At 36.5% G+C, this 72089-nt stretch overlaps 1 protein-coding gene across 3 annotated transcripts; it reads right to left on the reverse strand.

The window, feature by feature from the left end:
- Positions 1–15012: 15012 nt before the first annotated feature.
- LOC117400360 (hepatocyte nuclear factor 4-gamma-like) lies at positions 15013–49741 on the reverse strand. 3 transcript variants are annotated; one of them, XM_059022211.1, is made up of 10 exons: positions 34802–34947; positions 26574–26733; positions 26190–26284; positions 25201–25307; positions 24501–24656; positions 19107–19194; positions 17660–17812; positions 17279–17515; positions 16648–16770; positions 15013–16185 (listed from the first exon to the last, which is right to left on the reverse strand). In XM_059022211.1, the coding sequence occupies exons 1-10, from the start codon at positions 34926–34928 to the stop codon at positions 16064–16066; spliced, it is 1368 nt and encodes a 455-aa protein (XP_058878194.1). In that variant the 5' UTR covers positions 34929–34947; the 3' UTR covers positions 15013–16063. The 3 variants fall into 3 exon arrangements, with proteins under 3 accessions (XP_058878194.1, XP_058878193.1, XP_033856090.1); XM_059022210.1 differs by having other exon boundaries at positions 15015–16185; positions 16648–16773; positions 34802–34945; XM_034000199.3 differs by lacking the exon at positions 34802–34947 and adding an exon at positions 49581–49741 and having other exon boundaries at positions 15017–16185; positions 16648–16773.
- Positions 49742–72089: the final 22348 nt, after the last annotated feature.

Here is a 72089-nt window from a genome sequence, read left to right on the forward strand (position 1 = left end):
CCCAAAGATTGTATCGACAGAAATGGGAAAACACGTCCATGAGAGAAAAAAAAATTAAATAAAGGTAATACACACGTTTGTGGTCATATAAAAACATCAGCACTGTGCACATCTCAATAAAACATGATTATGTATGCGAGAGTGAAAAAACATAGTAAAGGCTTGTGAATATTTACCAGAGTGTTTCCTTCCTTTCAACCACCCTATTCAATGTGTGTGCATCCTTTTGGACTCAGACAAGTAAACTAGAAAGGGGACACTACAGTATAGTACACACACTGCCAGTGCCTCTAGACATATGACCCAAAAAGGATGCTCAGAAGACACGTTGTGACCTCTTGCCAACCAGCCTCTTGTGATTAATTCAGCATGTCCTTGAAACTCACTACCAGACATCCTACTATTTTATTTTATATTTTTAATTCCTTGAATTTCTAAACCTAAAAGAATTATTTAAAAAGGCCTGGAAGTCATTAATATATTGTGCAAATGAAACCAGCAAATGGCAGACTGAAAAAAGAAAAAGCACCACATACACTGTTGGCATGTAATGTCCAAAACAGCAGCCGCAGACACTACAATATATATATATATATATATATATATATATATATATATATATATATATATATATATATATATATATATATATATACACACACACACTTTTTTTAATCAGGGATCCTTACAATACTGTACTGCTGGGGCATAGCAATTTCTATTTTCTGACAGATGGAATTACTATTCATCTACTTTCTTTTCTGATTATGTGTTGGACAGCAAAATTTGGGCCGCAAAATGCTAATTCCTAGCCTGACACCATGACAGCAATCATAGCCGCCACAAGGACAGAATGAAGAGCGCAATCTAACATCCAGGGATATGAATTTCTGATCAGTGGCTGGCAGACTGCTGTGAAGGCTTACAGTAATCCCATTGGGCAGCTTGGGTTGATGAAGCCTGGGAGCTCGCAGCCACAATGTAGGTAGTTCACAATTGCAGGCATCTGCCCATAATTTAAAACCATATGAGCACTGAAGTGTATTCCACAGAACAACAAGCTGTAATGTAACTAGTGAAACACATGATGCAGATTATTTTAACCTTTGTGCCCTTTAACATCCTTATACTGTTTGCTTTCTTGAAATTACTCTTTCATCAAACATACAAGTGTTGGGATGATATTCTTTATAACAATACTTTTAACACGTTCCTTAAGGCAAAACTGCTTAATGAAGTCCAAATCATCTTGTTTTCTGCTTAATTACAGACTTTAAACTGAATTTAAAAACAAATGAGCAAAAAAGGAAAAAGAAAAATGAAGCTGTCATTCTGCAGTAAGGAAAATCAGAAGAGAGGTTGCACAGTGGTTTATTTATTTATAGAATATTTCACTAAAAGAAATAGATTTCACATTGCATTCCACAAAGTGTCTTGGGAGATGGACCAACCAAATTAACAGGCCGTCATACGTTTATGATACATACAATTCTAGGACAAGGATCTGTGGTGAATGATAGCAGACTAGCCTGCTGTACTATGGATTTTGGACACTGATAAGCTCAAATGATTAGAGGATTTAAAATGGAATCTTTATGTGTACTGCTTAAAGAGGGATTTTAAATAGCTGCGGGACCTATTGCATGCACATTTATCTAACGACATTGACCAATTGTATCAGTATCTGTTAGTCAGAACAAGAAAATATATATAAATGTTTAATGGTGTGCTGTGTAGTCACATGTTCTTTAGAGCCAGTAAAACACACAACATAAATGCATGATACAATCCAGAGTGATTTGAAAGATCATTCAAGGACTTTACAGCTTAGAAAAACCATCAACTAGGTAACATGAACAAATATTTGGTCCTCATTTAGAAAAATGATCTGTTCTGTCAAATGAACCAAAATGTGAACATTGATAATATTCATCATTTGTACTGTTTTGTTACCAGTGGAACGTGCCATAACATACTGTTAAACTTTACTAGCAAAAGAAGTATCATGAAGGATTTAAATTCTACTCATCCAGAAGCTTTCTTGCATAACACATATAGCCAATAGCTGCTTGGACTGCAGGTAGATGACAGTATAAAAAATCTTCTAAATCTTCATGGTACCAAGAAGAAGCTGTTATTAAGGAAAGCTAAGAAAATGAAATTACTGAAGTGAGCATATCAGCACAAGATTGGAACTGTGGAAGACTGAAGGGGAAGTGCATTAGGTTGATGAAACCAGGGGCATTTGATCAGCATCCATAGGTGAATACTTGTAAAAAGAGAGAAATGGGAACATTATAATGAATCCTGCTCGTCTACAGATGAAATTGTCGGGGGTCTATAATCTGGAATACTCAAAAAAACAGCAGCATCATTTCAATTTTTTTGACATGATGGTGTTCTTTTACCCCTGCCTTTCTCTATGAAGTACTACACAAGATTACATATTTTATGCAAGCTATTTTTGCATTTTCAGCATTAGGCAAATTCCAGAATTGTATCATTTGTTTCCACTGAGATATGCCTCCAATTATAAACTAGAGCTTTGGCTCTAGTGTTGTTGTTTGATTTTTTATATACATATATCAATTCAAAGTACAGTACAGTGTATTATTTTTATTTGGTTAATACTTAATTTTTTATGATACCCTCAAGCACCCAGAAGCACCAACATGAATTGGTAAGTGCAAACTATATAAAAGCCCCATAGAACCTACATTATTTAAAAGCTTGGGTAAGGTAAGCTGTTCCACAATAAGTGCTAAAAGCACTAAAATTACCTTTATTGTTGAAACAGGTTGATTTCCTAGTGTTTTGTTAATGGCTCCATTATTTGGCAATTTGGTCCTAACCAACAGGTTTAGTGTTACACAAAAATCAGATACACCACTCATAAATGTACAGCTAATGTACCAATAATCAGTTTTTCAAACATAAGTGCTTTATTTTCCTGTGCTTTTTTTCTTGTGTGGTATATTTGCTTCATCTGCTTGAATTTTAATCTGGTTTCCTGAAAATACCCCAAATATGAATTTTTCCAATACATTTGATGTATCCTCCCATTAATTTAAGAATCTGTCTACTTTAAAAGAGTAGACATGGCATTTTCTTATCACAGCTGTTTGACTTCTCAATTGTTTAACTTTACTTTCAGGTCAAGACCAGTGCCATGAGTATATTATTTTTATTTAGTTAACACTTCATTTTTTTATTTTACAATTGCTTATCATTTATCATTAGGCACACTCATTTGTTTACTCACTACCTATGGAAACATGTTTTATAACATAGCGTGTACAGAAACTTGATTGACATAAAAATGTACAGTATCTAATACAGTCAGGGATATGCAGTCGGCAACAACTGTTCTGCAAAAGCTGAGCTAAATGAACCTGTTACATTTTAAAGCTGGTCTCTGGAAGTTCAAGTCTATCAGCAACTGAGCAGAGCTACAATCTTCTCCTGCAAGGTAGCCTATTTGACTCATGAGCACACACCAAAGGAGTCATTTGTGATTATCTCGCTCAGACATAAGCATCTGAATTTGGTTCAGTGAATACCGAAATGCAGTAGACACCAACTTGTATTCTTCTTTACATAAGCATGTCATTCTTAGGTAGTATATGCAATGCCTATTTTTTCTCTTGTTATGAAAATAATACATTACACTCAACACGTTTTATGAAGATCAACAACAACAATACATATATTTTAGATATTTAAAGTAAAGTAAAGCCAATTCTTAATTTTATACTTTTATATTTATTTGGTCTCTTTTAAAATGCTATAACCACACACTGCGATCTAACAGTTATTTCACATACAGTGCTGTCATTTAAAAAGATGCTGTCATTTAAAAGTTCCTCATTTATTTCATTATTGTCCCATAAATTGCTATTGAGATCCTTCCATGTACAAAAGAACTAACTGCAATTCCTATCGTTCATTTCTTATTACTATGTATGTGTATATTTCATAATTATTATTCAAATTTTATATAGTGAAATATTTCCTTTAACAGAAAATGCTTTATACAGTTGGCTTCCTGCTATAATCAAGGTCTTTCTAACCTGATATCTGAAGGTTATGCTTCAGTGAATTATTCAGTAGGTTACTGAAACTGTGGCAGCGAAGAAAGTACTAATCTTAGATTGAAGCTCCGAAGGATATTAAGGGACAATTGCAAAAAGTGACACATTTAACAGAGAAAGATTACTCTCTGCTACATCTATTTAATTTGAATAGAATAGGTATTGCATGCATTTTATGAGATGCAATCTGCATATTATTTGGATGTTCATGGAAGACTATGGTGAAAAGTGTAGGTTTCCACAACCATTTCGTTACGTTTAGTTTCCTTTGATGATCTTTCCAAGACTTCTGTAATTTATTTGATATTTGTTATATTTATAAACAAATATAATCAATAAATAGGGAGTGAAAGACAGGTCTAAAGGAAGATAAAAACCAAGAAGGAATAGGAAGACCAAACATTATGAAGCTTCTTGATATAACTGAATTCCTTCTGGGCTGAGACTGAGTTAGTCTGGATATGTTCTCAATCTTTCAAGGGAAATTTAGTTGATCTATCCGAGACAAGTCAGGAATTATGAGTAAACGCATGTGTGAAAAATGACGGGGCACAATCTTTGCCCTTAATCTCTAAGCAGAATTGCAAGATGGTCCCAGTCCTGACAGCTGTCATTAATTTTAACCCCGTACTTGCATTACTGAGGGAAAAAGGCCCTTTAAAAAAAAGAATAATGATAATCCATAAAGGTTAACATATTGATAGCCTGTTTGAAATATATTATTCAAACTGAAGATACAATGCTAAACAACATTTAAATGTAAAATATTAAGGAAAATAGTAAATAGAAAAGGTTATTTATTTAATCTATCAAAATCTATTGAAAATTTAAAAAGAAATAGAATAGCATACAACATTTGAGGACACACCATTCATTCACTATGCATTTCATTCTAACAGTGACAATACATTTAACAATTGATTATAAGTGCTCATAATTTGCTTAGAATCAGACAACATATATTAGTTGATGTTTAATATTATGCCATTAACTCTGTAGTTTGTGTTCTATTTCACACTAGAAAAAAGAAACCTCTCTGACTGCAACATTAAAGTAGAATGTAATTTGTATTTTTTTGTTTTCTTTTATTTCTTTTGGAGGGGGTGCTGGTTAGAGTTTACTTATAGACACTGCAATAATCTGTTGACCTAGCAAACCTTTCCACTAGCCTAGATTTTGGCACTACCATATCTGAGATGCATTCAAGCCCATGTAATATTGAGGTTTTAATACACACATCTCTGTTTCTATTTTGTTTAAATGTAATGTCAACTAAAATAAACAAATACATTCTGTGAATATGGGCTATGCTGATTTAACCATTATAAAGCAGCATGCGATTGTTTCTTAGGGGGGAAGACATTGTTTGCAGCCTGAATGAATTCTCCAGGATCAAACAATTTGTTGGACAGCAGCTCCTACTGGGTGAGCTTCAAATCCTTTCATGTGGAGGCTGTACGTGCCTTTACTGGAGACTGAAAGTAAAAGGGTCTCAATCACAAAGTATTGTTCTTACTCCTTGAAGGCAACCACTATCTACAGTATATATAAAATCGGTGTGGCACCATCCGTTTAAAATGCAGACTTGTTGAGCAGCTGGGATTCAATCTTATGCCTTTTTAGTATACAAAAGGCAGTGAAACACCATCACTTTAGACAGCTGAGCTCCACTATTCACAAATAAACATGTTTCTGATGGCCCTCTTTATTTTTTATTTTTTGTTTTTTCATTTAACATTACTTATTTAAATAACACAGAGAAACTGCTATAAAATTATGATGTTATCAGATACAGATATGGATCTATGATACTCTTTTGAAATTCATTATGAATCTCTTGTACTTTTTTAAGGTTATCAGTATAGTGTAAATAAAATGTATTATATAAACTTTTTTGATTCCTGTGAAATTTTAAGGAAGTCATGAATTTATATATATTTATATTTTTTTTTTTTAATAATGTATTACCAACTTTCTTACATACATGCTTCATGACAGGCTCCAATATAAAGCCTATACCCATAACTATATTTTATTTACACTACAGCAGATTTATATTTACTGAAGTCGATTTACTGTAAGTCTCCCTGCAGCTAGTGGCAGGCAATGGCTGTCCTCTCAATAGAGATCAAAGATTGAGCTCTATTACCAAAATTGCAATATTAACTGAAAAAAAAAATTGTCAGATATTAGATGATTCAAGATTTTAAATATTACAAAAGAAAACATGTTTTTTACTGCTTTTTTCACTACTGTAACGTAAACTAACAGCTTAGTTCTGTTCAAAAACCTTCACAATGCTAATACCATTTGAGTACAAGACCCTTTTAATTTAAATTAACTCTGAGAGAATACAGTGCAGAAGTTGGTGGTAATGCATTTTGTAATTACAACATTATTTACATTTTATAATACAATATCTATATTTTGTAATTAGAAGCAATTAAATACAATTAAAGACTGAGCTTACAGCGGTCACTGAGTTAGTCTCAAACATATCATATCAAAGATAATGATGATGTCTGTGCATGATACAACAATGTTAGAATAGAATAGCAAATGTATTTATTAAATTACATATATATATATATAATGCTGATAAATAAATAATAATAAAAATGTCCTTGACAAAATAGAAAAGGATAACGGCTTCCTTGTCAGAACCAGAAATGGGAACAACTCTGTAGCTCTGAAAAATTTAAAATATGTTACTTTTATTTTCAGCTACATTACCTCTATATTGATAAATAAATAAAATTTAAAAAACAACACCTTTCTATTCTTTTGGAGGATTCTTGACTTTTAGTGACATCTGCTGGTGTAAAAGGATGTGCTGTATGAAGATATTCTTATTTATATTTCCATGGCCTTAACTCCTCTATAGGTCACCATTCTTATCAACACACGCTTTCCTTACAGACAGATTCCTACTGGGAAAGGAGGTGCCGAGTTTGAGGTCCTGCAGTCAAAGTCTTCAGGAAAGCATCTAATTTGCAGTTATGCAATATACTCGGCAAATGACCAAAGGTGATAATAGTCTCTAACCAGCACGCTTACTCCCCCTCACCTAATACAAATGTGTGTAAGAAATGTTTTGCTTTTATCACAGAGCAGTTTAAAAACCTTAAGACCACTTATTTTGCTGAAATACTGTAATGCAATACGTCATAGGATCACAAACTGTATAAAGCAAAAGGGCTGCAGATATAAGTACAGTCACTACACCAGCATTTATAGTCAAAGCTTACTAGTCACTTATAGAGTAACGTTTCTCAAGAAATAACAGTGAATTGAATTATTAAGTTTGTCTTTTATTTCTAACTAATATTATGAATTGCTCTTTCCTCTGTTATGATCTTTGCCTGTCTTTCCACTTGCTATCCATCTTTCACAGGGGATGTGACCTCTGCACAGAGATTCTGCTGCAAAAAGATTTCACAAGGCAGTTATGGCAGAAAAAAGGATGAAGTCTGAAATTGGACTTTGTTGATTTTTGACCAGGACTGCAGAAGTCATTTGGAAAACTGAGAACATAGATTAGGTATCATTGAATCATCATAGCAGAGGACAGACCAGAGATGGTTCAATGCACTGAACAACCTATAGCTAGTGTCCTGACACCAAACAAATATGCCTATGTATTGCTCAGCTGTATTGTTTGAACATTTTTTAAAGGGTTAAATTTGACTTTGAGATGTAGGTCAGTAGGTAGCTTTTTGGGGGATTTGTTAGAAAACACAAGCTCAGCTTTAACTGCTGAACAATCCAAAAGAAAATATCTACAGTGGGAAACATTGGGGTATATTCACACTACTGAACTATACTGTGCAGATATGAAACAACCCCAGGTTTTGCCTGTTTGAGACAACAACTACAATTCAAGGTGAAATACATCACACACAAGAGCCATAACAACACCAAACAGCATAGTCAAATTATTTTGTTATCAAGCAAATGTGAAAGGGCTGCAGTATGGGGAAATATTATGAAAAAATATCTGCTCTAAAGGTGAGGCATTGGTAGTCCAGATGTTTTATTAATGGGCCACAGAATATGAATAGTGCCTTGCAGAAGGAAAGAAAGGCTTCTTACATTTAAGAGCTATTCCCAAATGTAGTTGCTACTGTATTTCCATTTGGGTTCAGCAGCTTACTAACTTTTCTTTGGAACACACTTCTTTTGTAGTAAACAGACAGATGACGGGTCTTTATGGGTAATGGGGTCTGGTTGGGTTTTCATGCCTCTGTGCTTTCAGTATAACACCATGTACACATCCAAACACCTAGGGGGCTAGGTGAAAATGAAACTGCTGGATAGCTTCTCTATACTACATTTTTTCATATATATTAATATAGTTAAATTAGAATAATGAAACCATTACAGCCAATTTTAATGTGACTTCACTTCCATCAGATATACAAACTATATAATACAAAGATCATTACACATCACCATAAGGGTACTATATACTATGAACATATACTGTATGCAACATTGTACTTTGCAATCCACAGTGGTGGCAACCTTCCAAAGAAAAACAAAAAACATTTTGTCCAGTTTATGGACACACACATAGAAATTCATAGAAACCTATTGTAGCTTAGCGTCACCTTGCCAGGAGACATCAGTCAAGTTCCTTTCGCAATTCAAAACGTCCTGCAGTCTTACATATGATTTTGGATGCCATGCTTAGTTCAGATGAGTATTTTCCATTTTCAAATGTAATATCGCATGCCAAATTATTTCCAAAACCGAATATGTGGGTATAGGAGGCAAAGTCCTCTTGAAGTGTGAGGCCAACGTTGTTCACTTTAATATACCCAATTAGATAGTACCAACTTTGCACTATCTGAAATATGTTTTTAAGGATGTGACAGGGAGCCGGGTCGCTGTTCCTGCGCAAGTATGTGTGCCTGGGAGAAATCAGCTGCGACACGCAGCCAGAGACACGTTGCTAAGCAACCAGTTGTGCGGGAGGCTCGCCCTCAGCTAAGTTGATTGGGAGGTCCGGATTGGTTAGGGGGCGTGCCTGGGGATGCTGCGCAGAGCTCAAAAAGCAGCTGTGCTACAGCTCGGGGCTGTTTTGTTTACATCCAGGAGGGAAGCGTCCGCTCTGCAGGATCCACCACGGAACCCTTTAACTGCAAGACGGGGCCTGTGAAGGCAATTGCCCAGCCACGACCGTAGGAATGGCCCAGAGTTGCTGGGAGGCCAGGACTTCAGAAGAAACAGAACAGAAGTAAGACAGCTTAGGGGATGTGGATCCCAAAACAGTATAGAGAGGGTTACCGCAGAGTAGTAAGGTTCCTGGAGCGGGATGTTCCTTTTAGTGGGACTAGCGCTCGTCATTGTGTGTGGCAAACTTGTATTTTTAGCTTTGTTTTTATTTCCTTATTAAATGTGACACTAGGTCTACCATTGCTGGTACCCTAGTGTCAGTCCTGTGTTGAAAATTAAATATGCGCGCCTGAGTGGCGTATCAACACCAATGCTCTGTGTCTCTCAGTATTTTCCAGTGACTACCCACACACGTAACACATCACCCTGTTGCAAAGGAACAAAGACTTGTGTCCTTACCTGTTATAATTTGTATAAAATGTTTACAGAGAACAACACAGTGTTACAGTCTAAAAACAGGAAAACATGACGTCACCTGCACAACACTGCACTCCAATTCAGATCATCATTTTAATCAGGGTGGTGCAGTGGTTAGCGCTGATGCCTCACAGCTCCAGGGTCCTGAGTTCGATTCCAGCCTCAGGGGTCTGTCTGTGTGGAGTTTGCATGTTCTCCCTGTGTTTGCGTGGATTTTCTCCGGGGACTCCGGTTTCCTCCCACAGTCCAAAGACATGCTGGCTAGGTGGACTGGCCTCTCTTAGTTCCCCTGCGATGGACTGGTGTCCTATCCAGGGTGTAGTCCTGCCTTGCGCCCTGTGTCTGCCGGGTTAGGCTCCGGCTCACCGCGACCCTCTAAAGGATTAAGCGGTTACAGATAATGGATGGACATTTTAAGTATGATTTATTTATTTATTTATTTATTTTTAACAATTTAGCTTTCGTCTTCCATTTAAAAAAAAAAAACTTATCCTGGTGTTTCCTTTTAATATGGGTAACTTAAATTAAATCTCAGTGCTCTGACACATTATGTTAGCTGAGTAAACATTTAAAAGCCTTGATGTTCAATAGGTCTAGCTTCAAGACTGAAAACAGGATAATTGCTATTAGAAAGTTATGTACAGGAATAATTCAATTAAGCTCATACAAATCTGCCAAAAAGAACAAAAATACCTTTGTGTAGAGAAGAGAAGTTATGTAATGAGAATAAATGAACTATTATGACTGAAAACAACATCCACAGTAATTGATTTTTGTTGAAACAAATGTTCTTTGTAGAGTAAACTGGAGAACAAAATGCTTTGTCCTCCCTTTTTCGTAATAAATAAATAATTCACTACAAGAGAATATATAGTACTAAGGGAATTGATTCTCCCTATATTTAGGTACTGATCAAATTAAAAATATATTTTGATTTCAAGTGCTTAAGTAGGCAACCAAAGCTTTACTGTAGACTTTGGAAAACAGTTGAACGTGAAGAATATGAAAAGAATAACTGTCCTGACAGGAATCGAGTATACTAGATATATTAATTTCCTTTTTTTAGGTGATTTATTTTGACTTGCTGTATTGAAAGTTTAGTTTACATATATTGGACAGCAAATACTAAACAGACATAAAATACAACTACAAATACTAAACAAAGACGTAAATGGCCCAAATGCCAATCAATACTTTGCACCAACGAAAGCAACCAGTCCTGTACTCGCAACTGCCGAGTCAGCCAATCACAGCCTGTCAGCTCGACTGGAGACAGGCATCTTTCAACAACAACAAAGCGAGACAGGGACGATTCAGTAAAATTGCTCCATTCAGATATTTGGCACTGTCCAGATAAACTAGAAGCAGCCCTGACAAGTAAAAAACGTATTTGTTTAAGAAAGTTATTTCTTTATTTTTTCTCATTATGTATGTGATCCTTTATATACATTTTTGGGACTATTTTGTGGTCTGCTGTGGAGCTTTCTGCCATGCAGCAAACAAACACTGTTAATGACAACATGATTGACATCACCTGCTTAAGAAAAAAAAAAAACATACTTGAGGTACCTCTGAATTCCATTTAAATGCAAAGTCAATTCAAAACAGTCACAAAAAAATCTGTCACATACCTTAACCTCTTAATGGAATTCCCTTCATCCATTATTTCCAACTTATGAATGACAGTGCCAAAGAACTAAATAAGGGTTTGTTCTGATTAGATCTACATGTAGTACCCCACATATTCTAGGTCTTGCATGGTCAACAGAATGGGAATTGCTACAAATAATTTGCCTGTCCAAAAGACACAGTATACTGAAGGAAAAAATACGCTTTAGATTACTCATGAGTTAAAGCTTTGTGAATGTGGCCTGATTTTAAAGTTATTACTGTACTAAGACATTGACATTTTTTACTACCCATAATTAGAGGCTCATTATGTGGATATAATTTAGATGCCGTCAAAGTTTAGTGGAATTAAACAGATTTCTTTAACATTGCCAGACATTCTATTCCTATTTGGCATTCCTTGTGGCTAATTTGTATCTATTACAAAGATATCTATACACCTGGAGATCCTTATCAAATCAACTTGTTAAAATCTATCCCAGGCAGTATCACATAAAACAAAACAAAACAGTTCAATGAACTCATTAGAGATCAAGGTATGTGACTACCCCTAACATGACACTATTAATTGTTGACTAAACATTACAAATTGAGATTATTTTACTGTTGGAGAATTCAGCAGTCAGACCAATGCCTGGAATGTATGGCAAGCCAAATTATCATTTAGACAAATGTGCTTTAGGCTGTGCCAGTCAGTCAGACAATCCACACAATTTAAGACTGAGAATGCTAAAAGAACAAAAATACAATGTTATCTTAAAGAGTGTGGAACTGTGGAAGTCTTTAATTATTCATTTATTTTTTGGGATGAAAACATTTTGAGTTTACCATGTATTATTCAGTATTTCTGAGAATGTGGTCCACAGATTATGTGTTTAAAAACACACACTAATTTATCTTGGGTCTTGGCCAGATAATTAGGCATCCCCATAAATTCAACCCTGTGAATGTGTATTCAACTGCTTATATGTTATAAACTTATTCATATGGCAACTCCATATATTTAGTGTTATGGGAACTTCACTGGTGAAATGTAACTTTACCCTTCACTTTGACCAGTGACCTAATATGGTTGCCTACTACTTGCATGCTACTTGGCTTTTGGATGACTAACTTGTTGAGATATTGGCCTCATATATTGTTTTCATTTCTGGCAATATCAATTAGTTTTGTTCATTTTTTTTAAAGGTATACATTTTTATTTATAACAGTAGTTTATAGGCAGTTTTTGTTTTTGTTGTTAATTTTGCCAATATGTTTTAACTTGCTACACCGAAGCACACCTAAAGCAATTGTATTTTATGATTTTCGTGTATTAAAAAGTGTTAACTAATTTAATAATTCAATCTTTTAATCAACGGAACCTAACAGCATGGTGCCCATGTCTTTCTTTGAAAGTATCCCCAACCCCAAACCTCACCCTGCTTCTAAGGTCCGAGCTATATTAAACTACATTATTATATCATGATTTTAAATAGAATTTTTTATCGACAATCAGCTAAGACAGTCAATTCTCAAACTAGGAAATCCACTTAGTACTGTAAAACAACAATATATAGTTATTGAAGCAGACAGACGATTTTATTCTAAACTCATAGCAATACATGGATTTAAAAATATGCTCCCATGCAGAACTAACAATAAGGTTAATTTACAGGATGTATAATATTTACTTGCTGCAGCTATTTTGTAAAAGAATCGCTATGACAGTGCCTCTCATTATGTTCTACAACCTGGTACACACGTTGATACATTGAATGGCCACATGATGGTGCTATAAATCCTTGTTTAAACAGTTAACAGCTTTTTGTTGAAAGGAGAGTCTGTATTGTCCGGTATTCTTGGTTTTAATAAACATTCCAATTGGAAAAAGGATGGTATTGTATTTCTGTATTAGAAATTGTGTTCTTAATGTTTATAGAAACACTGTTTATTTCATGAGTGAGTTGGCAAACAGGCTCATATGTAAACTGAAACCCAGAAACTGGCAACTTGTTTAGTCCTTATCCCGCTTTATTTCTTTTAAAAGGTGCGGCAGCGCCCGGGCCATGGCAGTCAGCTACCTGTTAATATTTTATTAGAGAACATATGGGGCAGAGGTAGGATTGTTGATCTGGGGTGACGATAGTTACTGTAATACTGTTTATTGTGTCAAGGAATAAATAAAACAATGGATCCACATTTATAAATTATACAGAAATCAGTGCCAGACCTTTTGTTTATTACTTTTTACTAGTTTGTTTTCATATTTGCTGATTTCCCATATGTCATACATTTGTAGTGTTTTCTAGCTGTACATTTTTAAAAGAAGCGTATATGCAGTAGAGTAAAGTATATTACATGCCACATGCAAAATAAGCACATTGAAATCCAGAGCTGAAAGGTGTGAAATGGTTTTGTTTTAGTAACAAACAATAGTAATTTAAATGTTTGTCTGCTCTTGCCATTTGGCTATTTTAACTTAATATCCAGAAAATTAAGTTAAAATGGCACCGTTGTTTATCCTGAGTGTGACAGAGGCAGAATTCTGTTTGTTCCTTATATACCACAGTTGGCACAGCATTAGCAGGTTTGAATATTATAAATGCAGTTTCTGTGTTTGTTTGTTTTTTTAATCAAAGTTGTCATGCAAAGGATCAAACAATTATGTCTTTATATTTAAAAAAAAAACACTTTTTCTTTTGTCAATTTTGAGTTTCTGCTTTTACTGTATATAAGAATCTCATTTGTCTGGGTAATCCCTTTCAGATTTTTTATATATCCTTTTGTCATATTTAGAGTTTGCAGAATTCGTTTTTATTATTATTATTATTCCAAGGGCACTAATGGGAGCCTCTTTATTTTATATTGTATTCGCAGAAATACAGCTGGAAAAATGACTAAATAATAGAGAAGTAGGTTTACAATGTCAAACTGATTAAGCCCATTTACAATGAATCATATTACTTTTGACAGAATCAACATTACTTTTAAACAGAAATGCAAAAATATGTCTACTTCACAATCAAACGTAAATACATAAGCAACTAAATTAATAAATACATAAATGCAATAGAACAGTGAATGACAACTCAAGTCAATATTTTAACGGTACATGTTTGCTGTTGGTTTTAGAAACAACCAAAAAGGTTTGCAGCCCCTTACTTTGATTTCTAAAATGCTGTCATTGCAGTCAATTCGTTGTTAAAGAATATGTATTAAAATTGCTCTGCACCAATATTGTGTGTCATACTCTGTACACAGCAGGAGATACCTCTGCTTGGGCGGGGGCGGGGGCGGGGGCGGGGGTGGGGGGGTTGGCTGGGTGGTTTTGGGGGCTAATGAGGCCAAAATGGCAGTTTTCAGACCGGAACCAGGAGGTCATAGGTCATTTTGAAATACTTTATAATGAGTATTTTGAGATTCCGTTCCATTAATTCTCCGATTAAAGTGATAAGAATCGTAGACCTTTCCGGGAATGGACACTCAGATAAATGTAACCATTCATAATTTCATCTTTTTTTTTTTCTTTTTTTTTTTGTTCTTTAGCATTGTAGGCTACATTAATGTTAAGTAGTGGGACTTCACAATTATGTTACAATACAGCTGAGCAATGTATGCAAACAATGTAATAAACAAATAGTACAATATCTGGCCAAGATTAATAAGCTGTGGCTACTATAAAAAATAATTAAAAGCTATAAAACTAGTAAGAAAAATCTTGAAGATGAATGTAACTTTGCACCAGAGCTCTTTATATTAATTATGGAACATGTACAGTACAACATGCTTCATGCTATCAGTGTTATATTCCTGTACTGCTTTCTATATCTCATATAATGGAATCTATTAAACTATATATTACTGTAATGTGTTTTATTATTGGAAGAAAATCCAACACCTCTGGTGTGGTTGCTTTTATTTTTGTAATACAAATAAATTGATGTTTCCTTTCCATTTTTAAAACAAAATATACAAAGTGTGACATTTGTTGAACCAGACAATACATGCTACAGCATAGTTGCTCAAATTGCATAAAATAGTTACCATTCTGATTTATATATACACAAAGTAAAAATGTATAATTCAATCAAATTAATACAAAAATAATTACTATTTATTTAAAAAAAAAAATCATTCTAGTATAATTAATTATCATGTTCAATGTACAGTACACTCTCTATATACATGTATACCTTTACTGTGTTACAATTATATAACAATATTAAAACACCTATGATACAGCAGGTTCAACAGATTACTAATGAGACAGTTGCATAACAAACCAAAAGGAAAAATGGCAGGACACTTTCTATAATCCATACCTTTACTGCAAGCAGAGAGAAGAAATCAGACGCCAATAGTAAAGAACTGTTTCTAAAAGGCTTTTTTTTCCATTGTGAAATTTACCATTTCCAATGTCTACGGTCTCAATACTATACATATATTTTCTATTCAAACATTTGGGTCTTGTTGCTGTAGTGGCTGTGAAATATCCCCTCCTGTCCTCTGAAGAGGGAGTTCATGACTTCAAAGGCACCAATCTAAATGCTAAAAGCATTTTTATATAAAAATGTATATAAAAGTTGAATGAGTAGTAAATATGTACCAGTATTTTAAAATAAATATTTAGAACCATTAAGAAACAGTTCTTACACATTATTCAGGATGCTTATAAAAATAAAAACACATCACACTTGATTCTAGGAACAGTTTGTCAGTATTTGTCAAATTGTAGAAATTACATCTGAAAGCTGAAGCCATAATAGTTAAGTATCATTCTGTTTGGCAACAGGCTGCCCGGAGTGCGCCACATTTTGGTTTGAAGTTACGTTGTATTGGTCTTGTCCAGATCCTTGTGGAGGCGATGGCAATGGAGTTTCTGGAGTCGCTAGAATATGTAAAAAAAAAAAATTATAATAATACATTAAAAAAAATATTAACCACAGTAGTACTGCCCTTTGCCCCCATGCATATTTCTTTAAACCTGAAGTGAGATGTATAAACTAATACTATGTGTGTGTACTGTGGGAGTCTGTTACCCAGTCTTAAATAATTACTTGTTGAAATTGTGTTACTTTCATTAGCTACAGTATTACTTTCTCCACTCCTCCAGTCATTCACTATTTCGTGTGCATTGTTAGAGAAATGAAAACAATACCAAGGTGGTAAAAATATATTTTGAAATACTAACAAGCGCTACTTCATGATTCCATTACAGTACCCCATTGCCAGTTAACATTCACTGACAGCACTGCTGAAGAGTCTGTGACCTATTCATTATAACTCGGCCAGTCTCAGAAATGAGTTTTACTGGAAGAGAGAAGTAGAATATAAGCATGGAGAGACTTACAAATATGTTCAGTGAGCACTGGAGTTGGAATTGAGCTTATTAAAACAGTCTGACCAGTCAAAGGATCCTGGGCTAGATGTGGATGCACAGGGTGATGGGTGTGTGTTGAGTCATTAACTGTTCCTGCTGAAACATGGAAAATGTGGCATTATGTATCATAATTTGTCATGAAAATATGCACAATACCTAATTCTACAAGACAGTATGACCTGAATATGGACAGAACAGCATGATATCCAAACATATCTTCCCTTATCTGCATACGATTGCAACGACTAGCACAACAAAATAGAATAAAAATTGTAAAAGTCACCATAATTTAATTATGAGTGTGCAATATATGTGTAATATACTGGTACAGTAAACTTTCTATAACCCAAACTAATTAGTGGGTGGTCATCAAATTATTACTAAAATTGTGCAATATGACGTTTTCATCAAGAAGCCTACAGCAATAATTACATCAGTGTGCTGTATTGCTTTATTGTACAAACAATTTTTTATATATTCTCCACTATATGCTGGATATAAATATTTAGATTTAGTGGTTGGAGAATTAAAAAAAAAAACATTTAAGAAACTTCTAATTTTAGTGGGCTAAGGTTAGGTACAAGAAAAGAAATAAGCATACTGCTCAGAAGCATTTCCTGAAGCAAGTTGTCAATTTTAGCCATTCCGACGAGTTTGACAAACTGAATCTGCTCGATCATTTGCCAAGTGATGCTTTGCAGAGTGGGCAGGAGTAGAAGCAGCTCCCCGAACCTCCCTCGAGAATCATACTGCCTGTCATTGATGTAATCTTCCAAACTGATCTGCACCTGGTACCGCATGCTTTTGATCTTAGATGAATCATTCAGGCCTCTAGCGTCTAAGAAAATAAATAATGAATTACATCTGTAAATATACAACATACTGTACACATGCTGTTTTATTAATGGGCTGCTGTTTTGTGCTCCTTTACAGCTTTATTGAATTAACATTATGCAGTGTAGTATTTTTGAGAATTCCTTACCTGGATCAAAGAAGACAATAGCCTTTAAAGAAGCATATTCATTGTCATCTATTTGAATATCCTGAAAAGGCACAACCAGTTCATCCAAAATCCGGTTTGCAACTCGGCTCATCTCAACTTTAGGACAGTTGCGGTGGATAACACAGTCATTGCCTTAAAGGAGGAAGATTAATCAGCACAATTGTATTACATACTTTTTTATGCAATTTTATTTAATCTACATTCTTTAATATTTAAGAAAAAAAAACTATTAGCAATGTTTAAGTAGCGGTAGTTTAAAGGGAATGTCTCAAGGAAACATAAGCATGGACTGTTTATTTTAGATTTTGTTATCTGGGGTGAATTATAATTCAACTTTACGTTGAAGATTGTTATCAATACCTGTCTTTAACTCAAATTGGATACCCAAGAACTAAAGAGATCCCGATTTTAGGGAAACTGAAGTGCATTCGTGCAAAGATACCTGTAACAGGGGAGATCTGTATTGACTGTTTGGCGCATGCATGGTTCTGCAGGAAGAGGGCAGCAACCCGTAAGATTCGCCTGTCAGTCATGGCACTGACACGGAGAGGTGGGACGACAGTGTGGGGTCTCTCCCTCTCTCTGAGTGGTTGGGAGGTGGGCATTGGGGGATTGCTGGGCCTATAAAATAACGCTCTGTTGTTCCCTCAGGTCGGCCCCTATAGGACGACAAATGAGCGAGCGGAAGCTCTATTGCCGGACCGGGAATGGCCGGAGAACGAAAAAACAAAACAAAATAAAATAAAATAAAATAAAATATAGGGGTAGCGGAGAAAGCGTGGGCAGGCCCAAAAGTATAGACCGTAGTCTGACGGAACGGTGGAGTGTAGGACGGAGATCCGGACCATGTGGGTAGCGACGGTCAGGGAAACGCTGCAGAGTGCAGCACCTTTATTTTGTAGTTTTGTTAGTAGTGTTTTGTTTTCCCTTTTTCTTTGTGCCTTTTGTTTTCATTATTATTTTGAACACTTGTATGTGCAGTGGACTGTCTACCGTATTGGTAACCCTGTGGTCCTGATTACTGTTGGCAGTATTCAGGCCACGGACAACAGCACCCTCCGCGGGTAATAATAAATCGGTGCGCCTGAGCGGTGTTACAAATAAAGTTTTGTCTCCTGTGTGTCAGTGAATTGCCCACCACCCTTTCACAGTATCATTTGTATTTGTCAGCCCTGGCAAAGTTCTTACTAATAAGCCACCTCACGATTCAATAATAAAAGCATGTATATGTTTAAGTGTGCTATAGAGCTTGTTGGTTCAGTGCTACACAAGACGTGAAATAATTACCGAAAATCTGCAACTTCAAAAGTTCTCAAATTTTGCTTTCAGGTTTTAATTTCACCACCTTTACATAGGATGAAAACATACATGTATAGTATTTTCTGCATTTAATATGTTAAGAATTAAGAAGATGAGCATGTATTACCAAGAAGAAGGAGATCTCTGTAAGGGGTTGATCTCTTCACTACTCCAAGAAGTAAGTGCTCCCCAGCATGTGCTCTCAACAAACTAACCTAAGTACAGAATAAAAATACATGAATATGTATGACTGGCTAGATATAGGAAACAGCAAGACATGCAATCACAGGTTTACCTGAAAGACATTTCAAATTAGTGGTGCACCACTACCTCAAATCTTAGGGGAAACATACACAGAACTGTATCTGTTGATATACTGTATATTTGCAATCAATGGGCCAACAAGAGTAATGACCAGGAACCAGACTGGTTTTGAAATACATTTGAATACAAATACTAATATAAAGCTTGCAAGGTTTTCAAGCAGGAAATCTATAGTATCATTAATACGTGCCTAGTACATTCATTGATCAATCTACAAGCCAATTTCTGGCAAGTTCCCATCAACCTATACAGTATATAAACTCAGTCCTGCTGTGCTTTCGAATGACCACCTCTTCCCCAACCACCACCACCTCACTTCCAGGCTTGTCCGGAGGGGGGGGAGTATACGATGCTCCTCTGCCTGATATTTTTTGTTCACCGGGATGAACACATTGCATAGATTTATTATTTTATTATTAGTTTTTTAGCCGGAGGCACTGGGATGCTCCAAAGGATGTGGCTGTGCTCCAATTATTTTTATAATTATAATCCACCGGAAAAACTTTCAAAGAAACCCGCCCGTCTTGTTTCTCCTCCATTTGACAATGCTGCTGCTTCAACTGCTTCTCCTCCATTTGAAAACGCTGCTGCTTCAACCTCAGCTTATACAGCTATGCCCGCTGCCATTCCTCTTTGCCACTCTAAACACGTTAGACCTCAGGGTGATTCTCCAGCGCAACTTTTTTTTACAAAGATTGGCCCATCAGGGAGCGATCAGGCTGCTTTATTTGTTTCATGTTGCAAATCCATATCGGCTGAGCCTGTCTTTCCCCTTCAAAAGTCTAAGCAGCAATCCAAACAAGTCATTTCACACTTTGCCCCTGCTACATTGCAAGCTTCTCTCACCTCAGCGAATACAACCCCTCAGTTTTCAATTTCATCTGATCCTTCCTCCGATATGCGTTATCGGTTTTTTAACGATATCAAGCAACTCATTCATCCTCTTTCCACCACAATTTCTACAGTATCTGATCGTCTGGATGTGCTTGATAACAGAATCACTCGCTTGGAACCAGCAGCCATTTCGTCCTCAGCAGAGACACCAGTAGCAACGCTCGCCTCTCTCGCTGCTTCAGCCACACCCACACCTGCTCTCAAGCTGTCAATCTTCACTCTAGCAGCTGCCTCTAGTTCAGGATCTTCCTCTGCTTCAGTAGTTCACTGCCACTCTATTGCGCCTCAACTGAGACACAATTCATCAAAGGTAAAGATGTAATTTAGTTTCAATACTTATTGCAACTTCAGAATTTCTGGATCACAGGGTAGTTGACTGTGGAGATCTGCCTGTTACTCTAAAATCTCGGGATCCTCGGCTGTGTAAAAAACTCACTCTGAGAATTTTTGCTTGCATTTTCTGTTTTTTGCGATGTCCTTTGTGAAGTTTATGCTCACCGATGACAAGAACTGGACTTTATTTAACATTGTTGATCTCTCGGTCAGATATGCTTTATCAGCTTTTTCAGCCAAAGCAGCATCTCGGTTAGCAGTGGACAAAACACTGATTGACTGGTCTCAACCTGATCATGCTTTCTTTAATAGATTCTTCAGTGGTCTCCGTGCTAACGCTTGTGGAGTTTGTGCTTCCACCGCCCGTTTTACCTCTCTGTGTCCAAAAGCAGCCTCCTCTTCAGCCTCCTCATCAGCCTCAAATTATTCCCCCCCCCCTGCTCTCGACACCACTCCTTTTTTTAGGAAATGTGCGTCTGCAGTTTCAACAAGCAAAGATTTTTATGGAATACCCATCAAATATTCCGGCGGCAGTCAGCTGTGCAATAATTTCAATTCCTCATTATGCCGCTGCTCATTCACATTCCATCAGTCCTCTCTCATCTAAATGACAGCCCCTCTAGCTGAAGCACTCCTAGAAATCAGGTCTCTCTTGTGGGCTTCTCAGATGTCTGGCCTCCAGAAATCAAAAATCTTCCTCCTCAGCTTAAATCCACAGCCTTACTTGAAGTATTCCCTATTGTCATTGTAACCTATCGTTGGGGCCCATTTTCACAAAAAAATCTTAATCTCTTGTGATAATCAATCTAATGTTCATATTATTAATAAAGGCTATTCCTCTTCCCTTCTAATTATGCAACTTCTTCATCGGCTTGTCTGGATTTCAGTTATCAATAATTTATTTTGAAAGACCTACAACTTCCAGGTATCTCTAATAACACTGGTGACGCTCTTTCCAGTTACAGATCACGCAATTCAGACGTCTGGCTCCCTGAGCTCAAACCTTTCCCTCTACCCATCCATCCAGAACTGGTTTTCAACTAAAATTTATATTTGCAATCTTCTGTCTTCAGCTCATTCTAAAGCTGTTCTTCCTCCCCAATCACATTCTCCTGTTCATTCAGCAGCAAAATCAGCAGCCAACATTAAAATCAGCCAGTCCTTCCTCAGCGGAGGAATCTTACATTCGCTCTTCTCTCCTCGATATTACTTCACTAAACAAAGTATTGCTAGCATGCCCAGAGTGGTCCACCAGGACCACCAGAGGTTTCCTCCCACAAAGGCAGGGTTTTTCCTCTCCACCAAGCTTGATTAGTTAATATGAAAAAAAATTACATATATAATAATTGTAATTAATCAATTATTTGTAATTTATTTAATTTCATTTTTTATTATTATTTGTGTAACACTGCTTTTTTTTCTCCCATGAAAAAAAAAGGTGGCCAAATTAGGTAGGCTGCACTTTTAGGCGTGTGGTCCAGGGGTTAAAGAAAAAGGCTTGTAACCAGGAGGTCCCCGGTTCAAATCCCACCTCAGACACTGACTCATTGTGTGACCCTGAGCAAGTCACTTAACCTCCTTGTGCTCCGTCTTTCAGGTGAGACGTAGTTGTAAGTGACTCTGCAGCTGATGCATAGTTCACGCACCCTAGTCTCTGTAAGTCGCCTTGGATAAAGGCGTCTGCTAAATAAACAAATAATAATAATAATGTATTAAAGTGTTGCACCTGTCGCAATAGTCGCAAACCAGTTACAAACGAGTCGGAAGTCTAGGGTGAAATGTACTAAACATGCGCAATGCTGTTAGCGACTTTTTAGGGAATGCTTTCGGCAGCAGTTTTTCTTTGCGGTTCAACTTTAGATTAATATATAATTATGGGCGTTCCTGCAAAAATTCACAAAAAGGGGGCAGATATGCAAATGAGGGTTCTCAAATATTATTATTATTATTTGTTTATTTAGCAGACGCCTTGATCCAAGGCAACTTAGAGACTAGGGTGTGTGAACTATGCATCTGCTGCAGAGTCACTTACAACTACGTCTCACCTGAAAGACGGAGCACAAGGAGGTTAAGTGACTTGCTCAGGGTCACATAATGAGTCAGTGGCTGAGGTGGGATTTGAACCGGGACCTCCTGGTTACAAGCTGGTTTCTTTAACCACTGGACCACAGCCTCCTATTATAATGAGATGTACTAAAGCTGTCGACAATTGTGACACTTACAATTGCATCACTGTTAAGAACTTTTGAAAGCATGTTTTAAACAGTCGCAATTGTTGCTGGCATTTCCCAGTCCGCTTTTTCTTGTGCATTGCCAGTTGTGCTCAATGCATTTTTGAGGTGAACACCCAAGTACCTAATTTTCACTAAAGTCAGGGTGTACTTACAAGCCTGTAAACAAATTTCTATGACATTTCTGGTTGAGCAATAGACTGCACACATGTGCCACTAACCCCTCCAGCTGATCTATTTTGTGTTAATTATCTAGGGTACTAAGTAGGCCAAGTTAATAATAATAATAATATTTTTTTTTTTTTAAATACCCGCTAAAATAATTTAGTTTCAATTAAAAATAATCTTTTATTCGCATTGTACACCAATGCGTACAGTGCAGCAGCATGATTTATCTTGTGTTACCGGTAGGCTAAAGTAAAAAAGAAAGTGCGCTACAGGTATTCATTTGATTTTAGTACTGTACTGTATGCTGTATAGGCCTATTGTACAGATTTATATTTTAACAATATGTAATGTGTAGTCTACCCAAAACACATTAGTGTTATTTCAACGCAATGATTTACATTTAAAATGCATTGAGCACTATAAATGTATGTGTGTGCAATTTTATTGTACTGTTTTTAAACCCGACACCTCCTTATGCCGGACAAACATGTCCAGTTTAGCGAGGGGCTACTGAATGATTATGAAAAGCTTTTTGGGGGGTGAAGGTGGGGGCCTCACTATAGAATCTGATGGGATTAAACTGCCTTTCATTTTTTACATATATAACAGTATTAAAATAGGTAAAATGAAGACGGAACAGAATGCATTGTACAGATGATGTTTACATTTAACAAAAACAATAAACAATGTTATTTTGATTCTTGCACCCTTGCATATATAGACATTATCCTTCAGGCACCCTCTGCTGCAGCAAACCACAACTGAAGTCCTGCTATTTATTTGAACAATGTGCACGACTCTCACAATGTATAATGCTAGAGATCTCCCTAAGAAGACGCAACAAATATTGAAATTAGTATATTGCGTCTCTTTTCATTAACATATTTTCTCTTAGTACATACGACAAAATGTATACTTTGTGAACAGTCACAACGAAAATGCAAATTGTGGTATGTTTGTGCTGCAACTGGCCCATCTTAGTACATCTACCCCTCAGTGTTTTAACACAGCCTAAAAACTTTGTGGAAACCCAGTTTAAGAAAACTGTACGATATGAGCAGTCCCACAAGGCCAAATTGGAACTCAGACACAAGCATTTAAATGTACCCTCCCATATTTTAATATTAATTAGGTTATTTGCATTTGGAACAAGCATTTCTCTGGCTAAAAAAAAAAAAAAAACGACATGAAAACACACGCAAACCGAAAGTGCTACCAAATTAGAGTGAGAAAAGGTGAAATGTATTTTTCTTTTGCCATGGAAAATGCCCTACTGTGTGTGAATGTTAAAAGGTACACTCTGTAAAATATTCATGTGCTCTTGTGTTAAATGGAGAAGTTATTTTTTTCATATGAAATAATTACATAAGAACATAAGAAAGTTTACAAACGAGAGGAGGCCATTCGGCCCATCTTGCTCGTTCGGTTGTTAGTAGCTTATTGATCCCAGAATCTCATCAAGCAGCTTTCTGAAGGATCCCAGATTGTCAGCTTCAACAACATTACTGGGAAGTTGGTTCCAGACTCTCACAATTCTCTGTGTAAAAAAGTGCCTCCTATTTAAATCTTACCTGATCATCTAGTGGTAATTCACAAAATGCTGGAATGTATTTTGCCCATTCTACCAGAACCAATAGCTGCTGCTTCATAGATTCACATACATCGCTAATACTGGCAATTTTCTTTGCTGATATATCTGTAGGTACTCCAGGGCTGGGTACACTGATCTAAAGAGAAAAGGATATAAAGTTTACATGAAGTTACTGCTCTAAGGACACACTAATTAATCCACAGGCTGTTCCCAAATTAAAATCACAAAAGCAGTCAAGTGGATAATTGCAATTTTAATGACATTATTGACGCTTCAGTAAAGACTAATGTGCATGCAAATTAGCAACCCTCATTCTATAGACCATCATTAATAACACTCTGTTTATACTTTTTAAGATGCAAATTTGCTACATATCTGTAGACAGACATTCATTATTAGTTTGGCCTTCAGTGAAGCTCATTTCATTTTTCTATCATGTTTTCAATTAAAAATAATCTAAACTGTATAAACATCCATATTTTTAGTTAGTAGTTGTGTTAATGACACACTTTGTCTAGTATATAGATGGTGGCCAATTCACCATAAGGTATTTTTTTTTTATTCAGTAATGCATTCTTGTTTCTTTATTTTATTTTATTTTATTTGTCTGAATATATATTTTATTTTTCACATGTCTAGAGGAAAGACAATTTTATTCTGTCCATAATGAAAGTACATACCTGCCGAGAGAGACTTTCAGCTTGTGCCAGTGCTGTTATAGATGGTAAACTGCTGCTCTCGTATGTATTTCTTCTGGAGCTTATCCGATCTCTTTCATTCTGTACAGCTGGAAAATAAGCAAACCATTTAACTCACTAGAGCTAATTATAGCTCTGAATCATTGTTTGGAAATGAAAGTGTGTGTGTTTCTTTAATGCATATCCAATGAAGAGGATATTCCCTGGAGGTTGAATGGTCATTAAAATGATGTTTTAAACTACTCACAAACATTATCTGCTCTATTGAGTGTGAACTGTATTTTGTTTATATTGTATTATTTTTGAACGATAGGATTACATACACTAGCATGTTCTACAGCTATATTCTCCTAAAAACAATTTACAGTACTAGAAATAAACCGAATAAAATGTAGATACTTGATTTTGCTGCATTAACAGGTATTTTACTTTAATAAGAAATTATACACTTTGAGTGAAATACCAGTCAATATTTAACATTGTATTTCAGGTATATTTATTGTATTATTTGTACAAAACAACATCTATATTGAAAGACAGGATAGTAAGCACATGGTCTGCACCCATAACCACCAAGCTATGGTAATACCTCCTATAAATCCTATAATGTGTAACATAGATCATTATATGGCTTAAGAAATTCTATATAAACATAGCTTGCATTTGACTTATTTCACAACAGTCTAGAATACAGACCAATGTTTCTATATATGAAACTAACACGTACTGAACTATGCCTGAAAGTGCCCGAGCTAATGTATTGTGTAAATACAAACTAAACAGGCAAAACAAATCGATATATTTTCTCACCACGGTACTGTATATATAAAAATAAGTGTTCAGAAATCCAGAAATAAGAGGTTCTGTGTTAATGACACCAGACAGGCCTACTCTAAAGGGCACTTTTATTTCAAACTCTTTAAATGCAAGTGTTTTGTTTTTTTCAGAAACCGTACATGTTCAGTGATTACCTTCTTTTTTCATTCCTGCATGAAAACATTTGTTAAGTCTGCAAAATCTGCATTGATTCCTCTTGTCTTTGTCAATAACACATTGTCGATTAAACCTGTTGGTTAAAGCATTGTTAAGTTGTTACAGTAATTGAAACAAACATTTAGAATTGAATAAGGGCCATTTTTACTACTTTTCATATAAAAGGGAGATGTTTTTTTTTTTTTTCAAACTGCAGTCGTAAGAAACAACTGTAAGCACAAATATTGTAGTTTATTTATAGTTTTTCAATAATAACATTGAAAAAAAAAATGTACTGACATGCACATTATTGTTCCATTTTTTAATGCTGTTATTATTTCAATGGTATGAAGTTTCATACATTTTTTTCCACACAAATGTACCTGCAGGAATATACATGGCTCTTTCTAATGCTCCGTCTGAAAAAGCCCTTGCAGCCATCACAACTGGAGGCCCCGTAGTGTTTGCCTGTTGCTCTGTCTCCACAGATCGAGCAGAGTGAATTCACTCCATTCTCTGATGTATTCATGGTTGTTGGCTCAGCTGGCAGATTATATATAAAAAAAGAAGAAAGACAACCTCAAAGCAGCTATACTTACAGCCCTGAATAAATGCATTAGTTTGAGCAATCTGCAAAAACATATGGCTGTCATCATAACTCTGACTTTTAAGGTGACAGCAGTACAAAGATACAAGACAGACGTTTTACACATTTTAACATATAATATACTGTAATAATGTATATTTCATGCTTCTGCGTACCTTGAAATTTACCAAATTCATCTTAGCCAAACTGTAATTAAAGTGTTTTAATTTCACTAAGGCTGGGACCAAATCAAAACGTTGACAACCCGGCAATCGCACTTAACAAAACTGTATTTAATAGCGTTTTCTTTTTTTGTAAGTATCTTATTTCTTCTACTCATAAAAAGAAAACACTATTAAATACAGTCTTATTAAGTGCGATTAGCGGGTTGTCAAAGTTTTGATTTGGTCCCAGCCTAAGACTGCAATTTAACAGATGGAAGTGTCACAGAATCTTTCTATTGGAAGTAATGAAGACTGACTCAGGCACATCACAGAACTGCTTGCTGTCATCTTGTAAGCAAACACAAATGAGTTCTTAAATGACTTGTTTTGTATACTTGCCAACTGCTGTCACCTTCTCCCCAGCAGGCTAATGCGGTGTGGGTCAAACAATTAGAGAACTGGCAACACACATCTTTACATGGATGCAATATGTTGCTTACACTATAAATCATCCCTCTTGGGATAATAAAGTACCAGCTGAGTGGTCTGTCAAAAGACAAACTTGATTTCATTTAACTATGGTTAAATAAACACTGAATGAACAGATCTAAGAAATATGGTCCTTTAGGAATTTTGCAAATGCATTTGACAATCACAGGCATAATAGTTTACAGCTTGAAAAAAAATTGAATCATTTTGTTGCGTGTTGTTACATAAAAACAGTATACAAGTATATATGCCAATATTTTTTTATTTATTTTTGTTAACATAACAAGTACATTTTTTTTTAACTTATTATGAAGCCAGGGCAAGACAAATGTCCTGGGAAGAATAAAACAATTTTAAATAAAACCATTTTTGAACATACCATTTTAGTAAGCCAAAATGGTACTCTCTTTCCATAATTCACTTGATTTATTTTTTATGAATTGTGTGATAAAAGTAGCACAACCAGGAGGGTTCCAGTCCGTTTTGGCTTGTTAAACATTGTACCGTACCATTGTATGTTTGTATTGTTGTTCTTGTATAGTGCTTTGGGTCTGAGAAATGCTCTCTATAAATAAAATGTATTATTATTATTATTTATTTCTTAGCAGATGCCCTTATCCAGGGCGACTTTTACATACAATTACCCATTGATACAGTTGGGTTTTTACTGGAGCAATCTAGGTAAAGTGCCTTGCTCAAGGGTACAGCAGCAGTGTCCCCCATTGGGGATTGAACCCATGACCCTCCGGTCAAGAGTCCAGAGCACTAACCACTACTCTACACTGCTGCCTAACAATACTATTCAATTTTGTAATCTGCCTAGAAGGTATTTCTGCATCACATTTTATAAAGCCCACCTGAATTCTTCCTCCATAGTAGAGCTGTATGATGGTTTTTGTAAAAGATGGGATTTAATGTATTCTTAAAAAAAAACACAGGTGGTACAGTGGTAAAATAGCTGCTTTATAAACCTGTAATTCTGGGCTCAATTTACACATCTTACTCTATTTTTTACATATATGTTTTCAATAAACATAATTTCAACAGAGATAAAGCTTGAATCTGAAATTCCATAATTATCAAGACAGATTGTAAACCTTCCTAAAAATACATGTGTACAATAGCATACCAAGCCCTTTTTTCCCCATTGTAAACATGGCCAATCTTTACATATCTACATTGCATGATAGGTTTGTAAATAAACCATATGTTTAATTCTCATCTTTATCAGTACATTCATCTGTACATTAGAAACCGAACATTTCTGTCCAGATACAAAAAAACTTTTAACTGTGAGCTAAATTGTGGAAAAAAAATATTTGTACATCTGTTATGACTAGGGCCTAAAGTAATTAATGGCAATTTCACACCAACTGCCTTATCTGCAATTCAGTCCTACAGCTTCCAGATGCCACAGAAAAAGGCCTGTCCTTCAGCTTAAAAATTAAGTTATTATCTATTGACTAAAATGGGTCACGCAAATTTGGGAAAATTCACAAACATTTGCATTTCACAAGAATTTTTATCTAATTACTCTGCCACAGTTTGCAACATTTAAATAATAAAGAAAGTGAAAGACTTCAACATGAAGTCATAGAAGTAAATAGTAAAAAGAAAACCCTATATTGACAGAGTGGTACACAAATACAGGAAGCTCAAGATAAAGAAAATATGTTACTACTTGATATTAGGCAGGCTACCATGTAGATAAAAATGTTCTTGAAGTTAGAAAGCTGAAAGCTGATTGCAACCATTAAAAGAGTTAGTCCGAGTAAACATTGCTCGGGCAGGAAATTCATATTAAAGAGCATCTGAAAAGTCCAAACATAAGATAGTCGTCTACTCTACCAAACATATGCCAGTACAGTACACCCTCGCTATAGCGCCCTTCATTATAATGAACTTTGGCTATAACGAACCTGGCCACTGGACCCCAAATTTAAACGTGAAATGGCGATGCGCGTGCACGTTTGGGAGAATTACTCGGGTAAATCAGGTTTGTGGCCGAAAAAAACGGCCAAAGAGAGGGATAGGGTAAATCTCATTTACTCGTGTAAATGACGAAACACATGGGAAAACCATGCCCAGTTTCGCATGGAAACCCGCATTTCATGTGTAATTCCAAGACAGCAGTAGTGGTTGATGGGCAATTTTATGGTTAGCAGTGGTGTAGTCCACCTTAATGCTAATAGGTGGCTGTGTGGTCCAGTGGTTAAAGAAAAGGGCTTGTAACCAAGAGGTCCCCCGTTCAAATCCCACCTCAGCCACTGACTCATTGTGTGACCCTGAGCAAGTCACTTAACCTCCTTGTGCTCCGTCTTTCGGGTGAGACGTAACTGTAAGTGACTCTGCAGCTGATGCATAGTTCACACACCCTAGTCTCTGTAAGTCGCCTTGGATAAAGGCGTCTGCTAAATAAACAAATACAAATAATAATAATGCTAATGCGGGTGGCCTTTTTTTTATTATTGTTTTTTGCTGTGTCTGGTCTGTAATGTTGTATATATATTGTGGGTTTACAGATCTGTATAAAACCACTGACCATGAACTGCGTTATGCATTTGTTATAGTATTAAAGCAGCTGTTTGAGAACACCCTTGCTGTAAAAACTACACTAAAGTTAAACATGAAGAGCAAGTGAGCTGCTTAACTGAATTAATTCCCGTCCTTTTTTTGATCCCAGCTATGTCCAAAGACAATGCGCCCCTGCCCTCCATGTTAATAAATATAGTTTGTGAACTGGATGTCATAAGCCAGCTCGATCACCCAAAACAGCGCAACAACATCCATGTTGTTGATGCCCTCTCAGAACTGACCAAATAAAATTGCAAATGAACGTATTGATTGTGTTTTATTTGTTTGCATCATTAATATTTAACACAACAGTAAATCCAACACAACTTAAAAGAAAGGAGAGCATCTCTGACAGCATGAGCCTCCTTACATCACTGCTGTCCAATTGAAACTGGCGGCTGAGATAACCTTCACAATTACCAAGTCTGCTTATAATTAATTTTTAGAGTGGTGGGTTGTAATTTGCATAAACGCCCATACTCTAACATGGGTTGCACTTGTTTTGGGCTTGTTGTGAAAGGCAGTTCTGCTTTTTTTTCTCGTGAGACTGTAACCTTCCCCATCTGTCTCACAGGTAGCCACTGATTACTGAACACTTAATTTTGTTGTTGACACGAGTTTGTGCAGGCAGCAGGCAGTGGCGATTTTGGGAACGAATTAATGCACTTCAGTCTGTTTCATCAGTATCTGCCACCTCCCTTTCAAGTGCCCACTACCCGTATTTGCCCAAGCGTGATCAACCCCCACCTTTCCCATTCATTTGCATGACATCGGGTGAAAAGCCTGGTTTACTCAAGTAAAATAAACTGAGAGAATGGAAACCCAAAAAAGCATTTTACACGAGACATTTTTCTTGTGTAAATGTCTCGAGTTAAAAAAAAAAACTTGCATGGAAACCCCATGATTGTAATGTATGTGAAGTCTGTGAAGTACAGGAACGCTTGGAGTAGGAGGGGCTGTGTTTCACATCGGTCGAACAGCCTATGGGTGACAAGTACGGACCACATGAGCTGGTTGTGAGTGGTCATGGAGTGGGATGAGGCGGGACTAACTGGAGCTAAAGACCAGTGACAGGAGGAGTGTTTGTTGTTGTTGTGAAGCTGAGAGAAGCGAATAAGCAGACACAATAGTTCCACCCTGAGATTCCTTTTAAAAAATAATTATATTTATTAATGATGGATATTGACAAAATGTTTTTGGTTTCTTTTTAATCACTCGATCATTCATCCTTGACCATGACACGCTTGTGCAGCAATGTGGAGTAGTTGTTAGGGTTCTGTACTCTTGACCGGAGAGTTGTGGGTTCAATCCCAAGTGGGGGACACTGCTGCTGTACCATTCAGCAAGGCACTTCACTTAGATTGCTCCAGTAAAAACCCAACTGTATAAATGGGTAATTGTATGTACAAATAATGTGATCTCTTGTAACAATTGTAAGTCGCCCTGGATAAGGGTGTCTGCTAAGAAATAAATAATAATAATAATAATTAGTTTTAGCGGCGTAGGACATGGCCCACAGCGACGTGTTAATTGTTAGTTAACTGGCTGATTGTCTTTAATCATTTATAAGTTTGGCCTTGAATCGACTGAAGGCTCGTTCTTATAGCGTTAAGGATTTTTGTTACAATACACTCACACTGTCAACATCCCGGTCTGTACGCATGGGAAGCCACCTCCACAGTGAAGTCAACTCTTTTGTCTTAATAAGAAACGCACGCTGTGTTGCGCCAAAATGAAAATCATTTTATGTTGCAACAAAGCTGGAAACTATATTGATCATTTGAAAAAAGTAGTAACACAGGCATATCTCTGAATATATACCGAGCATCAAAATAAACTATTATAACACATTCATTAAAAAATAATAATAATTAGGTACGTATATAAATGATGGACATTGACAAAATGTTTTTGGTTTCTTTTTAATCACTCGATCATTCATCCTTGACCATGAGACGCTTGAGTGACTATGACTGAAGCATATGCACTTAATTACCTAATTAGTGAGACAGTTGATTGGACACTTGATATGGAGTGATTTCAGCTGTTGAATTGCAAGCTTGAATAAAAGCAATAAAGAAAATCACAGAAAAAAACCCAATATGCTACATCTGGCAAGAGAGCAGCGCCTTCGTGCAATCGGCATGTTGGAGGCCGGACTAGGGCAGCGTACTGTGGCTCGCCGTCTTGGTGCTCACAGCCAGCAGTTTCAAACCTGGTGAGATGGTATAACCAGACACACTCTGTCAAGGCCACAAACTGGGAGACCAAGAGTCACCTGCATTTTTCAATCACATCTAGTGAATTTAATCCAAATATGAGTTTCTTTTGATGTTCTAATATAAGTGATATGTTTATTTTGATGCTCAGTATAGGCTGTCAAAAAGCATTAGTTTTTTGGCTTGTTCAGCAACCATGGTGCAAAGCAAAATTGAATAAAAAAATAACGAAATACGGCATACATGAAAAAAACAGGTAGATGTAATTCTAGTTTTATTCACAATTGTATCTTACTAACAACAGTTTATCATTCAGTTTGATTGTCCTTTTGCTATAACGAACCCCTCGATATAACGAACAAAAGGCTTGGACCACAACAGGTTTGTTATAGCGAGGGTGTATTATACACACATTATATATATATATATATATATATATATATATATATATATATATAACATACACACACACACACACACACATATACATATATACACACACATATATGCATATATATACACATATATATATATATATATATATATATATATATATATATATATATACACACATATACATATGTATATATATATATATATATATATATATATATATATATATATATATATAGTAAATGAACTCACCCACTCGGGTTCGTTGTCCCTTTAAAAACACGACCCAACACACAGGAATGGATTTTATCAAGCGCTGTCGTGCTATATTTTTAATAAACACAAAATAAAACAAACACAACAAAACACAAAATAAACTCCTAACTCCGTTTTGGAGCACTGACTACACAGGTAAGTCCCTGACTAGCTCGTAGGACGGCTAAGCCATTTACCTGACACACAAGCACACACGAAAACCACAAAGGTTTGACACCGCACTTTCTTTTTTGTACGACTGCTTGGAGACAGAGCACCTTTCCGCCTCCTTCTACTCAGCAGCCCTGAATAATCTGACTGCCTGTCCTTTATACCCTGCACCTGGTCCTAATTTCCAATTACCACCCAGGTGCAGGGGATAATTAAACAATAAAACAGTTAACAAACAATAAAACAATTAAACAAACAAACGTGCCTACGCACATGTTTTCCACGCAGGGATGCTTTAACCCCCTCCCTGCTGTGTTACACTATATATATATTCCCACTGAATCATATACAATTCCTGCATACTTTTCTGTTGAAAAACCCTTTCCTTCACACTTTTCCATTTAAAAAAAATTGTCATTCACACTTTTATACTGAGAAAACCGTGCGCTTCACAACTTTCCATTGAGAAAGCCATGTCCTTAAGACTTTTCCACTGAAAAAAACTCACCTTCACACTTTTCCATTAAAAACAAACCCCGTCCTTCACATTTTTCTACTGAGAAAAACGTGTCCTTCAGTTTTGTATCATCCAAAGAAATACCCTCTCATTGGATATGAGATTCAGAACCACAGTTGTGTATCCTGGATCAATAGTGTAATAAATAAAACAATACTAATGATTTAAAACCTATGAAAGAAGACAACATTACAAAACCAGCAAAGCTGAAATGTATTACCAAAATGTAATGTAGCGGAACTGTATGGACTATGGATTGTATAATGTTTTTAATTTTAAAAAAGCTGTTTCCTCTTTCAGCAAATTGGATTCAATGTTTTCTGAACCTAAAAAAAATCCCATACACCATATTTGGAGATTCTTTATAATAGAAACATTTTTACAAAATGATTTGCTGAAAAATATTTGAAAAAAAAAGCAGCTTGACGAGATGTAAATTTGAAGCCAGTGATGCTGAAGTGCCATAAGCCCTTTAAAACGTGTGGTGTTTGAATTAATCATGTTATAGTTTTTTTGCTACAAATCTGTATTAATGGTCTGATAGTTTAAATATTGCCAATCACATAGCTTGGCTTATCTAAACTGACATTGTGTGGCTGTAGGACTACATCGTAAATAAGCTGATCTTGTTCAAATCTTCTGTGAATTTCCCAAGGCCCTATTCAAGACAAACATGGTAAAGAAACAGAATCGCCTGTAGTTAAAATGTTACATCAGTTGAAGAACAATAATTGCACTTAGCTAAACATTAGCTTTTGACTGATAGGTCAGCCAGGATAGCTTCCAACAAAACATTAAGTTTGAGCCAAACTATCCTGACATTCAAGCGGTATATATATATATATATATATTTTTCAAGCATGATTTTTTCCGCCTAATAAAAAATATTTGTGTTGATACTAACTAAACAGGTGTTTTATCTGAATCCTGTAAGTGCTAACCAGTGCCTTTATTTTATCCCTAAATGAGGAGTTATATGTTGTTCTTTTGTAGTACTGTTGTTTTAAACAGTAAACTTTTTTTTAGAACCCAGCTACTAATCCAGCAATTACTTGAATTGACTGAAACACGCAAAAAAAACAACAGTGCATGAAAATAGAACATTTTGTACAAACTGCAATGTCTATTCAAAAATCTAATGTATCTTTTGAAATGACTACTTACATTTTTTTTCAATTCTTCAAGAAAATAGTAATAACAACAAAACATGAATTGCTGAACAATTTCTGCATATGACACTCACCCCCTCCATAAACTATATGTACATTTTCAAACTCCAATGTGGTATAAGTTGGATCTAAAACTTCGCTGTAATTTGCAAAATCCATGTTCACGAGGGATTCAGAGAGAGTCATCCTTGAAGGTAACATATGTAGCTGTTGTACACTCCTTTTTCCAGAACTCCTAGGTTACTCTTTTACACAGCCTCTGTACAAAATAACCAAGGGTTACATTTCTCACCCCGACTGTGTGAATTTGTTGTGATGGAAGAGGAGGAGCTCCACAAATGGTTTCTTCTTTCTGATTAAAGTTTGCTTGTTTCTGTTGTTGTGTTTAGGGTGTTAGTGATGTCATAGCGCTGTAATACTGACTTGTAACTGTTGTTCACCACCCCACAGCTCAGTGAATTTAGAAGACTCAAGCTCATGTCTAGTTATAAGTTTGTTAATTTCTTTAATAATTATACATTTTTGGTGCAATATTGTACAAATCAGAAAATCACATCTTACATAAAATGAAAACATGGCCTAATTTCTGCTAAGTATTAAACATACAAATTGTTGCCAACATGAAATGAACTTTTTAATCAAATATTTTGCTTTTATTTAAAGAGAGGACCACTTTCTATTCAGTGATATCGTGATATTTAGTAAGTAAGAGGCCTGAGTAGTGTCTAAAAAGGCGATAATAGACCTCAAACCCAGGCTGTTCTACTCCAAGGCTGCTGTCACAATATTTTTGGCTGGAAATTGTATATTAAAGTGTGTAGCCTATGCCTTTACTACCTGTCACCCGGAATAAGCATAACACATATGGCATAACTAGCCTATTCCTTTTTTGTGTGTTTCAAACCATCTTTAACAGTTATTCTGCATATTCTCAAAGCATTTGCATATACCCTACATATTTACTCATTTCTTATTAGTGGTTAAATACAAGTGAAACCATGTTTTTACACAGGGGGAATTCATAGATGGCCTGTTATCTTAAATTCTAAAATCTTATTACTTAAATAGCAACAAAAACAATTCCTATCTTATCTCATTCACTATTAAATCTGTTCCCTTCATTGTCGAGCTACAATCTTTGCCTACTTTACACACTCAGGCAATAACATCTAATCTACAAGGTTGTTTCAAACCCCATTCCAGGAAAATAGCAAGGCAAAGCATTCCATACTCTTTATGCTACATATTGCTGAATATGTAACTTTTTACAATACTAAAGAAACAAACTTTAATAAGCATGTAATTATTGTTCTCTGCACACCGGGAGCTCTATTATAAAAACATACCACACAATCTAAAACGCACAGCTGTGCTTTTTCATGAATTCTCAAACACTGTAACACCGTGGTTACCCATATATAGCACAAAGTCAGTTTGTACAGGCAATTGCCTTACAAAATGTTGGCATCCAAATTGCTGAATATATACAGTATGTCAGTTTGTTGCAGCAGTATTGCATGCATAGATTTCTTGACATTAACTGACAGCACTCAAGTGTGTGACAAGCAGGCGACTGACTGTATACGTTATCTTATTGTATTTTTTAATGACAAGGAAAAATGGTGAAAGACTAATACCCATATTTATAGATATTATAAAAATAGTACCGTAAGGAAATGTCAAGTACGAATAATGTATTGTTCGGTTGTCAGCAAAACAGAATGTCTTTGTATTTTAGAATGTATTGTTGTTCATTTAAAAGGGTTAAGTGGAAAGCCCCATGGGGAGATAGCTCAAGGATGCAGCTTCTGATGCTTGTTTGAGGTCCACAGATTCTGCTCTAGGTTTCATAACATCTGTAAATTCAAAAGTAGATCAGGAACCATGACCTGCAGCCACTGTATGCACATGTAAAAGTGTAGATTAGACATAGGATAGAAGCCTTGATACTGTATATACCCACATTCTAATACTCTGATATGCCCAGACCTGTTTTTAGCACAATTGTGTTAAAGAAAGTCATTGTAAGGGGGCCATCCAAACAGACAGTCATACCGACAGACAGCCTCCACAAACACACACACAGATTAGGATACAGTCAATATCCTTTGCAAAAGTGTCCTTAGTAGGTTTCTTTAGAATTTGAGAAGTTCTCTAAACAAATTAAAAATGTAACTGTGACATACAGACCACAGATTATGATACACCAACTAACTTTAGCTTGCATCCAAACAAACTCGGTCCCTTTGCTCGCAGATAAGTGTGAACAGCAAGCACATTGATACATTGTTTGATTGAAACGAATCAGACCGAGTCAATTTGAAACAGACATAGTGTGAATGTAGCCTTTGCCAGGGAGAGTGTAACTGGTGTAAAGATGGCTCTAGAAAGCCTGCTTTTTTTGGAAACCCTAAACCTGGCAGTGCAGTCAAGATAAAGTTCTTTATCTGGTAGTATTTCCGCCATTGAAATTCTGACAGAAAATGTGCCAGTGCTTAGGACTGACGAGAAACGTGCTACATTATACAGTGAAACCTTACATATTTGTGCAGAGCTTGACATTGAACCACCACAACTACCTCGTCTGCGAAAACCACCAAGCCGCTACACAGGACCTGCATCCGCCCACCAGTGCAAGAATACTACCAAGCACAGTATTTTCTGTTCATTATTACCACTGTTAATGCACTGAAGAAACGTTAGGACCAACCATACTTGTCATACTTGTACTTGCTAGAACCAAAGTCATTGTATTTTATCTTGCTCTTAATTGTATTAATACTTGTACTGTGATTCTTGAAATGTATTTTTGTTTATGACTGTAAGTCACTCTGGATAAGGGTGTCTGCTAAGGAATAAATAATAATAATAATAATAATAATAATAATAATAATAATAATAATAATAATAATAACATGGACTTCTGCAGTACTCACGCCTGGTGGACATTTTTTTAAAGGATATAGAAAAGCAGGACATTGTAGATAAAGTTAATCAATATCCAGAAAACAAGCAGCAAGGATAGGTGCAGAATTCGGTTGAAGGGCTTGCAAACAAGCTGTTATGTTTAGATATTGCAGTAAGAAACAAGTTCAATTAAATAGAAAAAACTCTTCCGACTGCTGCTCACAGTTCCCTGCAGCAATGCAGAAGCAGAAAGGACTTCCTCCTGCCTTTGCAAATTGAAGAGCTACCTGTGCAACACCATGGCACAAGAGAGGCTGAAACATTTAGCCATTCTCCATGTTCACCAAGAAAGACTGGGCATTCTTGAGACAGCAGCAGAATTCATACAAAACTATAGTGCTGTATTTGGGAAATTCAGAATTTAATGTGAAGGTGTACAATACCAGCATGGCCTGGTCCTGCTGTAGAAAGGTTGATGTTTCTTTATCCAATTGAACTCTTCTGTTTTTTTATTCTGTTTTTCTCTTGTTTGTTAGGGTTCTAGCACCATAAAATGTTTTATGAGTTTCTTGACAATTTTGAACTATTGTTTTTTTAAAAGATATAATAATATAACTTATAATGTAAGTGTTTTATTGAAGTGTATTGATTAACAGAATGCTACTTTGATATTTTTACTCTCAGGGTACACTGGAAGACCCCATAGTCCTATGAAAAATGGTCATAAATATTTTCTACACAAATGGCTTTGTAAAAATATATGTGCCCCCCAACATTTTAGCCACAGTTGCGCCTATGACCGTGCCAACCAAAAAGTTAAACAAGATTCTAAAGTAATGGCAACAATTATAATTTGTTTTCTGATCTCCTTTTTTTAACTGCTGATATATCATAAATCTTTCGAGATGTCGACTTTATATTTTTGAAAACTGTTTTGGGCAAAATAGTTCTTTGTGACTTTTTATCTAATCTAACCATAATGTGGTCATGTGACTTTTTGGTTTCCGGGTGATAAAGACACAAAGGTTTGAGATATCAATGACTTCAGCTCTATCTACTGTGTCTTGCTACCCAGATCAAACACAGGCTGACGCATAGACATGCAATCGTAGGTTTCAATGCCCCAGTTTCCCCAACTTGTCTAACTCAGACATCTCTTGACAGGTATCTTTGAATATATTCACTTTCTGATACTCTCAGCATATACATATGGACAGACATACAGATTGACACATACGGACATACGAGCAGACATACAGATACGGACAGACATTCAGATAGACACCTCCTTCTACCCCTTTAGATACTGATACTCCCAATAACAAAAATATAATTAATGAACACATTCAGGTACAGGAGCACCTAAGACACCACCACCAGTGATATGCATCTTCAGTGTTGAATAATACAACTCTTCTTTCATCAAAGCATCATGAGGGAAAACGGAACAAAGCAACAGAAAACAGATAAGAAGAACCCTGTACGGGACCTCGACACCTGTAATATGCCTTTAAGAAATGATGATTACACACCACCATTCATGGTCATGAAGTCTATAAAGTCAACATAAATATATACTGTATACACGGTATGAAAGATAATGGTGATTGCCTGGATCACATGTTATTATTGATTACTATGTAACTGCCTAGTAACAGCAATGCAGGAATTCAAATATATTGTTTAGCCTTGTTCTACAGCAACATTTTATTTAAGAAGTAAGAATTCTGTATCATTAATGCATATATAAAATGTCCAACTTCATAATGTGACTAAAATGGATGTTACTGTATAATAAAACATGAATTCAACAAATTATTTGCAGCAGTTGTGCACATGCTTAGATATCCAGTTGTTGGTGGTTTTATTGTTGATTATAGTACATATTATTATTATAACACTTTGAATGAATGAATGTGTAAATATGAACCGTCCAAGGACTCCCTTTTGAACTGAATGATACCTTATATGTGAAATGTTAGTTTATTTTTTCCCCATTTCTTTTGATAAAAATCACATGCTAGTTTGTTATTTATTTTGATCAGCCAGTGAAAAACAGGAAGCTATTTATGTTTAAATGAAAAGGTGCCTTGTTAAAAAAAAAAAAAAAAAGCTAATGTTGCTTACGATTGTAAGTCGCCCTGGATAAGGGTGTCTGCTAAGAAATAAATAATAATAATAATAATAATAATAATAATAATAATAATAATAATAATAATAATAATGTTCTTTTTGGATTTGGGCTGGAGTGGTTCATCAAATTATCACCAAGACGTACTTCAGATTTTATACAAGTTAATTTCTGTGAATGATAAAGCTTGGATATGATAATAATGTTAAAATACCCCTCCTCCCCTGGCTCAAAAATATTGCAAAGGGGATCCCCAGTGACTCACCTGTAGTAGTAACAGCAATAGCACATGGAGTGTGAGCAGGATCTCAGTTTGTTTCTCCTAAAGTGGTCTTGAGAAATTATTGAGACATGTCAGATTTAAATGAAAAGAAAAAAATAAGATTCTCAAGCATTTCTTTTTTTTATATAAATTTAGTCATTGCCAATTATTTTTATTATTTTCTCCCAATTTGGAATGGCCTTTTATTTTTTTAGGCTCAGTTCACTGCACTGTCTTCAGCTCACTGTGCTGACTCTGGAGGGCGAAGACAAACACACGCTGTCCAAAGCGTGTGCCGTCAGCCGACCGCTTTTTTCACACTGCGGACTCACCATGCAGCCACCCAAGAGCTACAGCGTCGGAGGACAACGCAGCTCTCGGGCAACTTACAGGCAAGCCCGCAGGCGCCCGTCCAGACTACAGGGGTCGCTGGTGCGCGGTAAGCTGAGGACACCCTGGTCGACCTAACCCGCCCTCCCCTCGGGTGGTGCTCGGCCAATTGAGCGCCGCCCCCTGGAAGCTCCCGTCCTCGGTCGGCAAAGGAATAGCCTGGACTCGAACTCGCGACGTCCAGACTATAGGGCACATCCTGCACTCCACACGAAGCGCCTTTACTGGACTAGAGATTTTTGATCATTTGTTTTTTGATACAACAAATATCTTTTGTCCAGCTTTCCTCCCTACAGAGTTGTAGTAGCTGTTTGGAAATCTTGACGGACAGCTGTATGGAAGCCCAGAACCGCACAGTGAAAAAATAAATGAAGGGGATTATCTTGTTTTTCACTATGCGGTTCAGGGCTTCCGTACAGCTGCACAGAGAGGCTGAAGATGGGATCCCGTATCAGAAATCCAGAAAGAAGAAAACTGCATTATCCCTTAACTGCATGGCTTTTTCATTTCTGATCATTCTTTTTATTTTTTAAAGGATATAGAAAAGTAGTACGGTCTTCCAAACCAGGTATAGTATTATTATCAATATGGGGACTAGAATGATGTGCCCTTAATTTAGTACTCTATGTATATTTGGAGGTATCATGATACATGCTTACAGTCAGACAAAACAGAAATCAATGTCAATAGGGAAGCTATAGCAATTTGTAGTCACAGAATGGTAAAAAGTAAACCAAAGAGAAGTTTAAAAAGACAAGCCTGTGATTGTATTCCTCATAAAATACTTTAAAAAATACAACATATGAAATTAGTTTAAATGAAAAAATAATAGTAAAAATAGATTTATATTTCAAGGTTGAATATATATATACAGTATATATATATATATTTTTAATAATTCCATACATGTCTAAACCACATACAAACAAAGACTGTAGTCGAATGACAACAGTTAAACATGTTTGTACACAGTTAATGATAGGCGACATACAAGGATGTTGAAAATATTGATCATAATTTTTGCAAAGCAATGTTTATTTGTTGCAATGGTACTACTGTACTTCTTGACTATACCATATCACTTTTACACATTGCCTAGTTCTGTGCAACCAATCTTCAAGCCATTAGCCAGAGCAATAAACTTAAAACCCCATGAGTGAACTCCAATAAAGGGATCATATTCCAGTCTGTTTATTTGCTTGTGTTCCTTAATGACAGAAAAAAGACCTTTGTACCTAGTGTTACCTGAAGCCACAAAGACATCTCTGCTAATTCTAACTGTCTACAAAACACAGCGACTGTTTGCCACATTTATGCTATATATATATATATATATATATATATATATATATATATATATATATATATATACACACACAGTCAGCACTCAGATATACGACACCCAGATATACATCAGTCACGTTTTACCATCCTTGTATTAAGAATCAAATCAATCCCCATTATAAATATGTGACAAATTAATGCACTTAACTGTCACACACGATTCCGGACTCTGTCACCAGTTTTCTGATACAAAGACCATCTGTTCAATGTTACAATTTATCTGATTATCTGTCATTTTTTTTCTTGCGTGCGCAAGTCTTTATTGTACAGTTACACAGCGCTTCCTCCATTTTCACCTGACGAAAATTTAGCAACAACAAAGCGAACGAGAGCTACTGTAATGTAAAACAGTTAATCATTAGTATTATTAATTTCTTAGCAGATGCATTTATCCAGGGCAACTTACAATTGTTACAAGATACCAAATTATTTTTACATACAATTACCCATTTATACAGTTGGGTTTTTATTGGAGCAATCTAGGTAAAGTACCTTGCTCAAATGTACAGCAGCAGTGTCCACCACCTGGGATTGAACCCACAACCCTACGGTCAAGAGTCCAGAACCCTAACCACTACTCCACACTGCTGCCTTTTTAGATACTGAATTTGTGTGTTATATGTTGCATGTAGTGTGTAAATGTTGGTGTATTGTAGTTGGTACACGGGATATATATATATATATATATATATATATATATATATATATATATATATATATATATATATATATACTGCTACAATACACACTGTATTTAAAAGTATGTACTGTATTACAGTCCACGTGTCCACTCTTTTGGCAAGTGATATTTTTAGAATCACATCGTTCTGAATCAAAATACTTCTGTTGAAAATATAGTACTGTACCAATAAAACCAACTACAGTTCATCTAAACAGAAGCCTACTTATTTTAAAACACAGTCTTTTCAGCTATGCATTTTTGACATTGTATCTTTTTTGTGTTCCCTGAAAACCGGACAAGGGTTGGAACAGGCCAAAATCAAGTAAGAATTGTATAGGGTTGGATATGTGAGTGCTGACTGTATGTGTATATATATATATATATATATATATATATATATATATATATATATATATATATATATATATATACAGTGCCTTGCATAAGTATTCACCCCCCTTGGACTTTTCCACATTTTGTAGTGTTACAACCTGGAATTAAAATGGATTTAATTGGGATTTTTACCATTTGATTTACACAACATACTTAACACTTTGAAGGTGCAAAATACTTTTTATTGTGACACAAAAGTTAATTAAACAAAAAAAAGACCACATTTGTTGGTTGCATAAGTATTTACCCCCCTGAGTCAATACTTGGTAGAAGCACCTTTGGCAGCAATTACAGCTGTGAGTCTTTTTGGGTAAGTCTCTACCAGCTTTGCACATCTGGATCCTGCAATTTTTGCCCATTCTTCTTGACAAAATTGCTCAAGCTCTGTCAAGTTGGATGGGGACTGTTGGTGAACAGCATTTTTCAAGTCTTGCCACAGATTCTCAGTCGGATTGAGGTCTGGGCTTTGACTGGGCCATTTAAGACATTCAGGTTCTTGTTTTTAAACCACTCCAGTGTAGCTTTGGCTGTGTGTTTAGGGTCATTGTCCTGCTGGAAGGTGAACCTCTGCCCTAGTCCCAGGACTCTTGCAGACTGAAACATGTTTTCCTCTAGAATTTCCATGTATTTGGCTCCATCCATCTTGCCCTCAATCCTGACCAGTTTCCCAGTCCCTGCCGATGAAAAGCATCCCCATAACATGATGCTGCCACCACCATGCTTCACCATGGGGATGGTGTTCTCAGGGTGATGAGCAGTGTTGGCTTTGCGCCACACGTAGCGTTTTGCGCTAAGGCCAAAAAGTTCAATTTTAGTCTCATCAGACCAGAGAACCTTTTTCCACATGTTTGCTGTGTCTCCCACATGCCTTTTGGCAAAATCCAAACAGCCTTCTCTAGGCAGAGTCGTGGTTGTGCCATATTCTTTACATTTTTTAATAATGGATTTAACGGTGCTCCGGGGGATGTTCAAAGTTTGGGATATTTTTTTTATAACCCAACCCTGATTGGTGCTTCTCCAGAACTTTATCCCGGACTTGTTTTGATAGCTCCTTGGTCTTCATGATGCTGTTTGTTTAGATATGCTCTCTAAGAAACTCTGGGGTCTTCCAGAAACAGGTGTATTTAATCTGAGATCATGTGACACTTTAATTGCACACAGGTGGACTCCATTCAACTAATTATATGACTTCTGAAGGCAATTGGTTGCACCAGAGCTTATTTAGGGGTGTCACAGCAAAGGGGGTGAATACTTATGCAATCAAGACTTTTCAGTTTTTTATTTGTAAATAATTTTGAAAAATATGTAGATTTTTTTCCACAGTTCGACATTATGGACTATTTTGTGTAGATCAGTGACAAAAAAATCCTAATTAAATCCATTTTAATTCCAGGTTGTAACACTACAAAATGTGGAAAAGTCCAAGGGGGGTGAATACTTATGCAAGGCACTGTATATATATATATATATATATATATATATATATATATATATATGCAGGCTAACTTCAGTATAATGAACCCTTCTTATAACAAACACCTGCCAACAGCAAGAACTAATTTTTTCAATGCAAAATTAGCCCATTAGAACAATCAAGTACAGGATCCATAAATACTTTCGCTTTATACTTGAGAGTGTACAATACAATGTAATTTTGTTATAAAACAAACTGTTACTTAGTTCCCACTGACACACAACCTTTTAACAAAGTTGCTGGAATGTTTAAATTGAGTTATGATGTTGCTACAAGGTTGTGTGTTAGCAACTTCTCAATGCCTGCATGAAACATGTGAAGCTTGTACCTGAAGTTTAAAGATAAGCTTCAAGTTCAAGTTTATGGACATTGTTTTTCGCTTTGATAGAAGCCATGATCTGGACTATAGAGCTGGTGTAGTGTTAAGAAGTGGTACATCGTCAGACTGGGGTATGTGTTCCAAAACTTGACCCGTGTAATGTCAGAAAGTGATACGCTGTCAGATTTTGGTACATATGCAATCAATTGCGATCTGATGGGTGTTCCTATTGTCAAAAAGAGGTACATTTACCATTAATTATACATTATTTTTTGCAAACTTAAACTGGAAACAGACAAACAATTTCTCTAAAAAGAAAAAACAATTTGCAAGAAATCTATCGCATAGTTGCAGAAGTAAAAAAAATGTACAAGACTAAATATATTGCATGTGATAAATATTTGTATACTATTTTGATAAATTACATTAAAAATGACATAAAAGACTGGAAAATAAGATAAATCCAATTAAAAAAGATGTAAACGACCAAAAACAGCATAACATATAATATTTGAATGGGCGCTTCCCTGCTTTCTTGGTGGAAGTTGTTTAGGCAAGCGCAGTGCTCTGAATACCACTTTTTACCTGAAAATAACACTACACCAATCTGATTTAGACATGCCATGTTCTTAAATAGTAAATGTAGTATTTCTTTTGCAAAACAGAAACGTTATGTTTCACTTTCATTGCATTTGCACTTTTATTAAGTCTGTAATACAATGATGCATTTACGAGATTATGCTTCAGTTCTTCTGTCATATCAGTCTGATATAGCTGCCTGTTTGATGATAGGCAATTTGAGATTTGATATTAGTGCCTAGTTTTACACTGAATTTGCCAGGTGAATTCATTGACGTTGCTTGCAAACAGTGATGGCGTCTGCTGGGAACGAGTATGAATTAAGAAGCTCTAAAAAGTATGATTATAACTTGTATGATTATTCTTTTTTCATTCATTTTTGTTTTCAGTAAACTCAAAATTATTAAGGTAACCAATGTTCTTTTGTTTTCAGTGCAAACAAATAAATTATATTCCAGAGATTCAGGGAGCTCAGCAAAATCAAATTATGCATTTTTCAAGAATGCAGTTTTAGATATGTATTTCTACAGTGCTTAAAAAACATAGAACATGGTTTAAAGTAGTAAAGCGAAAGGCTCGTTAAAAGCCAGATAATTACTTACATGTTTACCATGCTGACATTATTTATTCCTTATAAAACTTAATGCAAAAGAGGAAAAAAAATTGGTCTGAGATGGTTGCAGTTGGATTTACGTGGGCTGGTGGTTACGCTACAACCTAACTCGCTTTCAGTTTCTTATTCTTACTATGATTGGCTGCAAAGACAAAGGGTTTTTATTGTGCACAGTTTCCTAGTAACTGTAATATCACTCTAATTGTGTAATAGAGTCACAGAGCCCGAATGTTCGAGTCGGAGTCCCAGTCCGAGTCACACAAGGTCGAGTCGATTCTTTTGCGGCCGTGACTCGAGTCACAAAAAATGCGGCCACTGTTTCGGTGTGGTCATAAATATGAACAGTTTGCACATATATATACTTGCTTTCAAGATGGATTTTTGTTCATTAATAAGAAAAACACATATAAATAGATAGCCAGAACATAAGTTCTTAAGTCTCCCTCTTTATCAACATTTGAAATAAAATGTTTTAAGCTGTGTTTAATTACAAGTGATGAGTTGCAACTAACAATAATGATGCATAACATACAGTGCTTGCATAACAGTAAAAGCGCACTCACAAAATTGAACAAACACTAGAGTGTTTGCTAAACGGCAATAAACTGTCAATCACAAAATTGAACAGTAAGTAAGTACAGTACTTGCATCACGGCCCACAGTCTTCTTTCTCGTTGTTAACCATAGCAACGGGAAAGAAGATCACTGATTGGCTAGCGAGGATGACAAGGCATGCCAATCCCCCACTAGCAAAAGACAATGTGAGAGTGACATTTCCTTTTCTGTTTCAATTTATTTTTCAGCATTGTTTTGCAATGAAATTACATATAAATAATATAAAAACATTGTAGTCACATTAAAAGTTGCAGTCTGTGTTAAAAGTTGCGGTTTCCGCAACAAATTCACAGACCGCAATTTTCTTACAGCCTTTTATTTATAATTTTTGACCACTACCGTATCCTTAAATCTAATCTATATGTTTTGTAAATAGATATACAGTATGTTTATGAATAAAAATGAATTCTAACAATAGGAATCAATAGGAAGTTTATGGCATCATCACTATGGCAAGCCAAATGATCATTTAAAGATATGTCAAATTATGTATAGATATCTCTAAATATTTCCAGATATCTCTAAATATTTTAAGATATATTTAAATGGAAATTTAAATGATATCTCTAAAATGCATTTTCAGATATATTTAAATCATGCTCACATATCTCTAAATTATTTAGATATATTTCTAAACAACTTCCGGTTAATTTAGAGACATCTCTAAATCATTTAAAGATATCTCCAAATAACTTCCTGTTCATTTAGAGATATCTTTAAATCATTTAGAGATACTGTATATTGAAATAACTTCCTGTTAATTTCGAGATATTTATAAATGGACAGGAAGTCTATTCAAAACATTTTCACAGGAAGTCATTTATAGTTATCTTGAAATTACTTCCTGTTCATTTCGAGATATCTCTAAATGACAGTTTGGTGTACCATGCTAGCAAAACATTATTTAAAGATATCTGTAAATCAATTTGAGATATCTTTATTTAATTTTTAGATGTCTCAAAATGAAATTAAGATATCAGCAAAAGGGTTTATTTACAGATGTCGCATCTTCATTTAAAGATATCTTAAAATGAAAATATCTCTAAATGATAATTTGGCTTTCCATATCGTCACAGATATGCATACTGGAAGACAGGGTAATATAGGTGCCATAATTTTGCCATAAACAAAGCACTATTTTAAGCCATTTAAACGTTTAAGCCATTAAAATTGTGACCATATCTGTTGATTTTTCAGATTAACAATCAATGTGTTACAAATACATTTAGCGCATGCAATAATATTGTGCAAAGACATAAGTGGAATGAGATGGGTTTTTAAAAGAGCTATGTTTTTTTCTGACCTCAGAATTAACTGTGGTATTTTATATAAGATTTATTTTTAATGTAATCATTTTATAGTTAAGATTAAATGTAAAGAGAAACATCATTGTATGCGACAAACTGTATATCCACCTAGAGTTTAAAACATCCAGTTCAGAAAGCAAACATTAACCTTGAGTTACTCAGCATAGTGGAAGATTCTGGGATCCTACTACCATTTATTAGTCTGAAAGCAATGCATGCTTAGCACCACTGGTATGTTAGCTCTTTTATTATGAGAAACCTAAACCCAAACGTGTTTCAATTTCAAACCAGCAAATACAAGTTACAAAACATAATAAAAGTGGGTTTAGGAAAAAAAAAAAAAAAAAAAAAAAACAACACTAACATATACTTATCAAGTACAAGGGTGAAGTGCAGTTATACAAATGTATGCAGTCGTCTTCAAAGCACTACACTGACAACTGTTACACTCTTTCAAAGAGTCATATTCATGTTTTTCCTACTATATCAGAGTCTTCAGGGAGATTAAAAATTAAATTGATACATAACAATAACAGACAGTGTTTGGTTTTTAAAATGACAAAGGTTTTCAAGGGATACTTAAGTTAATTGCAACTAAAACTTCCTGTCTTTGGATGTAAAAGAAAGGTGCACAGAAGGATAATTTATGACAATTGTGTGCATATTTTAATAAACAAGAACTTTGAAAGGTTAGAGTTTTGTTAAATGTGAACAGGAGGAAACTGACTTTCCTCCTTTAGATTTGGATACAGACAAGGTGAGATGCAATACACAAACTATTTTAATAGAGACTTCTGGTAATACCACTGGTTCTGTCTGAATGCTCATGCTAACTGATAGAATGCTGGTAGAACTGAACACAGCTTTTAGAGTATGTAATGTAACAGGTTTCAGTCAAACCATTTAGGTGACAACCTTACTTTTAATCAACTAACAATATAAATAGTTTGCTTTAGAATATATTATCATTACCTAGGGGTCTGTGGACTATCAAGAATAAGGGATTAGAAAAAACAATGAATGTAGAAAAGTACTAGAAAGGATGTTTATTAAAAAAGCTAATTAAACCAAAAGTTTAACAGTCATAATGCTGTTTGATTTAATTAATGTTTCTTTTGTATTTTCTTCTAATTTCTTATTTTTTAATGGTTATGGCACGACCTAGAGGCAAACAATAAGAATAAGTTTCATATGTTTAAAATGTTTATGTAGTTTTATAATGTTCACATCAGAAAGTTTAGGCAGGTTGAGGTATAACACATAATTATTGTTTGCTATCTAAATGAATTGCACAAAACATACTGATGCTGATAAAATACAAAAAAAAAATGTCAGCAAATTGTATGTGCAAATACTTGATTTTACAACCTATTAATACGCATAATACAAACTGTAAGGACATGCATACACCTTTTAAACAGGGTTACTCTATTAAAAAAAAAAAAGCCCAGGATTACACATATATGAGGGCAGTTAGATTACTGTAAATACAATCAGAGAAGGCATTCCCACTAGGTTTTTAATTAACTTAGAATCACAAATACACTTGTGTCATGTGTTCTAACAACACGTCCGACATTCACAAAGAGCTGACAGGTTTGTGTGTGTACAGACCGAAATATGCTGAACTTTCTACAAGAATATTGACATGTGATGGCGTCACAAAGGTAGACAGATATATAACAGGTCAGTTACATATTCGTAAAAGAGTAGTTTCTTGGACAATAACAGCAATCGCTGTCCTATAAACTACAGGCAATGCGGAGGTACTTCAAAAAACTATTTTACTTTTATACTAGAGTCATCTACTAGCAAGCAAAGTATTTTTTAATCTTACCTTTATCAAAGTGAATACTTTTCTTTTCTTCTGCTATTAATCATAAATTCTTCTTAAGTATAAACAGGTAAACGGATCCTACTAAGTTGAATCCTTTTCTGGTATTTTTAAGTAGAGACAATGTTACCATATGGTATACAATACAACTAGACCCACACTTTGGCGACAGGGCAGCCTGTCATTAAATCGATTTACTAAACAAACTGAAACTTGGGTGGGGATGTTAAACAGTAACCAGCTTCAATAATAAAAAAAAAAACTGAAAGCTTTGTCAACTCAAACTCTAAAAGTACCTTAAATTAGTCAGGGCCAGGAGATTTCTTAAAGAATAGAGCCATACGTGTAAAAATAATTTATAGGTTTAACCTTTTGATTCCCAAATTATATTAAAAAAAAAGTAAGGTAAAAAAAAATGATAAGATGGTTTTGTATGTACAGCTATGGCCAAAGGTTTTGCATCACCTAGAATTTTAGGATTGAGACATAATTTAAAAAAAAAGAAATTATGAACATAATTTTGATCTTTTATTTAAGCATCATGTAATGAAAGAAACTACAAAATGTTATTGCAAAAGTCTACCGATAGTCATAATACGAGTACAGTATTTCATGTTCGATTTCAAAATGTCACATTTTTCAATGGTTGTCAGTTTTTCATTAAGTATATGGAAAACTACAAACCAGTATGTAATTCAATATGTTAATGAAACATTTGTAGCGTCAGAGTGGTTCATAATATCATTCTGTGTAGGAAATTAACAGAATTGAAATATACAAAGAGGGGAGGGGGGGGGGGGGGTCCTAAGCCATTCCCTGTGTCTACTTGGTTTCTGGTCACAAACTCCCCGACTGACAAAGAATGCTTTTAAAAAGAGTCATAAACTAAATACTAAACAAATGGCTCATCTGCACCATTGCTAAATGAATCATTTGGCGCCACGAGCCAGACAGTCTTGGGTGCTTTGACACCTCGGACAGAGAACAGTACCCCTCATAAATACAGCGGACAGGGGAGAAACAGCGGACCAATTGATAACAAGGGGCCATCTAAGAACGAGAACAACCAATGGGAAACACTCCACGTGGACTCGGGCACCGCCCAAAATAGACAAACTATCCAATCACAGCAGTAGACAAACTATCCAATCACAGGGCAGCAGTGTGGAATAGTGGTTAGGGCTCTGGACTCTTGACCAGAGGGTCGTGGGTTCAATCCCAGCTGGGGGACACCGCTGCTGTACCCTTGAGCAAGGTACTTTACCTAGATTGCTCCAGTAAAAACCCAACTGTATAAATGGGTAATTGTATGTAAAAATAATGTGATATCTTGTAACAATTGTAAGTCGCCCTGGATAAGGGCGTCTGCTAAGAAATAAATTGATTGATTGATTGAATCACAGCGGTAAAGAGAAGATTACAAAAGTATGAGCGCGACACTCAAACAGGGCTCTCAACACGAAATCCAAGGTTCTGGATACACAAACAAGTCTATGAACTGTGACAAGGTGAAAATCCAACTGGAACGGACATACCGTTTTTGGACACTGTAATACGAGATAACTATTCTAGTGTTTGCCTTGGTGTGGGAGTCCGCTGCATAAGACGTCTAAAATCCTAAAATTACTTGTAATCAAATCTCTAACTTAGCCCCGATTGATCACCGGAGAAAGAGTTGGATGAACATTTGAAGTCAAAATATATTCAATTTATTGAGCTAGCAGTGCCAGAGTTTTGCGGTGAAATATCCCAGACATAACCGGACGAAGAGTACACATATTGGTGGAGGAATTGCTGTTTCGGTGGAATACCTACATAGTTAATGACTCTTGTTCTTTGCAAAGACATTTGTTTTCGTACCCTGAAGTGGAGACGAAACGCGAGGAAGGCAGACCCCGGAACCTGGACCTGTCCTTGCCAGCAGGAGAGCCTTTGAGCGCCTGTATTGTTGAAGACACGGATCAGCTGGAGGAGGCAGCGAACGTCCGTTAAGTATTCAATGAGTAGTGTTTCAATCCTATTATGATCTTGAGAATAAGCAGACCTTAAAGTAAAATTACCGTTTTGTTTTAGGTAGAATGTTGAGTTAATGAACACTATAGTATTTGTTTGTTGTATGTGATTTATACAAGTTGATATGGGTTTTATAAGGCAATTATCATTCTGCATTTAAGGCTAGAATCCAAGTTTAGCTGTCTTGGTAATAAATAATTCTTGATAGATTGTCTGGACGCAGAGAGCGTCTTTATCTCGCAAGAGTGAGAATGGCCTTGATAGCCAAAATATATATATGAGACTGATTTAACGATGTTTTGATTATCAAATATTAATGAAAGTAAATATTTGTGTTACTAATGATACCTCTGTTAAGCCTAACCTTCATCTTAAATAGCTGTCAGGAATGCAGTTATAACCTTTAAGGGAATCTCCCATAGATTGCGTTGGATCACTGATCAACCAGCGGGAGTGGGGTGTCGTTGTTTAACCCTTTGCGGTCCATTGTCGGACTGGGTCCGACATTGCAATTATTCCTCACAGGTCCTTTGTCGGACTGGATCCGACATCATTATAGCAACGCAATAAACGGGTTTCTAGTGTTTTTTTCTCCGGAAAAAGCCGAGAAAACCATTCAGTTGCCGAGTGGGAGCGACAGGAACTGAGACAAATCGGAAAAAAAAAAAAAAAAAAGGCGTATCTCATGAATAGTCATATATGGTATCAGGTATCAGATAACCGGGCGTTCATAGTAAACAAGCTGGCTGAGTGCGTCAGTGCACTGAGACTATCATGGACATTTGCAGAGCTTTTTTCAGATGTTATAGTAATAAAATAATGACTTGGATCGCATTATTGAGGAGTTTGGTGATAAAACGAGTGATCCAGAGATGATCGATCGGTATGTACGACTATTATTATTATTATTATTTATTTCTTACATAGTTGATCGCTATAGCAAATGAAAGGGTGGGGCGGGGCTGGAGATGCCTAGTGAGTGCTTTGTTGATATGCAGGGCCATTTAGACCCGTTTGACTGTGAAAAAAAATACTTTTAAACAGCGCGTATAAAATTAACTGCGCGTGTGAAAATTAATTAGACCTGGCGTGCGATTAATAAATGGACTGCAAAGGGTTAAACTTTGTTTTCTGGTTTGTTTAGTTTAGTTAATTCTTCCTTTCTGTATCAAGGGCAGCAGTGTGGAGTATCAGTTAGGGCTCTGGACTCTTGACCGGAGGGTCATGGGTTCAATCCCAGGTGGGTGACACTGCTGCTGTACCCTTGAGCAAGGTACTTTACCTAGATTGCTCCAGTAAAAACCCAGCTGTATAAATGGGTAATTGTATGTAAAAATAATGTGTAAAAAATAATGTAATTGTATGTAAAAATAATGTGATATCTTGTAACAATTGTAAATCGCCCTGGATAAGGGTGTCTGCTAAGAAATAAATAAATAATAATATCATTTTAGTTTAATTGTTGCACCTTTAATTTTCCCTTTATTTAGTTTTATTTCTAATAAAACTGTTCCATTGTATTCACTAGAAACGTTGTCTAGTCTCATTATTTTGATCAAGGTAAGTTCTACATGACTTGAATTCAAAGCACAGGCCGGCTCCTCTGGACAAAAAATTTTTGGGGGTTGTCTCCAGACCTGCCCCCCCTTCTTCATGGCCGGCAGCTCCCCTCCGAGGGGCTCCGGCCACCCTCTCTCCTGCAGCGAAATTGCTGCGGGGGGAGCTGGTCTCCTGACCTCCCCCCCCCTTCTTCATGGCTGGCAGCTGCCCTTCATGGGGCTCCAGCCACAGTATTTCCTGCCGCGAAAGTGCGGCTGGGGGAGCTGGTCTTCTGACCTCCCCCCCCCTTCTTTGTGGCTGGCAGCTGCCCTTCATGAGGCTCCAGCCACAATATTTCCTGCCGCGAAAGTGCGGCTGGGGGAGCTGGTCTCCTGACCTCCCCCCCCTTTTTTATGGCCGGCAGCTCCCCTTCATGGGGCTCCAGCCACAGTAGTTCCTGCCGCATGGCAGGACTGGTAGCGACCCCAGGCAAAACAGGACCCTCGGGAGGCGAACTCGGGAGGGGAGCCCCTGGCCATGGAGGCGGCAGCGGGAGCTCCACTTCTCTGAAGAAGAAAAAAAAGAAAGAAATGCACCTTTTGTATCGTTTAATTGTTTTGTTAATTGTTCTTTTGTTTAATTTAACTGTTTTATTATTTAATTATCCCCTGCACCTGGGCAGTAATTGAGAATTGGGACCAGGTGCAGGGTATTTAAGAGGAGCAGTCAGTCTGCTCAGGGTTGCTGAGTAGAAGGAAGCAGAAGAGAGGTGCTCTGCTTCCGAGCAGTCCAGAGAAAAAATAGTAAGTGCTGTGATAAGCTTGTGTGATTTTTGATTGTGTTCGGTGTCAGGTAAACGGCTTAGCCGTCCTGCAAGTTAGTCAGGGAAAGATACCTGTTTAGTAAGCGCTCCAAACGGAGTTAGGTTTTCTTTTGTATTTTGTTTATTTTTGTGTTTATTAAAATATAGCGCAACCGCACAAGAAAAATCCATTTCCTGCATCCTGAGTCGTATTTTTAAAGGGGCACGAACCCGTGAGTGGTGCAACCATTTCACAATATATATATATATATATATATATATATATATATATATATATATATATATATATATATATATATATATATACAGTGGCTCTCAAAAGTATTCACCCCCATTGGACTTTTCCACATTCTATTGTGTTACAACATGGAATCAAAATGGATTTAATTAGGAGTTTAGGAGTTACATCATGAAGACAAAGGAGCATTCAAAGCAAATCCGGAATAAGGTTCTTCAAAAGCACCAATCGGGTAGGATATAAGAACATTTCCAAGGCATTGAATATCCCCCGGAGCACAGTAAAGTCCATTATTAAGAAATGGAGAGAATATGGCACAACTGTGAATCTGTCTAGAACAGGCTGTCCTCAAAAACGGAGTATCCGGGCGAGAAGGGCACTAGTCAGGGAGGCCACCAAGAGGCCTATGGCAACTCTAAAGGAGTTACAGTCTTCCACGGCTGAGCTGGGAGACACTGTGCATATGGCAACAATAGCCAGAGTGCTTCACAAAACTGGCCTTTATTGGAGAGTGGCAAAAAGAAAGCCATTGTTGACAAAAACTCACATCAAATCTTGGCTAGTTTGCCAGAAGGCATGTGGGAGACTCTGAGACCAAGTGGAAGAAGATTCTATGGTCTGATGACACCAAAATAGAGCTTTTTGGCCTCAACGCTAAGCGCTATGTTTGGCGCAAGCCTAACACCGCACATCATCCTGAGAACACCATCCCTACCGTGAAGCATGGTGGTGGCAGCATCATGCTATGGGTATGCTTCTCTGCGTCAGGGCCTGGAAAGCTTGTGAAGATAGAGGGCAAAATGGATGCAGCAAAGTACAGAGAAATCCTGGAGGAAAACCTGCTGAAGTCTGCAAAAGACCTGGGACTTGGGAGAAGATTCATCTTCCAGCAGGACAAACATACAGCCAAAGCCACACTGGAGTGGCTTAAAAACAAAAAGGTCAATGTCCTGGAGTGGCCCAGTCAAAGCCCGGACCTTAATCCAATTGAGAATATGTGGAAAGAGTTGAAAATTGCTGTTCACCAAAGGTCCCCATCCAACTTGACAGAGCTTGAGCAATTTTGCAAAGAAGAATGGGCAAAGCTGGTAGAGACTTATCCAAATAGACTCATGGCTGTAATTGCTGCCAAAGGTGCCTCTACCAAATATTGACTCAAGGGGGTGAATTATTTTCTGTTTTGTATTTGTAATTAATTTAGAACAATTTGTAGATTTTATTTTTCACTTTGACATTATGGACTTTTTTGTGTTGATCAGTGGCAAAAACTCCTAATTAAATCCATTTTGATTCCATGTTGTAACACAATAAAATGTGGAAAAGTCCAAAGGGGGTGAATATATATGCAGCTACTGTGTTTTGACTTTTAAAACGCTGTGAATGTAGAAGCCGTTAGGCAACTTTCACGCAATTTGATTGGCTCTTGTAATGCTTTATTTGCATATCTCCCTACAACCCATATATATATATATATATATATATATATATATATATATATATATATATATATATATTGTATAATAGACCTAAAGTTAAGATATATGAAGGTTGAGGGACCCAGCAACAGGTTCTTATACAAGAATTAAAGATGTACTGTATACATTCTCTGACTACAATTGTGACACTTTTCTTCCGATGACACTATCTGGCATAAACACTGGAAGCAAACTGACCCAGCTGCCAGGCTGATACATTCAGTGTAACTGGTAATATGTCAATAAGGCAAACTTTTGCTATATTTATTTTTAAGTGATACAAATATGTATAGTTACACTATGCTTTCTGAAATGGGAGTTTTCACTGTTAACTACAAATTACATGGCAACCGTGGAAAATGCAGAACTTATAGTTATCGCAAATACATATTGTTATAAATGTATTTATTTAGAATTTTAGTGGACTGAAATTGTGTTAGGTTGAAAGTTGTACTTAGTTTTAACAACAATGTCCAACAGATGGTGCCAGATTGTTATTTTAAGTATAAAAAGAGCAGTGTTGAAAAGTCAAGGCGGTCATTTTTACTGTAGCACTTTAATTAGTACTAGTGGACTGCTGATCAGATTTCAGCAATGCATGTTTTTGGTTTATTTGTTAGTTTCTATTTTTGATTTATTTGCTGTGGTTAATCATGGGTTAATATACAGGTGTTCTTGCATATTCATGTTTGCAGTTTTCTGCATTGGAGGTAAATTAACATTTGACACTGCATGTGTGGGACATCTTGCTTACAGTTGTCTTGTCACAGATACCAAGTGTATCAAACAGTCTGAAAAAGTTCAACTGATATCTGTCACCCAGGTAGGGAACAAGTTTGCCTGCCAGTCATTCTGGAGATTACTGAGGAGGAGGTTAACTCAAAGCAGGACACAAACTGCAAAGAGGTATGCTGGTTTAAAGAAGTAGATTTCAATTTACTGGCTTGAATAGGAATGATAGCTGCCACTGATGTAGGTTAACATGAATATGGGAGTACCTCCTTACTTCAATATCTGCTCCACTTTTAGAAAACGTTGAAAGAATTATCCTGTCAATAAAATCATTATTTTTCAGTTTTAGATTTTCCTACCTAAAACTTTATGTAGCGTTACATTCAGTTGGGTGATGAGATGCCTCAATGCTACACCATTGTCTCATTGTCTTTTTAGGATTGTTTATAAACTTCTAGACTTACATTCTCCATGAAAACAAAAACAGGCAGTAATTTGGCAGTGATTTCAATAATCAGAGAGGTTCTTCACTTGACATAAACAGTGCTTAAAATAGAACTTAAATCTGGGGAATGATTTCCCAGAGGAAGACTTTGTGCCTGTCAAGAAGATAGACCAGCGAAGCTCAGGTAATCTGAAATAAACATCATAATAAGTTATCCACAGAAGTACAACACAAGACTAATACCATTTTCATATTAAGTGTTACTGAAATCTGAAGTCTGAAGTGCTGCATACAGTTATCGATAAAGAAATGTTCATAATAAGAAAATAGTAGCATAAAGGTTCAGACTTCACTTCAGATTTAATTGTCTCTATGCTCTAAGTATGTAGGATTCTTGCTTATTAAAAATAATAATACAAATATAGAAAAAAAAACTTTTGCCCAGCTATATCAAGGTTTTATACCAAAATGTAATTTATTTTGTTGTGAAAGAAAAAAAAAATGTTAATGTTAAAAAAATATAATGAAGCATTAATCCCTTTTAGTAGTTTGTTACTGGTTTTTATAAAAGTGGTGCAAACTGTACTTTGGTGTAAAAACTGAATATTTTGTCCTTCCTATTTTTAGCATTAACATAGATTGGAATTGTAACTTACGCACAGTAAATTATGAGTTGAGCAGCATTTGCTAGTAAAATCACAGAGACTTTTTTGTATGCCCTTGGATACTATCTGTGCCATGTTTGCATTTGAAAGGCACACCCATAATGCAATAAACCAGATTACTGTAAAACTCTACACATTATTGCTGAGGTTTTATATCTGCATCTGCTCATGTTGTAATTTCTTTCAAACTAATCTTGATAATTGCACTTCAAAGTGTTGTGTAACGAAGGAAAACATCTTAGCTGATTCTTGCATCTAGTGGTTCAGAGTTCCGCTCTCAGTCTTCATGATGTCCTTCCATAAACCATGTGGCTGCTTGTGGTTGGTCTTTTAATGCTAGAACACCACATTGAAGCTATTGGTAGTTTTAAGCAAGTCAGTAAATTGACCTTTTCATAAACAGCTGGTAATCTTGACATGCCCCTGGTCACAGATCATCCCTGCCAGAAAAAGATCACAAGAGGCTTTTGCATAAATTATGTAAAGAGGTATTATCACTACATAGAACAGGGGAGAGAGAAAAGGAAAGACCGGACTCTGACTGAGAGAGTCTTCTTTATGAAGTCGAGGCTAGCCCTATCGGCCTCCGGGCCCCTGAAAATACAGAGTCCTCTGACTTCTCGGAGAGCCGTTATAGGTGGAGCCTCGCGACTGGGTCCCAGTTACAGACTGGGTTCAACACTCAGAGGACGGAACGGCTCATACGAAGCCTTGACGTAAAGAAGAAAAGAGAATCTGAAAGAACACAAATAATTGTTAGGTATGGGACTTGAGCACTAAGAGTAAGCCATATCCTGGGAGAATAAAGGAGGAAGTAAGACAGAGCCTTTTTCTTGAGGCATGATACAGCGCATGAGCTGCAAAAGTATAGTGTGGCCGGTGGTCCCCTCTGACCACACGAAGAACCTGTGGAGTTATTGGAACTCCAGGTCGGGGAAGTGAGACTCACTATCCCCCCAGAGGGGACCAACACAGAGACATGCGGCATATGAAAAATTGAGGAGGAGGAGGGAGGAGGAGGAAAAAAGCTAAAGCAATAGAGAGAGCAGAGCTGTGACTGGGTTTATATAGGAAGCCTAGGATGATAGGCAGGTGAAAATAGAAAGAGCCAGTGCACTGGCTCCCGCCCCCCGAACCTCACAAAATTAACATTAAAAAACACTAATTTCTATCAGGAAGAGTTTACGTCATTATTCTTCATGTGACAGTAACTAACATGCATTTGATCTTATTTCTCACAAAGTATGCATGTTTGAATGAAGGCTTGAAATAATGAAAAAAATAAAGGCTGTCTACTGGATACTTTCAGAAAAAATCTTGCACTCTGTGATCAGACTGCAGAAAGCAAAGAGTTTACCTATATGCCTATACGAATTGCAATGTTTTATTTTATTTTGCACATGAAAAATCCTAAACTCAGCAAATAAAGGGACACTTGTAATCTACATTTTCATAATATTTAATACTTATCTGAGTAATATCCTATTCTTTATTGTTGTTTCTGCTCCTGTCATTATTTACCATGCTAACTAGCTATAGCAGCTAAAATTCTTTTTTTTTTCAACCACTTATAAAAGCTTAATATCTCAAGTGAGGTGGTTTGAAAAATGACCACTAGGGGTGTACAGCTGTCCCTTCCAAAGCTATGATTTTGTGTAGACATTTTACATTTACAGTACTAACTCACAATTGCCACAGGAGTAGAAGTTTGCAAAAAAATGAAAAAAGAGCACTAGGATTTATTAATGTTTCTAAAAAGCATATACAGTATTGTGTGGGTGTTTTGTTCAAATTACAACTGTGACAGACAGGGTCTACGAAAATAAACAGCCCCTGATCCAAGCCCTCACCCCACTAGCTCGGAGCAGTCTTCTAAAACTTTATTTTTCTGTGTAGCTGAATTAAGGAAGATCCCAGGGGCATGCAGTTTTTTTCTGCACTTACTCTTTCTTTTAAAATCAAGAAGGGATCATCATAAAACACCTGGAACATACCTGTGAACAGGATGGCTTTGCAGGGGTGATGTCAGAACAGAAACACAGACTCAGCACAAGGAATGGAGGGCAGAACTGAAGCGCAACGGCGCTCAGCGCGTTTATTAAATAATAACAAATATAAAAGATTTAAACAAACACAAAATACTACAAAACAAATGTTATTAATGTTCATGTTATTAATTATAAGTTTTACATTATGTGTATGTCTTTTATAGTTAAGTTGTTTTTAATCATTATGTTTAAATTATGTGTGAATGTGCTTGTGTAGTCGTTTTAGTGCAGTATTCTCCAAGCTTAGAATCCTCACATTACATGTGGCTGACCCTTTTATTTTGAAAGACAAGATGGATGCGCCCTGCTCATTGTAGCACGTTGCAGATCATGAGGTCAGAGAGCACCACCCCCTTTCCTACAGAGGAAGTATGTGGTAGGCTTGCCGTGTGCGATGAGAGAATGACTACCTCGATTATTGGACAGAAACCAGTCGGGCTGAAGGGGAGTTAAGAATTGTTTGCAAAGGTATAAATATCAAACACTGTAAAGTTGTGTCAGTCTTTTTATCTCTTTCGAATTGACTCCATGGATATCTGTGCTTTTTGATACAAATATATCATGCACTGAGCTGTACTGAGGCCTTTTCCAAAGTCAGTTTGAACCTCAAGCTTATATGATTGTATTGGAGGTATACCTTTCTTGTATATAAAGTGTTTTTGAATAAAAAAAAAAAAACATTTGTCAGCTTATTTTTTTTCATTACAGTGATAACTGGTTGAATTGGCAGGTGATAAGTGGTCGAAAGACATATCATAGCTGCAGTTACGACTTCGCAATATAGAAATGAGCCCAGCAGCTTCTTTCACTTTCCATCATTTAACCTGACTCTCAAAAGATACATTACAACAGTCTGCCAGAAACAATACCATATTGTAAATACAAAATAAAACTAAAAGACAGTGATACTGGTGCATCAAATATGTTGAAAATAATCATTTTGATCGTTACCTGGAGTGGGATTTGTACATACGTCTTCCAGGCCAGCCTTTGGTGGTCTTGGCCTCTACTTCAAGTTAGAATGAAAAATATTTACATAAAATGATTCAATAGTGTTATTCCATAGTATAGTATAGTATTCTATACTTGAAAACTATCCTTGAATAAGGTGACACCTCTGGTGGTGGTACATTATTTGAAAATCTGATTTTCAGAAAACCTGTGTTGCACAACTGTTCTGATAATTCTGTTGCGTATATCCCCAGATAATAAATAATAAAATGATTTAGCAGTCACCAATGCAGGATGATAGCAGCAGTGGATTTACTATCACAATGAAGTGGAATATATGTGACCCCATAAATCTGCAGTACCACCATCAGGTAAAATTCACATGAACCTATAGAATGATGTCAAGGGGGAGGCCAGTTATCTATAATGGACAGTCCTTTCAGAACCATAAACTGTTACAATATGGAATTCTACCAAAAATAATGCCTTCAGTGTGGAAAAAAAAGTAGTCCTTCCTCCTGCATATGGAATACGTCTGCCTCTTGCATCTTGTTGCATTTTTGGACAAAAACTCACAGTTTGAAGAGCTTAATAATTGTTCTACTCATTTTTTTGTAGAAGTTTAGTAATTCTGGTAGTGATATTTTAGATGTATTTCCTTCTTGTTCATCGACATTTCTCTGCATCACCCACACCATTGTCTATAGAAATTTCAATAATGTTGGTAATGTTCTTATATATACTGTACATATCAACATGTTGTCCTTTTATTGCACACAAGCTTTATTGTGGATAATTTAAACATGATAGCAGTGCAACAATAACAAAAAAATACTGATTTTCACAGTACAACCTCACTTTTGTTTTTATTTTAAAGTGGAGTGTTTCCATCCAGATTGGTCCCCTAAGTAGAGTTAAAAATTGTGCACTGTACGGGTCCACTGTATGTAAACCTCAAGGTGTTCCCAGATACAGAACTAGAAAAACATTTTCATTCTTTAATATGCAAGTAACCCACGGTGCATAATATAAAATTACCAATGTGGCTGCCAAGTTCTACACAAGCTTTGTACATTTTAAATAATTAAACATTAGAAGGTCAGGCAACTGTGGGAAAGGTATAATGTATTAATGTAACACCTTTATGACATTGTAAAAGCTTTTTTTCTATTTATTTAGTGTCAGTAAAACCAGTGTTGTTGCTACCAGGAAGCAGTTGTCATTACATTACAATGCTGAGACAAGAAAAATGCCTCATTGACAATTTTAATGAGCACCTCTCTGTGACAGTGGACCTGCCCAAATTAACTGCAAGCAATACGGAGACTTGCTCTCAAAGGTCATGTACTATCCCCTTTATTAAGTACAATAAAAAATTACTGTGAAAAGAAGACTGTGATAGAGCTGGTTTATGAGTTTTAGGGCTTTTGTTAACACACAACATCCAATTGACAGAACTTTTTTTTTTTTTTTCCTAGTATTTTAACTGTATTAGTATATTTTGTGTCTTACATCTATTACATGATACAATTTCCTATAGAGGTCGATGTTGCTATGTCAGATTTAATAGCTGATCAAAATATGTATTTTAAAGATATATATTCTTCTTTAAGACTTTCCCGCTAATATTATACATCAGATTCCTCTTACATTTTGTTAATAAAACTTTTATTATTATTGAAACAAAACAAAAAACAAACCCAACATACTTCAACACATAGTGTGTCTTGGTCAAGTGTTGCAGTGATTGTCAATTAAAAAAAACAGCTTTATCATATATAATAGACACCAATCAATCCAATAATGAAACCATGAATTGGATAATAGCCATAGACAGTATTTAAAGTTACAGATGACAATGTTCACCTATCATAGCATTCATGAACTGAAAATGGTTTTAGAATCAATTGTTAGTCCATAAATAGTGTAATTATACAATAATTAAAATCAAACACCTAATATATTAAAACACTTTAGAATGCAGCCTTATATTCTGCTATATGTTACAGATCATATTACATAGTTAACTTAAACACAGTTACTGAATACTAAAGATTGAAATAAATTGGAACGTGATTCTCAACCACCTGAAGATTCAAGTCGGCATACAACAATTAATTATCTAATTAAAAACAAAAACATTTAACATATTTTTAGAGATATGGATTGAGATCTTTAATGTTTCATTAAGTCCATGTGGTTCCATAGACTTTAAAGTATAAATCCAGAATGACTTTCTCCTCATTAGCAGATTAATTGTATTACCACCTCTCTGAGAAACTGAGTCTTTTTCGAGCTATAAATTTAAGACTTGAGGCAGAACCATGATTCATGGATTTATAGTGTCTCGCTATCACATAATCCATTGTTATTTCGTTTGTAGCCTTATATATATTGGCAAGAATGTAACATGACAAATACAGGTTAAATTTAAAAGATTGTTTTTTGTTTTTTTGGATTTATGAGATAAGCTGACAGGCACAGCTGGTCTTGTTAATAAAATATGTTTAGATTAGAAATGTTTCTCCAATTTCAGTATGAAGAAATAATAATAGCAATGGTTTTGAAGCTTGCTTTATCACTACAAAAAGTAAATTATTGCACAGAAGATACACAGAAAGGCACAACGGATAATCATTTTCTATAAAACTTGTTACAGTACATATATGGACAGTGCATTGTTTTATAAAGGTATAATACACATTCTGTTAATTTCAATTTTATTCCAGCATGCAATGAATGTTGAATTTGAATAAATGTTTTACCACTACGGTGGAAAGTCATCAAGGTTCTTGGTTCACAGCTAGTTCTGAATCTGATCAAGCCTTGCTGGATTGAGCTGAAGCAGTGAAAAGAATATTGTCTTCAACAATGGCAAAACATACCTTGTACATGCTACTGTATTCTACTGTAGTCCTCTAGATGACAAATCCAAAGGTCATGCTAGATTGCAATGAAGATATGCAATTGTTATAGGTATTTTTAATAACCAGTAACAGACATCCCCAGTAATTGAATCAACCTCTCTTCATCAGCGGAGAGTGGGTAGCATGGTGATTGGCCTAATTGATTAGGCAGCTAATTGATTGATTGAGTATTTGAAACCTATATATGTAATACTGTATGTATATATATATATATATATATATATATATATATATATATATATATATATATAGGGTCATCCTGAACCCATTGTACTTGCTAGTGCCTTAAGATGCCTTGTAGGGAAAATAAAGCTGACATTCACCTACTAGATTGGCTTTTGATTATGAGCCATTATTTTATGGTTTGGCAGAAACACTGGGGCTCTGCACCACCGTATTATCAAGACAAAGCTGCTCTTCTTTTACCCAAATCTTTTCCACAATGGTTCAAGTGTGAAATTCAAAGAAGCAGCAGAAATGAAATATCTTCTGTAACAGGGATCTTGCTTGTGGGTGCGTGCATTCGCTGCTGAGTGACAGGCAGGAGATCAAGACAGGTTGAAGTCGACACGTCCTGCAGGCGTGCAGGATTTATTTACACACACACACAGAACAGCTCACGTGACACTACCAACCATGGTAGCTCACTGAGTACATAGGCCAGCGTACGAAAAAAACAAAATAAAACACAATACAAAAAACTATTAAAGGTGCCGTAAAAACGGCGTGCGCTACTCCCTAATGCATGGAGGTCCCGCTTGCTCACCTCGCTATACTTTAAGGGGATCTACCATCCCGAACTAATCTTTATGTATCAACACAAACCCCGACTCCGGCCGTCGGCGGTTTTGGCAGCTTCTTTTGACTCCGATCCCGGTTCACCATCATGGCGATCGGAGGATTTCAGCAACATATTTCGCTCTCTATGTTCGGGTAGCGTGGACGATCTTCAGCCCGTTGTCCTTGGCTTTGCAGCAGCCCCGAGGTGAACAAACAGGACCTCTTTATACCTGACGCCGTGCTGGAGCACTCCTACCTGCTGATTATCCACAGCTGGCAATCACACACAGCAGGCAGGTTATCCCAGGAGCGTCAGGTACTGCAATAAATTAATAACAACAATTACACACATTTACACAATACTATTTACAATGTATACACACAAACCCCCTGTTCATGTGCAGGGCTCGGCCCTGCTACAGCTTCTATAAACAGTAAAAGGTCAGAGATGACGTGGGCAAAACAGAACTGCCCCTGAAGAGTATATTATTAAGTGAGGAATTTCTATTTGTATCATAACGTTTGCTGTGTGTTCTCTACTCTGAGTAACCATGTACCTAAATAAATGCCTAGGCTTGTGTGGCAGGGCGAAAACCCTACAATGTAAATAGTGTGTGTGTGTGGGAATGTAAGGTTGTCCCTGCCAACAATCACAAGTGTAGGCATTCCCCATTTAGGTAATTGAGTGCTAATTGGGGAGTGGCCACAAGTATAAAAAGAGCTCCAGCGTGTTTATGTGCAGAGATGTCCAGCGGCCCGTCCAGGACCCGCTGATTCCTCTGCCTGCCCAGACTGCACCCCAACCCAGGTTGGATGCGTCTGTCATCACCACTTGACAGCTGTGTATCACCCCCATCACTACACCTTTGCTTAGGTGGGGGATTTGTCTCCACCAGTGTAGGGCTTCCCAGCATGAGCAAGACACCATCAGCTGGCGGTGACTGTCTCTCTTGGAGTGTAGGCGAAAGGCATTGAGCCACTCTTGAATGGGGCGCATACACAGTAACCCCAGTTGTATAGCCGATGAGGCCTCTGCATAAAGATGTGTTTTAAGCTTTGATTTAGCTTAAATCTCAGGTCTAGGATGGGGCAAAAGCCACTGTCCTTTTTTGGCACCAGAAAATATCTCGAGTAGAACCCCTCTCTTTGAGAGGTATGTTCTACGAGACGGATGGCCTGTTTGAGAAGCAGCTTTTTGGCTGCTGATCTGGGCACAGAAGCATTTATTGTCCCTCTGGGTTTACCTTCCTGGAGTAGGACAGTCCTCACCCATCAGAATGGTGACTCCACCCTCAGATGGTGCAGCGCATTTGGGATCGCTTCGGGGAAGTCCAGGTCGATCTCTTTGCATCGACAGAGACAACTCATTGCCCCCTGTGGTTCTCCCTTCACAGTTGCGGATGTCCACTAGGCGTAGACGCCCTAGCTAATGAATGGCCCAAAGCGCTTTGGGCCAATACCGCTGCTCCCTGCATTTCTGGAAAAGCTCAGGATAAAGAAAACGACAGTTCTCCTGGTGGCTCCCAGATGGCCCAGGAGAATCTGGTTTTCAAACATTTTCCAGCTGCTGCCGGGCGAGCCCTGGGAGATCCCGCTCCGCATGGATCTCCTCAGTCAGGTGCAAGCACCCTCTGGTAACCAGAACCAGGCAGACTCCAGCTGTGGGTCTGGCCCCTGAACGGGACCATCTGTGCTCTCAAATGCGGTAGTTAGTGCACTGCAGAACTCTAGGGTGTCCGCCACAAGAGTATTATATGCTTATAAATGGAGTTATTTTCAGAAATGGTGCATGGCCAGAAGCCATGACCCTATTTACTGCCCCATAGTGATTATTTTACAGTTTCTGCAAGATCTAATAGAGGTGGGCAGGTCCTCCTCTATGCTGAAAGTGTAATTGGCAGCTATATCTGCATGCCACATCCCTATAGACTCAGTTTCCCTGGGAACCCATATTCTGGCAACATGGTTTCTAAAGGGTGCTCTGCAAGGCGTCCCTCGTGTGCTGTCTGCTCACGCTCCCTCGCGACGGCTCCAGTATACTTCCCCAAAATATTGGTTGGTGGTCGTCTTCTAACGTTATAAAGACAATATATAACACAACTAATAATCAAAAACACACCACTCCTAATTCATATATACTGTAAATTCATAATGTGAATATGAATAATACAAACTGGACAATAATAAAGTGCACTGATCAGCAAAATTCAGTATTTACTCACTGGTTGGATGACTCGTGAAAAGAAGAGACATTTACATGGACAGCCAGGAATGCAATGATTCAGCTCTTCCCCAGTTTGCCCCTTTTTGAAATTTAATGTATATACTGTTGTGACAGGCTGACCAAGGTAAGGAGACTCAGAGTCAGGATGTGCAGGGCAAATAAAAGACTTTTAATTAAACAAAATACACAAAACAAAAGGCACAATGGCCAACCAAAAAGACAACAAACACAAAAACAGGCTTTAAACAAACTATACAAAAAGAACCACTCACTCTCTCACACACACACATGTCTTCTCACTGTCACAAACACTCACCAACTAACATACCCAACCACTCCCTTTTATACAGGTGCATGGGCTAATTGGGCAATTCGCACCTCATTAGCCCAGGCACATTCCACACATTCCTCACACAAACTCACTCACTGAACCATACCCCAAACTCACTCATATCCATAAGAACATAAGAACATAAGAAAGTTTACAAACGAGAGGAGGCCATTCAGCCCATCTTGCTCATTTGGTTGTTAGTAGCTTATTGATTCCAGAATCTCATCAAACAGCTTCTTGAAGGATCCCAGGGTGTCAGCTTCAACAACATTACTGGGGAGTTGGTTCCAGACCCTCACAATTCTCTGTGTAAAAAAGTGCCTCCTATTTTCTGTTCTGAATGCCCCTTTATCTAATATCCATTTGTGACCCCTGGTCCTTGTTTCTTTTTTCAGGTCAAAGTAGTCCCCTGGGTTGACATTGTCTATACCTTTTAGGATTTTGAATGTTTGAATCAGATCGCCGCGTAGTCTTCTTTGTTCAAGACTGAATAGATTCAATTCTTTTAGCCTGTCTGCATATGACATGCCTTTTAAACCTGGGATAATTCTGGTTGCTCTTCTTTGCACTCTTTCTAGAGCAGCAATATACTTTTTGTAACGAGGTGACCAGAACTGAACACAATATTCTAGGTGAGGTCTTTCTAATGCATTGTAAAGTTTTAACGTTACTTTCTTTGATTTAAATTCAACACTTCTCACAATATATCCGAGCATCTTGTTGGCCTTTTTTATAGCTTCCCCACATTGTCTAGATGAAGACATTTCTGAGTCAACATAAACTCCTAGGTCTTTTTCATAGTTCCCTTCTTCAATTTCACTATCTCCCATATGATATTTATAATGCACATTTTTATTGCCCACATGCACTACTTTACACTTTTCTCTATAAAATTTCATTTGGCATGTGTCTGCCCAATTCTGAATGCTGTCTAGATCATTTTGAATGACCTTTGCTGCTTCAACAGTGTTTGCCACTCCTCCTATTTTTGTGTCGTCTGCAAATTTAACGAGTTTGCTTACTATACCAGAATCTAAATCATTAATGTAGATTAGGAATAGCAGAGGACCTAATACTGATCCCTATGGTACACCACTGGTTACCTCACTCCATTTTGAGGTTTCTCCTCTAATCAGTACTTTCTGTTTTCTACCTGTTAACCACTCCCTAATCCATGTGCATGCATTTCCTTGAATCCCTACTGCGTTCAGTTTGAGAATTAATCTTTTATGCGGGTCTTTGTCAAAAGCTTTCTGGAAATCTAAATAGACCATGTTGTATGCTTTGCAGTTGTCCATTTTCAATGTTGCATCCTCAAAAAAGTCAAGTAGGTTAGTTAGACACGATCTCCCTTTCCTAAAACCATGCTGGCTGTCTCCCAGGATATTGTTACCATATAGGTAATTTTCCATTTTGGATCTTATTATAGTTTCCATAAGTTTACATATAATAGAAGTCAGGCTTATTGGTCTGTAGTTACCTGGTTCGGTTTTGTCTCCCTTTTTGTGGATCGGTATTACGTTTGCTATTTTCTAGTCTGTCGGTACAACCCCTGTGTCAAGAGACTCTAAACAATACAAAAAACACAAAACCACCACAAAATAGGCTGCACCCCATCACAACTGTATATATAGGACAATAGATGGCTTGGAGCCCATTAAAAGAAAAGGAATTTCAGATCATTTTTTTTTTTACTGAAAATATATGCTGTTTAAAAAAATCTAAATGTGTCTTAATTTTAACGTGGCAAGGTAGAAAAAGGACCAATGCAAGAATAATAATCTTGAACTATAAACACCATAAGGTAGGTTTACGATGCGCTCTGCAATAACTATAAGAGTCCAGAGCTCTAACCACTACTCCACACTGCTACCCCACTAGAAGGTGCTATTAGTATACTGTGGTACAGTGGATAAAGTTTTATTTATTTATTTTTTATTTACTGTATAGCTAGTATATGCTGTGCTATTTTGTTTCTACATAGGCAATGAAACACCACACACTAAAGTATTATTTAAGCATTTTATTTCATTGATTGGCATTTAGGTACCAAATGCTATTTGTATTCTACATTAAGTTTGGAACTATTGTCCGTTCGTAGGGTGTTACTCCATGGATATTATGAAGCAAAGGATCACTGAGTTAATATATATATACAGACGTGCTCAAATTTGTTGGTACCCTTAGAGCTCATTGAAATAATACTTCATTCCTACTTAAAAGTGATGAAATTAAAAGCTATTTTATCATGTATACTTGCATGCCTTTGGTATGTTATAGAATAAAGCAAAGAAGCTGTGAAAAGAGATGAATTATTGCTTATTCTACAAAGATATTCTAAAATGGCCTGGACACATTTGTTGGTACCCCTTAGGAAAGATAATAAATAATTGGATTATAGTGATATTTCAAACTAATTAGTTTCTTTAATTAGTATCACACATGCCTCCAATCTTGTAATCAGTCATTCAGCCTATTTAAATGGAGAAAAGTAGTCACTGTGCTGTTTGGTATCATTGTGTGCACCACACTGAACATGGACCAGAGAAAGCAAAGGAGAGAGTTGTCTGAGGAGATTAGAAAGAAAATAATAGACAAGCACGGTAAAGGTAAAGGCTACAAGACCATCTCCAAGCAGCTTGATGTTCCTGTGACAACAGTTGCAAATATTATTAAGAAGTTTAAGGTCCATGGAACTGTAGCCAACCTCCCTGGGCGCGGCCGCAAGAGGAAAATTGACCCCAGATTGAACAGAAGGATAGTGCGGATGGTAGAAAAAGAACCAAGGATAACTGCCAAAGACATACAAGCTGAACTCCAAGGTGAAGGTACGTCAGTTTCTGATCGCTCCATCCGTCGCTTTTTGAGCGAAAGTGGGCTCCATGGAAGAAGACCCAGGAGGACTCCACTTTTGACAGAAAAACATAAAAAAGCCAGACTGGAATTTGCTAAAATGCATATTGACAAGCCACAATCCTTCTGGGAGAATGTCCTTTGGACAGATGAGTCAAAACTAGAGCTTTTTGGCAAGTCACATCAGCTCTATGTTCACAGATGAAAAAATGAAGCTTTCAAAGAAAAGAACACCATACTACAGTGAAACATGGAGGAGGCTTGGTTATGTTTTGGGGCTGCTTTGCTGCGGCTGGCACAGGGTGCCTTGAATCTGTGCAGGGCACAATGAAATCTCAAGACTATCAAGGCATTCTGGAGCGAAACGTACTGCCCAGTGTTAGAAAGCTCTGTCTCAGTCGCAGGTCATGGGTCCTCCAACAGGATGATGACCCAAAACACACAGCTAAAAGCACCCAAGAATGGATAAGAACAAAACATTGGACTATTCTGAAGTGGCCTTCTTTGAGTCCTGATCTGAATCCTTTCGAACATCTATGGAAAGAGCTGAAACTTGCAGTCTGGAGAAGACACCCATCAAACCTAAGACAGCTGGAGCAGTTTGCTCAGGAATAGTGGGCCAAACTACCTGTTAACAGGTGCAGAAGTCTCATTGAGAGCTACAAAAAACGTTTGATTGCAGTGATTGCCTCTAAAGGTTGTGCAACAAAATATTAGGTTAGCGGTCCCATCATTTTTGTCCATGTCATTTTCATTTGTTTTCTTATTTACAATATTATGTTGAATTAAAAATCAAAAGCAAAGTCTGATTTCTATTAAATATGGAATAAACAATGGTGGATGCCAATTACTTTTGTCAGTTTCAAGTTATTTCAGAGAAATTTATGCATTCTTCGTTTTTTGTGGAGGATACCAACAAATTTGAGCACGTCTGTATATATATATATATATATATATATATATATATATATATATATATATATATATATATATATATATTGCAATTGTGTTTCTGTGTTTTGCATGAAATCTAGTATCGTAACACATGCACAATATCGATGTCAAATTTTCATATCGTTGCCCACCACTAATATTAATGCATTTACATTTCATCTGCCATCTTGTGGCAAGAATAATGAAGTGCAGCTGATTAAAAAAAACACACAACAGAGGCTGGGACCAAATCAAAACTTTGACAACCCGCTAATCACACTTAACAAAACTGTATTTAATAGTGTTTTCTTTTTATGAGTAGAAGAAATAAGATACTCACAAAAAAAGAAAACACTATTAAATACAGTTTTGTTTAATGCAATTAGCAGGTTGTCAAAGTTTTGATTGGTCCCAGCCAAAGTCTCATTGTCACATCCCCTGTCAAGCAATAATTTGCAATGTGGGGAAGATAATCATGGATGCAACTGTAAAAAAACAAAACATACTGGTCATTTTAAAATTCAGGCCTTTACTGGGACTCTCCTGATAATAGTGAAACCAATGCTAGGACCATAATCCCATGGCATTCTGATTACCAGGGGTAGGAAACAGAAAGAAGACATCATGTGTTTGCTATTCCCATTGGAACACTTTATGATCAGTGAGGTAATGGACTGGTTAGACCATTCATAGAGCTCTGCAGTTTATATTTTTAACAATCAGACCGTATAGTTTTAAGAAAATACACAATAAATGATTGTTTACAGCAATGGAGAAAGAAGGTGACATGTTCACAGGTCAAATAATTCTACCAGTCTTTAGTTTCTCTGGGTCTTAAGTTTCTCTTAGCAGCGAAACATTTTCTTCTTGTAATTCTGTTGCTCTAGCTACTCTTTCAAGGCCAAACACACATTTTATTGTATATACCTGATCTTTCGTGAGAATGTTGTCTTTAGATGTGTGACCACTACCATTACAGTTTGTTTGTTTAAAAGGATTTTTACATATGGTGCACATCTGAAGGCAGTGTTTATAGAGGCTTTAACAGCAAGAGAACATTCAAAGAGGAGGTTAAATGTCTAAGAGACACAAATGGCAAAATCATAGATGAAGAAAAAAAATAGCAAATATATTAAATGATTACTTTTCACAGGTTTTTACAAAGGAGGACACGGACAACATGCCCCACATGTCGACCTGTTCCTATCCAATTTTAAATAACTTTAGCATAACAGGGGCAGAAGTGTTAAAGGGACTAGGAGCTCTTAAAATAAACAAATCCCCTGGGCCAGATGAGATCCTCCCAATAGTACTCAAAGAAATGAAAGAAGTTATTTACAAACCGCTAACCAAGGTCATGCAACAGTCTCTTGACACAGGGGTTGTGCCGACAGACTGGAAAATAGCAAACGTAATACCGATCCACAAAAAGGGAGACAAAACCGAACCAGGTAACTATAGACCAGTAAGCATGACTTCTATTATATGGAAACTTATGGAAACTATAATAAGATCCAAAATGGAAAATTACCTAT

Source organism: Acipenser ruthenus, chromosome 4, assembly GCF_902713425.1.
Source record: "Acipenser ruthenus chromosome 4, fAciRut3.2 maternal haplotype, whole genome shotgun sequence".
Classification (NCBI taxonomy): Eukaryota; Metazoa; Chordata; class Actinopteri; order Acipenseriformes; family Acipenseridae; genus Acipenser; species Acipenser ruthenus.

Excerpts from the sequence above, each read along its gene's own strand:
- LOC117400360 (XM_059022210.1), bottom strand. The coding sequence starts at position 34,928 with ATGTTACCTTCAAGGATGACTCTCTCTGAATCCCTCGTGAACATGGAT. Across the intron at positions 26,285-26,573 it reads AGCCATGTATATTCCTGCAG|GTTTAATCGACAATGTGTTA; the intron begins GTACATTTGTGT and ends TTTAACCAACAG. Across the intron at positions 25,308-26,189 it reads TGCAGGAATGAAAAAAGAAG|CTGTACAGAATGAAAGAGAT; the intron begins GTAATCACTGAA and ends CTTATTTTCCAG.